General features: G+C 43.5%; 5 protein-coding genes and 1 pseudogene across 6 annotated transcripts; 1 reads left to right on the forward strand and 5 right to left on the reverse strand.

Annotated features, from left to right (window-relative positions):
• Window positions 1-1,543: 1,543 nt before the first annotated feature.
• On the reverse strand, window positions 1,544-30,319 carry ORYCUNV1R1616 (vomeronasal 1 receptor oryCunV1R1616). 2 transcript variants are annotated; one of them, XM_051837335.2, is made up of 2 exons: window positions 30,184-30,319; window positions 1,544-3,011 (listed from the first exon to the last, which is right to left on the reverse strand). In XM_051837335.2, exon 2 carries the CDS (start codon window positions 2,737-2,739, stop codon window positions 1,834-1,836), a length of 906 nt encoding a protein of 301 aa, XP_051693295.1. In that variant the 5' UTR covers window positions 2,740-3,011; window positions 30,184-30,319; the 3' UTR covers window positions 1,544-1,833. The 2 variants fall into 2 exon arrangements, with proteins under 2 accessions (XP_051693295.1, NP_001160775.1); NM_001167303.1 differs by lacking the exon at window positions 30,184-30,319 and having other exon boundaries at window positions 1,834-2,739.
• ORYCUNV1R1513 (vomeronasal 1 receptor oryCunV1R1513) lies at window positions 17,409-18,281 on the reverse strand. The gene has a single exon (NM_001167202.1). The coding sequence runs from the start codon at window positions 18,279-18,281 to the stop codon at window positions 17,409-17,411; it is 873 nt and encodes a 290-aa protein (NP_001160674.1).
• Window positions 24,114-26,363, forward strand: LOC138846418 (acidic leucine-rich nuclear phosphoprotein 32 family member E-like; annotated as a pseudogene).
• Window positions 30,320-39,406: 9,087 nt separating the features above from the next.
• LOC127488374 (vomeronasal type-1 receptor 4-like) lies at window positions 39,407-40,327 on the reverse strand. Its single transcript, XM_070063575.1, has one exon. It carries the CDS (start codon window positions 40,292-40,294, stop codon window positions 39,407-39,409), a length of 888 nt encoding a protein of 295 aa, XP_069919676.1. The 5' UTR covers window positions 40,295-40,327.
• Window positions 40,328-54,372: 14,045 nt separating this feature from the next.
• On the reverse strand, window positions 54,373-55,278 carry ORYCUNV1R1669 (vomeronasal 1 receptor oryCunV1R1669). The gene has a single exon (NM_001167359.1). The coding sequence runs from the start codon at window positions 55,276-55,278 to the stop codon at window positions 54,373-54,375; it is 906 nt and encodes a 301-aa protein (NP_001160831.1).
• Window positions 55,279-65,187: 9,909 nt separating this feature from the next.
• On the reverse strand, window positions 65,188-68,344 carry LOC138846827 (vomeronasal type-1 receptor 4-like). The gene has a single exon (XM_070063708.1). It carries the CDS (start codon window positions 66,189-66,191, stop codon window positions 65,190-65,192), a length of 1,002 nt encoding a protein of 333 aa, XP_069919809.1. The 5' UTR covers window positions 66,192-68,344; the 3' UTR covers window positions 65,188-65,189.
• Between the last annotated feature and the right edge of the window lie 3,406 nt (window positions 68,345-71,750).

Here is a 71,750-nt window from a genome sequence, read left to right on the forward strand (position 1 = left end):
ACAGAGAGGACTTCCCGGCCGCCTCAGCACAGGGCCCAGAAGCCTGTGCACCCGGGCTCCATCTATGACGTCACTTCCACGCGCCCTCAGGGTGGTGCCTCCTGAGCGGCTCCATGGCCTGAGCACCAGCCAGCAGACCCGGAATTGCGATGTCGCCTTTGTGCAGCCAAGCGCCTGAGCAGGAGACCCCGCAACTCTCTTACAGCCTACACAGACCCAGGACAGAGGCGCTCTTACACAGACCACCTCCGAGAGGTCGCAGGACACGCAAGAGCGCCTCATGGATGAACGGGCAACAGCACAAGACCAGACAAGGACGGGGCGCGGTGGAGACGGAGGAGGGGGGTCGTGAGGGATGGAGGAAGCGGCACTGTTCTGCTTCTGGATCTGGGTGCTGGTGCATGGGTGTCCACTACAAAATCCGTGGAACAGGAAATTGCGGAGAATTTGCTGAACTTCAACATTCAAAACTACTTCTGAAGGAGAGGACGGCTGGCCACAAAACAGGAATTGGATTTGGTAATTAGAGGAAAAGTCTATTTCAAACTGCACTGATCAAGGGAATGAAACCATGACGAGGGCAGAGGGGGACGTGGAGAGCCGTCCAGGAGGCAGCCACATCTGCTTAAGACCAGAGAAATCCTGGAGCGGAAAGAGGCAATGGTGGAAGACAGACCACCACTAAGCGATGGACCAGTTCTTAGTTGAAGGTCGCTGAGGGGTATTTCCAAATGTCACCCTGACATAGCAGGATGAAGCACAGATTTTATGAGCTCCTGTAATAAACTGAGTTTCTTCACAGGAAGAGCCTCTTTCTGGCGTTAGATAATGGGTTGGAATCACAGAAAACCGAAGAGAGTGGAACTGTGAGCTCCTGAAAGACAAGGATCCAACCCTCGGAATCTAACGGAAATGTGAGGTGAAATCCATCAGCCTTGGGGACAAAGACATGTGCTAGGATTCAAGCTGCAGAGCACGTGTTGATGTCCCTGAGGAACAGAATGGAACAACAAGTTAAGTGGGTTAGAGACTTTAAGATAGAGAAGATGAAATTGGGAAAAAAATATATTGATTAAAAAGATTTTATGATGTAAATACACTGAAAGTCTCTACACCCCAACCACTGGGAAAGCTTCAGGCCATTGCTGGTGGGTATTTAACTGTAGCACACAACTCCTGGACAGCACAAGGGACTGGATCCTAATAACAAAGATATAAGCATGAGAAGGGGAGGGGATCTTATGGAAGGATTTATGCACATGCTGGGAGACATGCCTGCATTTCAGTGTCTGTTAAACAATGAACCTCCTCGATTTCCCATCTTCATCACCTCTGTTTTCTGAGCTCTTTACACAGGGACATTTATTTTTCCTGCAGCCCATTCTTTAGGAATTCCTGTGTTTTATCTCGCAAGATCACTTGATACACATCTAACCCCTATCAAAGTCCCTGAAAAATGAGACCTGGGTGTTAAAAATGAGACCCTTGTCAAAATTTCATAAATGAATATGGAAATTCTTACACAGCTGAACAGATATGAGGCAAGCACCAAATACAATTTTGCATTTTCTATTAGGTGCATTAAAAGCAGAAGCAACTAGTTTTAATAATAGACAATACATTAATTACACCCACAGCATAACTTAAACATGTACACAGTTTGAAAATTTATATATTCAATTTAACATTTTGAAATGTGTTTTTTAAATGAGCTGAATACTTCAAGTGAGATTAGTTCGATGGTCACCTGCCTTTGTTTCCTCATAAAATCTCTGTGGTAAATGATGTCACATCAACCAAGGAAAGCTCTTGGAGAAAAAGGCATTCTCATCATTAAAGGCAAGAAGTCAATTTGGGAATATTTTTGGTATTTTTCATCAGCAAAAATGGGCAGAATGTTGGGTAGCATGATGATAAAATTCCAGTAATGCCCACCAATCTTGAGTCTTTCTCAGGTCTGTAATATGCATAAATGTCCATAAAGTTGTTGCAACAGTAAAAGAACACAAAACAAAATGCCAGCAAAAGGATAATGTGGGTGGCTCTGTTTTCTGGAGACATCTGCCTGGAAAGGACACAGCTGTGGATGTGCCGGGCTCTCCTGTGGTGTCTGTAGAGGAGCCCCACCATGTAGAGGCTGGACACGATCATCGGTGCCAGGAACAGGACATCACGGGTCAAGATGACACTTATAAATGACCCTGAATGGCGATCTCCAGATTGCCTAGTTTGACAATACGCATGAACAAACCCATGACCAATGAAAGTGAAATTCCATTTGGCTCTTACAGTTTCAATGATGTGGATGTAGATCAGCAGATTGATGATCCAGAAGATTAGGAAAGAGGGGAAAATCCAGGTAGACAACTTAGATTTCAGCCTTGCCCATTTAGAATGACTGGGACTGATAGTGATGGCTTGAAAAGCACTCAGGAGAGACGTGGTACAGATGGAAAGACCCCGGGCAACTCTGTAGATGTAAAAAACAGTTTGACAGCCAGCATTATCTAAGAAACGTTTGACTCCAAAGGATGACATGATCTCTGGTATTGACTGGAACACGATGGTTATAATATTGGCCATTGTCAGGTGCATGAAAATGGAATCTATGGGCTTCTTCAGCTGAGGCTGGATTAGGAAGGCATAAATATAGTTCATAAAGAGAAATGAATTGGCCATGACACCAATAGAAATCTGAGCTATGAGAAAGAAGCTCAAAATTTTGTCACCTGGAAACATGTCAATAACGTTTCAGTTAGGTAAGGTTGGCATCCACTGAAAAATAAATAGATTGTACTGTGACGTGATGTTTTTAACAAGGAATTTTTGAAGAATGTGAAGACTGACAGTTCAGTGTTGGGGGGGAGGGGCAAGTGGTCAAGCTTTCTGCTTCAGTCTTTGCTGTGCCTCTTCCAGAAATAGAATAGCGGGCAGTGTTTGAACCTCAGACTACGGAAGTAGGTGATTCGAAGATGCTCACATCCTACATTTCCATTAGTGCATGCTGGCATCTGTGAATGACAAATTACATTAAAAGTGCTTTTTTTCTTCAGAGTATTAGATTGCTTCTTACCTCTGATGATATGTGTATATCCAATCCTTTCTAAAGAACACTACATTTCTGATACATGTACTGTACTATGAATATCTGAACTTCATTTTTACAATTTAGATTGCAGACACAATTCTTTCAAGACAGGAAACATTTAACCACTCACATATTATGATACTCTAAATATATAATTCATTTTCAAAATACAGAAGGAAGTAGAATGGAGTTTTCAAGTGGGGTTTTTTTCCTCCCCTCATCCAACCAGCTGTGTTTGGAGACATATTTGGTCTCACACGTGGTGCAGAGCTCCTGTCACAGTGGGTAGAGACCAAGATTGCTGTTAAATTTCCCACCATGCACAAAATTTCCCACAATGCACAGGATAGCCAATACCACAGAACTTTGGGGCCCCAAGAAGAAGTCACATGACAGCTGATGAGCCCAGAATAGCAAATCATCACTGAGTTGTGCTCCCTGCAACACATGTAAAATAAATATTTTGGCCCACACATATTTTGAACACTTTTAGGGGAAACAGAGTAGAGTGAGTTGGTTCACAATTACAGTGAGAACAGGAATGGTATGACAGTCACTGAGGCTGACTTCTAAATTAATAACTTTAATATCTGTGTTTGTTGATTTTTGAAGTTGTTGCCTATATCATTCTCTCAGAGACTTACTTTTCTCAATTGTCTTTGTCGTGCACACATTCCCATTCTTTACTATATAGATTTCTAGTAATGATGTCACTTCTATATGGACTATAAAAGATCAAAGTTTGAGAAACAGAGGAAAGATGATTCTCAGGAGTGATAAGGTAGGGGAGGGAGATGTTAGTGAAAGGGTACAACCTTGCAGTTAGAAGATGAATACTTTCTGGATAGCTGCTGCATTATAAGGTGAATATAGTTGATAATAATGTACTATATCATTGATATTTGCTCACAACATAGCTCTTACAATGCTCTCCCCAATGTATAAGGTTTCTATTGAAGGTGAATGGTATGATAATGAACTTAATTGTAGTACTCATATCAAATGTATGTCAAATCACCCCAGTGTTTTAGCTATCAAATAAGCTATCATCTACCAATTATACCACCACAAAACTGAAAACAGTCTAAATTACAATGTAAAAGCAGAGAATGCAAGAGTCAAAAAACCACATCCCAAGTATGTGCCATCGAATGCATCCATATAAATACAAATGCACAGTCCAAAAGTAATTGGATGGGACATGATACATAGGGCCAATGTTGACCTCTAGACATAAGGTGTGTCCATTAAATATTAGATACATGAAGCTTCAAGATCACTACAATGTTTGTAAAAGAAACAAGTCCAATAAAGAAGAAAGACAAAATCCAAAATAAAGGTAGATAACAAAATACAAACCTAGCAACAGAAAGCAGGTTCATGCCAAATAACAATGGAAAACAAACATTTATGGAACAAAAGAGCTGGATATAATGAAGTGCACATCGCAATAATGAAGGTTGTAAATCTGTGAGAATCAACACTAAACGTGCAGACACATGAAAGGATCAGAACATGGAGGGGAATCCACCATTGTAGTAAGACACGTAAGCAAAGGCAATGCAATTTCAGAACCACCAAGCAAAGAGGGAGTCAGACAATGAAGAAGTTGAGCAGCTCAGTTCATCCTCTGCACCTAATGCCTTCACCAACACATGCGTCTCTATCAAATGCCCAACCTCCCTTTTCACTAGAACATGCACCATGTAATCAGTGCAGCCATACGGCAAACACTGAACCAAATGAGAACAAAGTACAGGGTTTAACTGAACAGAATAATTTATCATAGCAGAATTATAATGAATTCTAAAAAGGAAAGGATATTTTATATTATCATTGATTTTTCACTAAGTTCCAAAAAACTTTCCTTAGTAAGAACAAAGTGAAAAAAAACCTTTCAGTATTGTGAAACACATTATAGAAACATAAAGTCAAAATGCAGTTATTCTGAAGAATAACAACATTACCAACCCTTAGAGAATGGTAGCACTTCCTAAAGAGAAGATACTAATAATATCTGACTTAAAATGTTAAAATCAAAACTGAGAAGTTAAAAATAGTTGTAAAAGATGATATTGTGACTATTGCAATAAATTTGAAAGGTTGAAACATATGGGCAAATCCCCAGAAAACATGACTCACCAAAAATACATTAGAATTACAGAAAGTCACCAATGTGCAAAGTTTCACATGATGAAACTGAGTTGCAGGAAAAAATATCATTCCACCAAGAATCCCAATGATTGCCTCAATGCTGAGGAATAAACAATGTCTAAAAACCCTTCCTATGGACAGAAAAAGAGCATTCCTTTAATCACATAATGTAGTGAGCACAACACTGACAGCAACAGCTAATAAATCAAGTCTTAATGTACAGAGATGGGACTACCTACTCCATCAGTCAAATGGAGAATAACCTACACAAATTCATTATAAAGTGAATCAGTGCTCTCCAAAATGAGTAAAAATGAGTACCAAAAACCAAGAGAATTACCCAATTGGAAGGGTAAGGTGGGAATCATTTTACTAACAAACTATGGCTCAGAAACCACGAAGATTTCTGAATCTTCCCAGTAGTTTGCACATCCTCTTTTTGAAAACCTTCAACTCCAGATCTTTTGCTATTATCAACATTACACAGAAGTTGAAACTCGAATTTTCTCAGTATGTGACAATTCCCTTAAGCATTTGGTGAAGTGATCATCATCTAATTTTAGCAGATTAGACGTGTGTTTATACTACCTCAATAGGATTTTTTTTTATTTGAAAGACAGAGTTACAAAGAGAGGAAGAGACAGAGAGAGAGGTCTTCCATCCACTGGTTCACTCCCCAAATGGCCGCAATGGCCAGAGTGGTGCCGATCCGAAGCCAGGAGCCAGAAGCTTCTTCCAGGTCTCCCACATGGGTGCGGGGGCCCAAGGGCATGGGTCATCTTCCACTGCTTTCCCAGGCCAAAGCAGAGAGCTGGATCAGAAAAGGAGCAGCCTGGACTAGAACCTGCACCCTTATGGGATGCTGGTGCTTCAGGCCAGGGCTTTAACCCACTGTGCAGGCCCAGGATATTTTAATTTCTGTAAATAACATGTGATTTCTGAATGCTCTCTCCTACATTATACCATGGAGTAGAATAAAGAAAAAAGGGAAAGGTAAGGTTAACATTTTGAAAGATACGTGTAAGATCAACCACAGCTGTAATAGAGGAGAAAAATGGCTAAAGTTCATATAACAGAACAAAAAGAAAGGCTTAGCATACATGAAAGACCTACAACGTCAATGCTAACATATAAGGATTATGTATTGAAAATCCTTGATTTGAATTGGATATGAGCAAAAATATCTTTTGCCACTTTTATTCATCACACATTTGCAACGGTCTATTTTAAAAAGAATAATATTAATATCATTACAAAGAAATTAAAAGTCTTTTACCATTTAGTAATTGTTTTAAGAAAGATATTCAGGGCCAGCGCTGTGGCACAGCAGGTTAACGCTCTGGCCTGAAGTGCCGGCATCCCACATGTACTCCAGATCTAGTCTCTGCTGCTCCTCTTCTGATTCAGCTCTCTGCTGTGGCCTGGGGTAGAGGTAGAGGATGGCCCGAGTCCTTGGGCACCTACCCCCACATGGGAGACCTGTAAGAAGCTCCTGGCTCCTGGCTTCGGATCAGCACAGCTCCAGTCCTTGCGACAATCTAGGGAGTGAACCAGCAGATGGAAGACCTCTTTCTCTGTCTCTGCCTCTCTCTGTAACTCTGTCTTTCAAATAAATAAAACAAATCTTCAAAAAAATAAAGATATCCATAGACACATTGACTAAATTATTTAAATGATTTGAGGAAGTTTCAAGGTTACTGTGAGAGCAAAGTCTGTATAAGAACATTTCTATTTCTAAAAAATTAAAGGCTGATACTACTTACATAACAGATATATGAAAACATAATAGCTAATATATTATAAGATAAAAAACCTCTACCAGAAATGATATCAATTGATCTAAGTGTGACTGAAGCCCTTTTAAATAAAAAGGTGTATACATTAATTTGAAATAAGAAGTAACAACTTAAAATGGAAAGATGCCATAAAAAGGAATATAACATTAAAATAAAAAATTATAAAATCAAATTAGAGGCATATTCATTGCAGTGTCATAAACATCCAAGTAGGTACTGAAGCAAAGAGCAGAGCATAGGGCAGAAGCAAAGAACTCAGTGGACGGGGGCAATGAGGGATCTGGAGAGGTTCAGAGACTGAGAAAGAAGAGAATGAAGGAGTGAAAACAAATGGAGGGGTGACAAGAAACAGTGGCAACAAAAATAAGAACATACAGGTAAACTTCTCAGAAAAACGCTGGAAGGATGAATATGAAAACATTAAAACGGACCTGGTGTGAGCAGGTGGGAGACCTCGCTGCCCTCCCGCCCCAGGCGGGGGATGCAGGGTCCTTACTGGGGGCATCCTGCACAGGCTGGGGCTGCCCAGCACTGACTATGGATCAGGCTTGGGCCAGCGGGATGTCTCCTCCCAGTGGGCACTGGCCATCTTATCACCTGCTGCCTCCACCACCTTGTTTATCACTGTCACTTCGAAGGCCCTGGGAGAGTCCCAAATCACCCTCCCAGACGCAAAATGAATCATGCGTAGTGGAATGTCAGTGTCTGGGGCGGCATTTTCCCAAGCTGAATGTCAGAAAGTAAACTTCAGGATGACACATGTCATCAGAAGTTCATCTCCACGCAGCTGGTGGCAATCATGTCTCACCAGAGGTTTCTTAATTTTTTTAGTTAAGACCTGATGTCTGACTTTATTTTCCCTTTCCAAGCAGTGATTATTTCTATGAAGTTCTGTTTTTGTCTTTATCAACCCTATTAACGTCTTATGGAGAGTTATTGTTATTCGTTTTTAAACATTTATTTATTTATTTCAAAGGCAGACTAAAAAAGAGAGAGATCTTTCATCTGCTGTTCATTCCCCAAGCTGCCAAAATGATTTGAGGATGGCCCAGACTGAAGCCAGGAGCCAGGAATTCCATCTTTGTGGAACTGCTGGGGCCCAGGTGCTTGGGTCATCCTCTGCTCTTTCTCAGGCACCCACAAGGAAGCTGCTTTGAGTGTGGGGCAGCTGACACTCTGTGGGGATGCTGGCTTACAAGAGGGAGGATAAACTGCTGCACAGAATACTGGCCCTTCCTGAACTTGTTCTAGTATCATTCTTTTCTTACAGGGTTCTATTTCAAGGGTTGACAAGATGTCACCCTCCCTCCCTCCAGAGACCCCAGCACAGAAACCACGCTCAACCTCCCCCAGACTCCTTCCAAAACAGCTGGCAGATAACCTGCATGGAGCAGCCTGTGAAACAGCTAAGAGGAAAGTTCCCAGTGGCTTCTGAAAAGCCTCCCTTCCCACCCGCAGCAAGTTCCCACCTCAGCCAGATAAAATCCAGCCCCACATGTGCCCTCACACAGTCTCTTTGTGAGAACAGACTCTCCTCCCTCTTTGCTACACTAAAAGCAACCTGTCTGTTGAGTTAGGTCTCTGTCTCCTTTTCCATCTCTTTTCTGGGGGTGATGAAAGGCGAGAACCCTGACATATTCAAACCTAACACCATTTATTTACATAATGGATTGTATAGAAGAGAATTTATTTACTTTTCTCTGAATGGTTACCTAGAAATACTATTCTTTTTTTTTTTTTTTTGACAGGCAGAGTGGACAGTGAAAGGTCTTCCTTTTGCCATTGGTTCACCCTCCAATGGCCACTGCGGCCGGCGCACTGCGGCCGGCGCACCGCGCTGATCCGATGGCAGGAGCCAGGTACTTATCCAGGTCTCCCATGGGGTGCAGGGCCCAAGGACTTGGGCCATCCTCCACTGAACTCCCTGGCCACAGCTAAGAGCTGGACTGGAAGAGGGGCAACCGGGACAGAATCCAGCACCCCAACCGGGACTAGAACCCAGTGTGCTGGCACCGCAAGGCAGAGGATTAGCCTAGTGAATGTTTTGGTATGTGAGCTATGAATAACTTTTCTTATTTATTTAGTGTGGTGCTGGTGCCGTGGCATGGAAGGTAACTTTGCTACATGTTGTGCCAGCATCCCACATGGGCACTGGTTCCAGTTCCCACTGTCCCACTTGCCTTCCAGCTCCCTGCTGATGTGCCTGGGAAAGCAAGGGATGATGGCCCAAGGGTATGGGCTCCTGCACCCATGTGGGGGACCTGGAAGCAGCTCTGGCACAGCCCTGACTGTTGTGGCCATTTAGGGAGTGAACCAGAAGATGGAAGACCTCTCTTTGTCCCTCACTCCCTCTGTATCTCTGCCTTTCAAAAAACTTTTTTAAAAGTTATTTATTTCTGGTCCATAACTCATTATTATTCTACTCAGACAGAAGAGCTGGCTGCAGTGGGCATTTGGGGGAGAGAACCAGCATGTAGCGGTATTTGTTTGTCTTCCTATCAGGGTGTCTTTCTATCCTCAGAAAAAGGAAGAAAAATTAAAACTTATAAAATATACAATTAAGAGAAAAACAGAAGCAATCAACACAATTGTTTAAAATACCTCCAAAAGTAATGATTTCTTCTTGTACGAGTTCTAAAACAAACAGAGACAGAATCACCTGAATACTGCAAAAACCCCTCCAGAACCAGACACAGGAAACATTCAGGGAACCACGATGAAGGACCACAAGAGCTTTGATGAAGCCCATCAATGACATTGGTAGAAAGGAGACTTGTGTAAGGCAAGGACTCATGATCCTAGCTGTCAAAGTCCAAACAAGGTGTGTGGAAGAAACATCCTGTAGGAGGCATTTTACTAGGATTCTCCCATCTGTTTTGGAAGCACAATGCATTCTGAACCTGCTTGAGCTGAATTCAGATTCTGCCACTTTGGGGATGATCAGATGAATGGCATCAGACACAATCAGGGAACCAATGTTAAGGGTTTCAGGGGGGCGGGGAAGAAGTCCGCAGATTTGCACAGCATGCGACCTGGTTCACTCATCATCTGTCACCTGAGGAAGATGAGGCAGAAACCACTCAAAAAGCAAACCACCTTTGCCTCCCAAAAATCCCTAAAGCAGTGCCATAAAGTTATAAATTCAAGAGATATGGCAGTTTCTAGATGTCAATATGACACGTGTGTGTGTGTGTGACAGACAGAGTACTGCCCTGAAGTGCAAGTGCTGAAGGCCTAGTGCCATGTGTGACTGTATTTGGAGGTGAGGTTTTGACGGAAGGAAAGTGACGGCCACTGTGAGGGGGGGCTCTGACCCCATCAGAGTTCTTTTCCTCACGAGGAGAAGACCAGAGCTTGGTTGAAAAGTTTTAAAAAAAAAAAAAAGAACGAAATTCATCAGAGAAATCTAGACAGCTTGAAACAATTTTTTAAAAAATCAAAGAGTTCATGGAGCTAAAAATTATCAAAAGTGGACACAGAGGAGTAAATGAGAATTCAGAAGGAGCAGAAGAAGACAAATGAGTACAAGGCTCATTCGAAGAAGCAATCGCAGAACACTGCCACAGCTGGAAAGAGATATGAAAATCCAGGAGTTGAAGGTCAAGCCCAAAAATGTCTACCCCAGAATGTACTGGAAACAACTCTCCCACAGCATTGCCAAGGAGGATCCTTAAAGCAGCAGGAGAAAAGCTACAAGCAACTACAAGAGCTTCCAGAATAATCCACAGTGCACTGCTCAGCAGAGCCTGGCAGGCTGGAAAGCAATGGGACAGGGGAACAAAAATCCACCCCCAAGAATAAGGCACCCACAAAACCGGCTTTCAGAAGGCAAGATACATAAAGATCTTTCCAGACAAATGCCAGCAGGACCTACCCATCAAGTGACATCCTCTGTCTATTTTGCTTCTGTCGCTTCCACATGAAAGAAATGGCCAGAACGTGCTCAGATATGGCAGATGCAGCCTGGCAAAGCCTCCCCTCCAAATGGGGAGACAAAAACACAATGGTTGGCTGGCGCTGTGGCTCAATAGGCTAATCCTCCGCCTTGCGGCGCTGGCACACCGGGTTCTAGTCCCAGTCAGGGCACCGGATTCTGTCCCTGTTGTCCCTCTTCCAGGCCAGCTCTCTGCTGTGGCCCGGGAGTGCAGTGGAGGATGGCCCAAGTGCTTGGGCCCTGCACCCCATGGGAGACCAGGAGAAGTACCTGGTTCCTGCCATCAGATCAGCGCGGTGCACCGGCTGCAACGCACCGGCCACAACGCGCCGGCCACGGCGGCCATTGGAGGGTGAACCAATGGCAAAGGAAGACCTTTCTCTCTGTCTCTCTCTCTCACTGTCCACTCTGCCTGGCAAAAATTAAAAAATAAATAAATAAATAAATAACAACACAATGGTTGCACTTGTTGTTGTTATGCCTGCTGTTCAGAAGCTGCTGGTAACTCTTAAGACAAATTCTGTTTTATAGTGCTCAACACTAGCAACAAAGCATGCGAAACCATTTCATATTTGTAAAATAGAATACATAATGATATTAAAGTTGTGCACATATGGAGAGAGAGTTGAGATAAAGAAAATTGACTCATGCCGAAGAAAATCCAGGGACGATTACAGGAGGGGAGAAGAGAGAATGGGAAGCAAATTGTCTAATCCTAAATCCATGCCATCCACCATGACAGGAAATGAAAATGGAACAGACCGAAACAACAGAGAATGAAAAGCGAGAAAATGTCACGTCCCCTCTCTGTCCTGTCCAATGCTTTTGCATGTCCAGCACACAGACACACGTAGGACACATGTGCTGAGAAGGGGAGGGATGCACAGGCCAGGTTAACCAAGAGAGCCGGGGTTTACGTGCTCACAGCAGAGATGAGGCCACAAGAGCAATTGCCTGGGTTTTCTAAGAGTCGGCTCCCAAAACAAGGGAAGACACAAAGGCTCAAGGAAAGGCAGGAAGGGGACGGCCTGGTGCCACCTCCCCAGCAGGAAGCCGCTGCTCCTGCAGGACCCTCAGACAGAACCAGCTTTGGGAGACCAGAATCCTGGGCACCGAGAGGCCCATTCTGATAATATTAAAAGGTCTGAAGCTGCTGTGAGCAAAGAAACCAGACTCAGTGTGCGAGGGAAACCTCCACAGTCCATGAAGGTGCAACAGAGACCAGGTTTCTTTGGTGCAGAAGCCTCCAAAACCCATGCATACCTTTTCCCCCAATTAAAAAGTTCATGGGGAAAAAAAAAAAAAACAAAGCCAGGGCCAAGTGAATTTTGGTGCCAAAAAACACTGTGAAATCCATGTACATGAGAGGCCTGTGAGAGGTTGGTGAAGAACACATGGTGTGAACAAAATCATATGTGGGTTTCCCATGTTTGCACCAATGTGAACTTGGCCTTTCATTCTATTTTCTATCAGACTTTCAAAGACTGCTCCTTTATTATGTCAAGGAACAGAAACTTACAGGGATATAGGAGAATCCAAACAGTAGTGGAAGATTTAACCGTCTCTGTAACCAAGAAAACCAACCTCGAGGTCAGAGCAGTCAGCTCCCACAAGGGACCACACCCACGGCAGCCACCCAGTGCCTCTCTCCAAATCACACCAGAGCCCTCAGGAAATGTGCGGTCCCATGGACCTGAGGTCAGGAGATTCTCTCGCAGAAAATTCTCACTCAGGGCGATGCTAAGGAATTGTGAGGCAATCCACAACTCTAAAGAAAGGGGGTATCTCAAACACTTCCAGCAGAGGCACTTTGGAATCATTGGAGAGAGGGGAAAGACCCTGCAGCCAAAAAGTCCATCGTGGAACACCCACTGTGGACATCAGTGTGATTGACAGCTAAAAGTCACAGCATGACATGGTGACCTCGACAGGAACAGTGAGGCGGTGGCTGCAGCCCAGTAGGTTCCTCTGCACTCCTATCGCCCCATCCCACAGGGGCCGAGTGCCAGCCACCGAGTTGCCCATCAGACCCCCAGTCTGATGCAGCTTTCTAACACAGAAACCACCACAGATCATGGTTCCACCAATAAATCTGGAAATATAGGAGACATGCACAAATTCACAATATTTACACACCCAAGAGTTCAGGAGAATATTAAATTAGAAACTGTGATAAAATGTGGTCATCAGAGCACTCCCTGGAAAATCTGGGCTTAAGAAATCTTCAGAGGTGAAACTGCCAGTCGCAAACAACACCCACAGGCTCCTGAGGGTGGAGGAAACCTTGCAACCCCGGGAGCAAACACAGCAGAGGCAGGAGAGAAGGACAAACCCAGACCATCTGCCACAGGAGCCAAATGGAAACCAACCGACCCCAAAAGAGCTGTGTAGTAGATTACACAATAATTAAAGATAGAAAGTGAGTTTAACAAATTTTTAAAAGTATAAAGAAATCCTATATCCAGTAATGTTGTTCCAGCAAAACTTGTGTTCTGACATTAAAAGAGCAGTTTGGTATGGATTCGATTTTTCCCTAGATTGCAATGTTTCATTGTTTAGTCATGAGACTCATGGAACTTCATGGATGCATCTTCTGTGAAACACAGTCAATGCTCATGAGGTTTAATGACTCCCATATTCACAGTCACCCAGAGTTCTTTCAGTTCACACGTGTGTGGTGTATGACAGCCAGCTGCCATGGTAGGGTTGAGGCGATGCTCCCACTTGGTAAATACAAAATACCAAAAAAATGACAGGGGTGGGTGTGTGGCCTGGCAGTGAAGATGTCACTTGGCATGCAGACATCCTGCATCCAAGGTCTAAGTCCAAATCCCAACTCTGGGGCTTCCAATTATGGATTCAACCTCATGCACATGCTTTGAGGGAGCAGCTAATGACTCAAGTAAATGGGTTTCCGCCACCCATGTAGGAGGCCTGGCCTGATTCCTGGATCCACCTTCTGCCAGGCCCAGTAACTGGGTGTTGTGTGCATTTTGGGGGGAAGAACCAGCAGGTAGGACTATTTGTATTTCTGTGTGTCTTTCTGATCCTCTAAAACTAATTAACACTTATAGAAGAGTGAAAAAGAGAAAACACAAGAGTTGAATAACCATCGAAGAAGCAATCAGCACTATTGTTTAAAATATCTCGAAAACTAATGATTTCTTCCTTTATGAGTTCTAAAGCACTTACAGACAGAATCACCTGAATACTGCAAAAACCCTTCCAGACCCAGAAACACAAGAAAGCTTCAGTGAACCACAATGAAGGACCTGAAGAGTTTGTTTGAAGACCATCAATGACATCAGTAGAAAGGAGACTTGTGTAAGGAAAGAACTCATGATCCTAGTTGTAAAAATCCAAACAAGGTCTGTGAAAGAAAGATCCTGTAGGTGGCATTTTACTAAGATTTTACTATTTGTTTTGGAAGCACAATGCATTTTGAACCTGCTTGAGCTGAATTCAGATTCTGCTGCTTTGGGAGTGATCAGACCAATGGCACCAGACACAATCAAAGGGAACCAATGTTCGTGGGTTTCAGGGGGCGGGGGAAGAAGTCCGCAGATTTGCACTGCATGCGACCTGGTTCACTCATCATCTGTCACCTGAGGAACATGAGGCAGAAACCACTCAAAAAGCAAACCACTTTTGCCTCCCAAAAATCCCTAAAGCAGTGGCTTAAAGAGTTATATACTCAAGAGGTATGGAGGTTTCTAGGTGTCAATACAACACGTGTGTGTGTGTGTGTGTGTGTGTGTGTGTCATAGACTGAGTTCTGCCCTGAAATGTAACATGGAAGGCCCAGGGCCACGTGTGACTGTATTTGGAGATGAGGTCTTGACAGAAGGAAAGTGACGGCCGCTGTGAGGGGGGGCTCTGGCCCTGTCAGAGTTCTTTTCCTCACGAGGAGGAGACCAGAGCTCCCCCTCTCCCCAGGAGGGCACAGTGACAAGATGGCCACCACAGCCAGGGAGAGAGTGCTCCCATGGCCCAGCCACCCTGGCGTCCTCATCCCAAATACCAGCCCTACAAGCCTGAGAAAATCAATGCCCACTCTCTCAGCCTCCCAATCCACCAGATTCTGTCAGACTGGCAGCCTGGGGAGAACCCGTGGATGTGCAGGGCACGCATGCAGGAGATTTCAGTGATGGTTACCCTCACCCAGGGATTTCCTATGAAGATTAGCTCTGTGTTGGAAATACCTGTGGATTGTTCATGGATTTTAACAAGGGCAAAGGTGGTCTCAGCAAACCCGCAGGCAAACAGGCCTTCGGCAAGGCCTTAGCTGGGTCCCAGCAGTGGCAACATCCGGGTCTGTCAATGATGTCACCGCTCTGCATCCTGGGGCAGATCCTCCTGAGAGGCACAGGGGCAGGAGCATGAGCTGACCCGGATATGGCAGCCTGAGCAGGAGAGTCCTCACAACTCTCTCAGCAGCCACTGCTGAAAGAGGACAGAGCCTCAGCAACTGCATGATTTCCTCTACGAATTTAGGGGCCACGCAGTAGTGACACCTGGGACCAACTGTTGTGAGTGGGAGACCTGACAGGCACGGTGGTGGGGTCACTGGTCCAGAGTAGACACCACGGGGTGCAGCCAGAGTGGGGTGAGGGGTGAGGGCAGCTGTGCTGGTCTGGATCTGGGTGCTGGTGCCTGGGTGTGGCCACAGTGAGCATTCATGGAGCAAGATAAATTGCCAAGTATTGTGCTACTTTAAAAAATAACTTCTCCTAAATAAGCAGGGGGTGGGGGGGCCCTATGGCAGAGCAGGTAAGGCTGCTGCCTGCAACACTGGCATCCCATATGAGCACTGGTTCAAGTCCCAGGTAGTCTACTTCTGATCCACCTCCCTGTAGATGTGCCGGGGAAAGCACCAGATGATGGCCCCCGTCCTTCAGCCCCTGCACCCATGTGGGAGACCAGGAGGAGCTCCCCACAACTGACTCCTGGCTTCAGCCTTGCCCAGCCCTGACTACTGAGGCCATGTGGGGAGGGAACAAACAGAGGGAAGATTTCTCTGCCTCTACCTCTCCTTTTCTGTAGCTGAATTTCAAATAAATAAACAAATCTTTTAAAAAATAAAAAGAAAATAATTTTGAAGGAGAGGATAGCCAATCATAAGAATTGATGTTGGAAATTCAAGGAAAAGAAAATTTCAAACTGTACTGATCACGAAGATGAAACCATGATGGGGTGGAGGGCCGAGGAGGGGTGGAGAGCTGTCCACGGGGCATCTGTGCCTGCTCATGAGGAGCAACACTTCCTGAAAGGAAACACACTGGGGAGGAAAGACAGCCACACAGTAATGAAGCAGTGTCTAAGCTGAAGGTCTCTGAGGTGTATTTCCCGACATCACCCTGACTGTCACATTAGGATAAAGGGCAAATTTTAAAACCGCATGGAGAAAACTGAGTTTCTAGTTTTTGATTATGTGTCTGAACCATGGAAAGCTGAAGAGAGGGGAAATGGGAACTCTACAAATTTTGGGTTCCAAACCTTGGAACCCTTGGACAGGTGAGGTGGAATTCTTTAGCCCTGGGAAAAAAGATATGTGCAAAGACTCAAGCTACAGTCACCAGTGTGCTGTCCCTGGGCAGGGAACTGAACAATGAGGTAAGTAGGACAGAGAATTTAAGATGGGGAAGATGAAACAGAAAAAAAAAAGAAAGATGTTGGTTGAAAAGTTTTGCAAAGTCAATATGCTGTAAACCAGTACACCACGGAGCTATGGGAAAGAATCAGGCCCCTGCTGATGAGTATTTAAATGAAGAGACACTTCTCACTGACATCCCAGTAAGTCAGATCCAAATAATCAGCATGTCAGCATATCAATATGAAGGGGAGGGGATCATTATGGATGGATTTACACAGATGCTGGAGATGGAATCTCCCACAATTTCTCATCCTCTTAATCAGCCCTATTTTCCTAGATCTTTTCACAAATACAACTATTTTTCCAGCATCACAGACATTCTTTAGAGCTCTCTTTACTTCCTTTGTTTTAACTTTACGTCACTGGGGAACATCCAACCTCCAGCTGAGTCCCCAAAATATGCAAGGTGTTAACATATTGAATGCATAAAGGAAGTCTTTATGAACAGCACAGTGTAACAGAAATATAAGGCAATCCCAAATGCGATTTTGTATTTTCCAGTAGCTCCACTCGAAAAGAGAAAACCAAGCAGATAAAATTAGCTTAATGATATTCAACACAGTCATTTAACCCAAAAGATTACTTAACTGTGTCATCTATGTGAAGATTAACACATTTGATTCACATTAACATATCAAAACATGAATGTTTTTAAATGGACTGCATAGTTCCACTCAAACTAGCCCCATTTCCAGTGCCCCAGGGCCCTGTGGCTGCTTCTCCTCATATAATCTTGATGCAGACTCCTCTGTTGAAGATTATGTCAGATCAGCCACTGAAAGTTCATGGACAAAAGGTCATTCTCATATTTGAAAGGAAGGAAGTCAGTTTGAGAATAATTTTGTTATTTTTCATCAGAAAAAAGGGGCAAAATGTCGGGTAGCATGATGCTAAAATTCCACCAATACCCTCCAACCTTGTGTTTTTCTCAGATGCATAAAATCCATAAAGCGTCAAACAGTTGCTTGACAAGTAAAAGAACACAAAACAAAATACCATCAAAAGGATTGTGTGGGTGGCTTTGTTTTCTGGAGATGTCTTGGAAGAGAGACTGAAGTTGTGAATGTGCTGGGCCCTCCTGCGGTGTCTGTAGAGGATCCACACCATGTAGAGGCTGGACCAGATCATCAGTGCCAGGAACACTACATCGTGAATCACTATGATACTTATAAATGACCTTGATTCATGGTCTCCGAGCTTCCGGGTTTGACAGTGTGCATTAACATATCCCTGACCAACCATAGTGAAATTCAGTCTGGCTTTTACAGATCCAATGATGTGGGTGTAGATCAGCATGTTGATGACCCAAAAAAAGAGTAAAGAGGGGAAAATCCACTTGGAGAGTTTAGATTTCAGCCACACCCACTTAGAATGACTGGGACTGACAGTGATGGCCTGAAATACACTTAGGAGAAAGGTAGTACATATGGAAAGACCTCGAATCACTCTGGTTACATACAGAAATGTTTGACAACCAATATCGTTAAAGAAATCTTTGACTCCAAAGGATGACATAAGTTCTGGTATTGACCGGATGATAATGGTTGAAATATTGACCACTGTCAGGTGCATGAAAATTGAATCTATGGGCTTCTTCAGATGAGGCTCAATGAGGAAGGTATATGTGTATATAATGAAGAGCAATGAGTTTGCCATAACACCAATACAAATCTGACATATTAGAATAAAGCTATAAATTGTATCACTTGTTAACATTATCTCAAAGATGTGTTAGAATTTTTAATTAGGCTAATTTGGCATCCTCTGAAAAATAAACAGTTTGTATTTTGAAATTATAAACAAAATGGAGTCTGTTGAAGAATATGATGACTGACAGCTCTGTTTGAGAAACAGGTGATGAAATGTTCAAATCTTTTATATTTCAGACCCAACTGTGATACTTCCAGGGACTGGAATTCAGGCATTCTTTGAATTTCAGAGTAAAGTTATACATCATGATATGAAGAAGGTGGACATCAAATGCTCACATCCTACATTCTCATCTTTTGCCAGGTGGACATTTTGAACCTATGAATGAAAAATTTGCATGTGACATTTACTTCAGAATACAGGAGTGCTTGTAATCTCTAAGTCAATGTGTATATCTCACCTCTCTGAAGAATATTCTACTTCCAATGCATGAAGTGTACTATGTGTCTTTGAACTAATTTTTTAGAATTTACACTGCAGAAAATTCTTTCAAACAAGGAACATTTTTAACATTTCATGTCAGAGTAGTTTTAAACACTCATGTATTATACCAAACACAGAAGTAATACATTTTAAAATAAAAAAAGGAATAACAGGTTTCCAAGTGAGCATTTTGCCTCCGCTCCTCATCTAACCACAGTGTTTGGAGCCATTTTAATCCTCAAACATGCTGCAGAGCTCCTGAAACACAGTGGGTAGAGGCTGGGAATACAGCTAAATTTCCAACAATGCACGGGACAGCCCTCTAACTTTCTGGCCCCAAGAGGCAGACACACACATGGTGATGAGCACAGTCTAACAAAGCATCCCTTTGTCTTTCTCGCTTAGCACATCTAAAATTTCGTTCCAATATAATTTATATTCATTTGTTACGGAGACAGAAATAATTGGTTCACAAACATAGAACCGGAAGGGTATGACAGTCATTGAGGTTGACTTAATGCTTTGTCTATATTCTTTGGACTATGGAATTTTGCTAATGTCATTCTCAAAAAGACCATGTGTTTCTCATATAAGTCATCACCTTCCTTCCTACAGATTGCTAGTGAATTTCATATGTGTCTCTTCCAGACTGACCACATTTAATGGATGTCTGAACTTCCTAAGCTCCATTCTCACATTCACAATAACTCTCTCTTCTGTGATCATCTCTATTACTGTGCTGGCTTCTAATCATCTAACAAGGAAAGAAATCCTATGTGTAACAAACACTATCAATACAAGAGTATTCTTCCATTCTCCCATTCGTGCCTTTAGGAGTATATTTGTTGGAATTACTTAAAATTGTGATGCATGATATGGTCAACAATGTTAACTACTCCAACTAATGTATCCTGAAGTGTACATAAGAAGGAATGGTAAAGACTCTGGGATTCCAAAAATCTATATCAGAGTGCCAGGGTTAGAATCCTGACTCTGCTTCTGAATCATTATTCATGCTAATGCATTTTTCTAGGAGGCAACAGATGATGGTTCAAAAGAATTAGCCCAGATAGGTCATATGGAAGATGTATGTGAAGTCCTGGCCATGGCCAGCTCTTACTTTTTCAGGTACATATGGAGGGAACCACTGGATTAGTTTGCACTCACTTCCTCTCCTTCTCTCTCCCTTCTCTCTCTCTCTTTCTCTCTCTCTCTCTCTCTCTCTCTCTCTCTCTCTCTCTCATTCACCTTGAAACTCTCTGACCACTCATTCCTTGTCCAGTATCACAAGGATGGCAATGTCACCAGAGCTCCTTCTTCAGTCAAATTATCTGCTCATTCCATATACCTGCTTTTCACAATTTACAGTCTCTCAGAATGGTATCATCAAGCTCAACTCCCAAAATTCCCTTCACTATTTATGTATTTCAGGTGTCTTTTTGCCAAGCATGAGAGGTCCTTATTACTTAGATGGCTCACAAAGGAACACACCCAACATCAGCTCTGCACACCCTATGAAGAGTGGGTGCCATGAAACCCTTACTGTGACTCAAAAAGGGAAAAGGAAACAAACTAGGAAGTAGCACGCACTCTCTGTAACCTTCCTAACTCAATGTGTTGTTGCTGTTGACCTTCAATAAAACAAAACCACAAAGAGAAATTCTGACACATGAGTACTTGAAAAACATGACAGAGACACACCTCCCACATGCCAAAAGAAGGCACCAGGTTGTCCAGGTAGAATCAGCATGGAGGGAATGTAAAATAGGCATGTTAACATTACAACAGTTACACTAATTCAAAAACGTGAGAAATGGAATCTTTATGGAAGAGGGAGTCAGATGGACAGCAGAGCTTATGAAAATGTGGGAGGAGCTTCAAAGTCTAGAAAGGGCACCCAGGAGGACAGAGCAGGTCACCAAACACAGCTCTGTGGGGCACTCACTGAGAGGGCAGGGGGAGCTGCTGGGAACAGCCACAGGCCCTGGGTGGTTGATCAAGGTTGGTCTGTACAGGGGAACCTGCAGAAGTGTCAGAGTAGGACCAACACTGAGGGAACTGCAGCCCTGGGCACATGCATGGCCCTGGGGGCTCTGGTGGGAAGACGAGTGGGAAGCTGTAGCCCATGGGGAGATTCCGGTCCCTCACTGAGTCCAATGACTTAATATTAAAATATGGAAGGCCTACGTTCCACTGCTATCATTCCAAACTCTGTTAGGAACTCTTTAGACGAAGTCTGCTGAATGGCTTTACAAAGAAGGGAAGGAAGAGGTTTCTGGAAAAATGTGGCTCTCAGTCTTAGGCAAAAGGAAGTGTCCAACTGAGGGACTGAAATCAAAGTCACTCTGCTCACCTTTCAATTCACACCTTTTATGCTCTCTTCCTTGGAATTCTGGCAAGAGCAAAGCATACTTACAAATGTTGTATACAGTCATCCCTCTGAGAACTGAAAATCAGCAAAACACTCCACAACAGAGGATAATAAAAAAATCACACATGATTGTATTCCTGTGCTATCCATTCTTTTTACCATTTCAGATATCTTGTAAACTAAATTATGTTATATAGAGTTTTTAACTTAACAGATATCATATTAGATATTGGAGAAATGAACAAAGTAAAATTCTTATCGTTTATCTATTGTTAGCAAGAAGAAAGTTACACTGGCAGATCTATGCATAGAGCTGCTTCTAATTCTATTTGTCTATATAAACAAATTACTATATATTCATTCTGTATATATATATATCAAATGGGTTTGCACAGACACACAAGCAAATGAGGATGAAAGAGATTAAAGTTGTACTAGAATGTCAAAAGGCAAAATATATGGGAACAATGAAGCAGAGGATAACATTTAGCTAAATTATTCAAAAAAGTGAACTGAATAAATGAGAACAGAGATAAAAGAGGAAACATTTCAACTGATATCACAGAAATACAAAGGATTGTAACATCCTACTACAAATGATATATAAGCAAACAGAAATAGAAGAAATGAATAAATTCTAGAGACACACAACCTACCAAGATAATTCATGAAGAAATCTGAACAGAAGACAATGAATAAGAAAATTAAATCATCTCCCATAAAGAAATCCAGAACCAGCTTGCTTCAATATTGAATTTTAATGAACAGTTGAAGACCACATAATATCCTTCTCAAAGTTCTCCAAAACATCAAGACAGGGGATACTTCCACATTCATTATAGGACTAAATTACCCTGATTTTTAACAGGATGAAGACACTGTGAGATAAGGAAATTACAGGCCATTATCTCTGATGGACACTGCTGAGAAATGTCCCATAAGGTACTTGGAAGGTGAAGTCAATGCACAATAAAAGGATCATTCACTATAAATTGTCATGACCTCCCAGAGATGCATGATGGTTCCACATCACAAATAAACAAACATGATGTAGCACGTTAACAAAATGAAAAATTAAAACAATATGGTCATCTCAACAGGTGCAGAAAACAGCACCTGACAACAGTGAATACCCTCTCATGTTAAAAAAAAATAGTCTCAACAAACTATGTATCATAAATTCCTTATGTGATGAGTTCACAGCTAATCAGCCTCAAATATAAGAAGATGCGGCATTCCCCTCTAAGAGCAGGGTCAAGGATGCCCACTCCTGCCACATACACACAATGTAGTCCTTGAAGTCAGAACCATAGAAACAAAGCAGGAAAATGAATAATTCATATTGTTAAATATCCATATATTGAGAGTGATCTATGGATTCAAGGCAATCCCTATCTAAATTCCAATGACATTCTTCACAGACACTGAAAAATCTGTCATAAATCGCATATGGAGCACAAGACACTGTAATAGACAAACCCAAGCTGGATCATCAGATGTCCTGACATCAAACTGTATCAGAGGCTTATACTCACCTAAACAGCAAGGAACTGACCTAAGAAGAGACGCACTGGGGCCAACTGTGATGCAGGGGGTTAAATCCCCAGCCTGCAGCACTGGCATCCCATATAGGTGCTGTGGGTAGCTATTAAAGCCACCACCAGCAATGCTGGCATCCCTTGTGGGTGCTGGTTCAAGTCCCAGCTGCTCCACTTCTGATCCAGCTCTCTGCTGTAGCCTGGGAAAGTAGTAGAAAATGGTCCAAGTCCTTGGGCCCTTGCACTCACATGGGAGACCTGGAAGAAATTCCTGTCTCCTGGCTTTGCATTGGCTCAGCTCTGGCTATTGCAGCCATTTGGGGAGTGAACCAGCAGATGGAAGACCTCTGCCTCCCTCTCTTTCTCCCTTTCTCTCTCACTCTGCCTCTGTAACTCTGCCTTTCAAATAAATAAATAAATCTTAACAAAAAGATTCTCTATCTCACATTCTCTTTCAATAAATAATAATAAATCTTTCTAATAAAAAAATTATTTTATATATCTGGGCAATAATTATTCGGTTATGACTCTGAAATCACTGAAAACAATCCAGACTACACCAAAATAAAAAAAAACTTTTGCACAGAGAAAGGAAAAAATCAACAGCATTGAAAGTCTTCCCACAGACTAGGAGAAAATACGTGCAAACTATATAATGAACAGGACAAAGAGTCTGAATGGACGTTGTTCTAAAGAAGACAAACAACTGGCCAGCACTCCATGAAAAGCTGGCCAAAAGTATTTGAAACAACACTCAATATCTCTAATCATCAAGATATAACAAATAAAATCACAAAGGGACACCACCCCACAGCGATGGATGGTCACTATCAATGACACAAGAGATGGTGAGCACTGGTTAGGGTATGAATAAAAAGGAACTCTTGTACACTGTTGGGAATAAAATGCAACATTCCTCTTGGGAAATTGTGTGGAGTCCAACAACTAGATAAATACCAAATAGAAGTGAAATTAATATATCAAGGATACATATGCACTCCCATGTTCAGTGCAGCACAATTCATAGGAGCCAGGATATGAGCACAACCTTAGGATCCATCAACAGGTGAAGGGTGAAAAAAATGTGCATAAAAGGAATTTTATTCATTCATAAAAAGGAAAAACTCCAGCAATTCATGACAAATGGATGAACCTACAGGATGTTGTGTTGGGTAAAAGAATCAAAGCACAGAAAGACAAAGACTGTACAATGTTGGATATAAAATACCAAAGTTAGCAAAATAAAGGAGACAGTGATTACCAGGAGCTGGGAGACAGAGGGTGAGAGATGGAGAGCTGTGACAGTATAGAGTTATCAGATGAATAAATTCTGGATAGCTCTCTGAGCACCCATTGAAGGGGAAGAAACTGCGACTCTGTGTGTGTGTGCCTGTGTGTGTGTGCGTGTGAGTATGTGTGCATGCTTATATGTGCACATGTGGGTGTGTGGACAGGGAGATGGGGGCAGCTGAGTTAGAGGCCCAACCCCTTGGACTCCATTTGCCATTCTTTTCTTTCTCTTTCACACCTATCTGGTGGTAGTAGGTGTTTATATTTGCATTTCTTTTCATTCATTTCCAATTTTTTTAAAAAAAAACTTAGGGTTGGGGTTATTGGGAAAGGCAGGAAAGGACAAAGGAGGAGAGCAGTCACAGAAGAGCAGGAGGAGGACATGAAGATGAAGAAGAGGAGTAACCTGGAGTTAAGGAACAGAGCCCCGGAGGAGGTGACAGAGTTAGTCCTTGATAACTGCCTTTGTGTCAATGGGGAAATTGAAGGCCTGAAAGATACTCTTAAACAACTCGAGTTTCTGAGTATGGCTAATGTAGAACTCAGGTCTTTGGCCCAGCTTCCCAGCTTAAATAAACTTCAAAAGTTGGAACTTAATGACAATATAATTTCTGGAGGCTTGGAAGTCCTGGCAGAGAAATGCCGAAATCTTACCTACCTCAATCTTAGTGGAAACAAAATCAAAGATCTTAGTACAGTTGAAGCTCTACAAAATCTTAAAAATTTCAAAAGTCTTGACTTGTTTAACTGTGAGATCACAAACCTGGAATGCAGGGTCTTGGTCCACCCAAACGAGGATGGACTGGGTCCGAGGAAAGCTAGGTGCGCTGCTCCCCCATTCCCCAGCCTCCCTTGATCCCGGAGACAAGCTGACGCAGCAGCGAGTCGAGTCAAGCAGGAACTCATTTATTATTGCGCAGTAAGCCTCTTTTAAAGCAAAAAACCACAAAGCTGTAGCGGAGGGGAAGAGAAACCAGCCAATCGTTTCAAAGGTTACCCTATCATGCGCTCGGTTTCCATTGAGTCCACGCACTGACGTCATCTCTCCTGATGCCTGTGCCCAATCAAGTTTCCTTGTAAACAACTCGGACTCCACCCGTCTAACATCCTCTCCGTGCCACCTTCTTGTCCAGCGCTGCGTAGATGGCGTCCGCCTCCTCATCGTCCTTCCCGGAGGGCCGCTGAAGCAGAGGCTGCCGCTGGACTCGGGTGGCGTCTCCGGGGACTGGGGTGCTGTCTCTGCCTTCATGGCTGAAGGGACCAGGTTTCCCCAGATGACAGCTTTGCTTCGATGTCGGGGATGGGGGAGGTGAACTGTGTCCTGGTCGCTAGGCGATCCGAGGACAGCGGGCAGGGGTCCGGGCCCTCCAAGTCCTCCACTCCCTGCAAAGCGACCTCTGCAGCTCGCCTTCTCCCCTTCCCTACTGCCGAAGGAGCCCTCAGGCCGGCCCCCCTCGGCGGAGATGCTGCTTTGGCCAGTGCTGCGGGCTTCATAATGGCCCAGGCGGAGTGCCTCTAAGCAGCCTCGGGGTCCCCAGAACCACTTACGCCCGGGGTCACACGCCGCCGGGGGGCCGCGCACCCAGACTGAGTGCCAGTCGACAGTGGACTCATTGGGGGGGGTCCTCTCCGCTGGCCTCGCCTGGTAGCCACCTCCCGCAGCACCTGCAGCTCCACGCGGCCAGGAGGATGGCGCTCCGCAGCCTTTCTTCTGTCAGGGCTGCCAGCCCCGGGGGGCTGCCCAGCTCCGCGGTGCAGCAGGTGCAGCAGGGGCCCAGGCACTAGGCGCCAGGCCCCGGCCCCCTCCAGCTGCCACTCAAAGGGTGCCAGCTCCAGGCCCGGTTCCAGCGCGGGGTCCATCGGGAGCCTTGAGCGTGTGCAGGCCCATGAGGGCAACAGCGAGACGCAGGCACGGCGCCATCGCCAGGCCATGGCCACGCCGCCCTCCCCAGGGCCGGTACCGCTACCTCCCCATGAGCCGTGCCATGGCCACCCTCATGCCCCGCACTGGAAGATTACAGAGGAAGCATTTTTGCACTGCTGCAGCAAATCATGTACTTGGATTGGTTTGATCAGGAGGATAATGAAGCCCCAGACCCTGAAGAAGAGGACGATGAGGACGGTGATGAAGATGATGATGAGAAAGAAGATGAAGCTGGTCCACCTGAAGGATTTGAGGAAGAAGAGTAGGATGAGGATGAAGCAGGCACAGAATTGGGAGAGGGAGAAGAAGTGGGCCTCTCATACTTAATGAAAGATGAAATTCAGGATGAAGATGATGATGACTATGTCGAAGAAGAAGAGGAGGAAGATGAAGAGTATCTTCTAGGGGAGAAGAGGAAACGAGATGCTGAAGATGATGAAGAAGAAGAAGATGACTAGATCATTCTGAGACAGAGTCCCTAATGTTCCTGGGTGTGCAATGGAATGATCGCTTCTTCTGTTTCTCTGTCCCTTCAGAAGAGAAAGTGTAACTTTTTACAGGAGAAGTGTTGTTTTACTATTTTTGCCTTATCACTCCAAATAAGAGTACTAGTATATTAATGATCATATTGTATGTGGAGAATAATTTTCTGTGGCCCCCATTGTGAAATTCCCTAGCAATTTATTTAGAATCTTAATTTCTCTAATTCATGCTCACTCTATCAGTCATTTTTTAGCTTATAATTAAAACATGATCGCTTTTACACAGGTGTAGTTTGGTGCATTTCATTCATAAGGTTTTAAAGTTATTTATAAATTAACTAAGATTACACTCAGTTGTAATATGACATAACAATAGTCACTAAAATAAGTTGGTTTTTTTAGAAGTGATCCAGAGATCTTTAGTTGAAGGAAATGACTTGCTTTTGGGCTAAGACATTTGGGTGCTTTTTTGTCACAAGAGTAACTTGGAAAGGAGGAGCAGAATAGTAAAGGTTCTATTCAGCAATCTAGTTCATGGGTTGTGTGGAGGTTCTGTTCAACAATATAGTCCATGAGTTTTGTTGTGAGTGGTAAGATTTTTTTTTTATTTAAGGTCTTCCTTCCATTGGTTCACTCCCCAAATGGCTGCTGTGGCCGGCGCTGCGCTGGTCCGAAGCCAGGAGCCAGGTACTTCCTCCCAGTCTGCCATGCGGGTGCAGAGGCCCAAGGACTTGGGCCATCTTTCACTGCCTTCCTGGGCTACAGCAGAGAGCTGGACTGGAAGAGGAGCAACCAGGACAGAATCCGGCACCTGTATGTGATGCCGGCACCGTAAGTGGAGGATTAACCAAGTGAGCCATGGCGCCGGCCCCAAGATTTTATCTTTGAAGGATGAGTCGCTCACATGTGTGGTGAGCCCTTTACTGGGCTGCAGATCACAACATGCCAATGCTTGGCCAGTTTTTGTTTCTAGCTGTGAGCATTCTTTTGTCTCCCAACAATTCCATTATGATCACCTTTTCTCAATGTTTTGCTCCCTCCCTTTATCCCAAAATAAAGTAGGAAACTTGTGGAGATACCCAGGAAAACTTTTAGTTTTAAACCTCACCTCCCTTTTCAGACCTGAGTTTTAAACAAGGAAATGAAAAGAAATTGACTATTTTCTGAGACACAGGTATTATTATTGATGTAATTTTATGCAACAAGCTCTGCTTACATTAATCTTTCTTGATTGACAACACCTCAGACTGCATTTCTTGGTTGATAACATGTGAAACTGTAATAGTAGGATGAAGAAAGAAAAGCAGAGGAGGCTTTTGGGAGCAATGTTAGTGTTCTTTAGAAGTCAGAAAATTGCCTGTTGATCATTATGAGATGTTCAAATGAAATTTTTAAGTTGCCTTCTCAAGTGATTTGAATATCACTCTGCAAAGTATTGATAGGACTGAATAGAACCTTTAATTATTTTTCCTGTAGTTTTAAAGCATTGTGGATATAGCATTTAATTGATATACAATAGGCAGCTGGAAAAATATTTTAAATTAAATAGATAGTAAATTGACTTGCTTTCAAGTGGATGTTCATTAAAAATTCAAAATTTTTGGGATAAGTGTGAGTGTTTGTTTCCTTACATGGCGACTAAATAAAGTTTAATGAGTAGACAAGTGCATTTCCCTTTTTGTCACTGAGGCTCCATGTTCAAGACAGTTGTTTTTTTTAACTTCAATTATCTAAAAGTTTGTTTGAATATTTGTAAGTTTTTGAAGTTTCATCATATTAATTGAAATTATGCTTCAATACTGGGACACATTTAAATTACTGAGTATACTTTTTCTGCTACTTTATTAGTTTAAAATGTATGCTTTATGTTTTAAAGTAAAAGTGAAGTTATTTGTGGAGAAACTAAAAAAGTTGCACAACTGACTGAAATAAAACACTTGGGATAAGTTTAGTGGGGGGATTGAACTCTTCCAAAAGACTTTCATATTTTCCTCCTAATTTTCAGAGTTGAAATGCCCTGTTTTAGTGTTTAACAATTCTCATTGAATACTATGCAGATTATAATTTTTTAAATGAAATCTACATATTGACTTTCTTATAAATCATCATATTGTGCAATCAAAATTAAGAGTTCTTTGGTTTGAAAACAACACCTAGAGTCTCCAGATAACTTTTAAGACTTAGTAGTTTTGTGGGTGGTATTTTTAGGCAACCAAGTAAGGGTGAGTTTTGTATTTTGTAGACATTTTTGGTCCTACTTTAATTCTCTTTGCATGACAGTATGTAGGCAGTGTGTTAAGTTCCTCAAGAATCTCTCCTTAAAAATTCTGAAGTTAATACTTTTGTACAACTGTGTTTTGAATAAAGCCATGACAGTGTTAAAAATACAGTAAATACAGTACTCCTGGTCATTCTTCTATTGTTTCTATCCCATTTTTTCTGTGACTGCTGTAACTTAAAAGTTTTGAAATGGAATTGTTTCAAATAACCTGAATATTTGTTATAAAAAAATCCTGGATAGCTAAAGTAACATGGGATGAATACAGTTGATAATACTGTATTCTACCATTGAATTTTGCTGACATCATAGGTCTTACAAGCTCTCAGCATGCACACAAAGTTTTCTAGGTGAGTGTTAACATTAATTAACTTAGAGGAAGAAACCATTACAGATGTGTATCAAAACATCCCAATATATTAGCTAAAAATACAAGATTTTATTCATCAATTATATCACAATAAAGCTGAAAGGTTAATGAAAATGGGCTAAATCCACCAAGCAAATGCAGAGAATGCAAGAGTCAAAAATATCACATCCCAGCTATGCACTGTCCATGGCATTCACACTGTAAATACAAAAGCACATATAGTCCTAAAGTGACTGACCAGGACATGATATTTGGGGCCAATATTAATTTGTAGACATTGGAGTATCCATATAAAAATAAGACAAACTGAACTTCAAGACAAAGACAAATGTCTTCTGAATTAACTGGAATTAGGAAGGAAGAGAAAGTTTCAAAACAAAGAAAAAGAAGCTGTAAAACTACCAACCAAGTAACAGAAAGCAGGTGCACACAGTATAACATTGGACAGATCCAACATTTAGGGAACAGAATAGCTGGATATCATGAAATCCACTTTGGTAAAAATAAATTTGTAAATACTAAAAATGGCATCAATATTTAACATAAGCACAAAGAAATGATTTAAAAAAAAACAACAACAACAAGAAAATCCACCATTGTAGTAGGAGATTTAACCAAAGTCCTTCAGTAACCATGGAACCAGCAGACAGATGGCCAGACTTTAAAAACTCGAGCATGTGAATTCATTTGCTGCACCTAATGCCTTGACCAACACACAAGTCACTGTCAAATGCCTGACTCTCCTTCTCTGCTATCATGTGCACCATGTAATCAATGCAGCCATACAGCAAACACTGACATGAATGAGAGCAAAGCTGAAGAATTGAATAAGTTATCTTAAATTATTATGCATAATTACAAAAATAAAAGAACATTTTATTTTAACACTATGTTCAGAAGGAAAGCATTTCATAGTAAGAACAAAGTGGAAAAATCTATTGTAAAATGCACTGTGGAAAAATAAAGTCAAAATGCCATTTTTCTAAAGACTAACAAAATTAAACACCCTCCAGAGAGATGGTTGCCTTCCTAAGCAGAAAACACCAATAATAGCAGACTTCAAATATTTAAAACATAACAACTAAGAATTTTCATATTTTAAAAATGACATCATGACTATGCTAATAAATGTGGAAGGTTGAGACACACTCGGAAACTCTCAGAAAACTTACCTCACCATAGAAACATGAGAACTGTAGAAAGTCACAAATGTGCAAAGCTTCCCATGAAAAAACTGAGCAGCAGGAAAAAAATCATTCCACGAGGAATTCCAGAGAATGCTTCAATGATGTGGGACAAAAACATCTATAAACACTTCCTAGGGAGAGAAAGGGAGCACTCTGTCAATCACAGTGCGGGAAAACCAAATAAACCTGGTATGAGAAGTATGATGATGAGGCCATCTAGTTCAGGAAGCAAATAAGAAACCACCCCAGAATTTGTTTGTAGAAATAAATCCAGCGCTCTCCAAATGGGGTCTAGCAATGACCAAGAGAATCACCCCGGGAAATGCTTAAGATTGATGTCACATGGCAGAAAGAAAGGCTTAACACTACATGATAAAATATCTACACATCAATATTAAACATGATCACTAAATATTGAAAGTTTTTGTGTTGAGATTGAATATAAATAAAACATCTACTATCTCACTTCTCTTCCTCATGCATTCAGAGGGGTCATCTTAGGAAGAATAAAATTTTAAACACTACAAAGGAATTAGCAGATTTTATTCTGAGCTGTTATAAATTTTAAGACAGGAATTAATAGAATCATTGGTGAAATTACCTAAACAATTTGAGAAATTCTTTTTATTAAAGATTTATTTTCCTTATTTGAAAGGTAGAGTTCCAGAAAGACAGTGACAGAGAGAGGCAGAGAGAGAGGTCTCCCATCAGCTGGCTCCCTCCCCAAATGACTGCAACAGCTGAGGTTGGGCCAGGCTGAAGCCAGGAGCCAGGAGCTCCACCCTGTCTGTCTCCTACCCCAGTATAGGGTCTGGCAGAGGGACCCAAGCACTTAGGCCACCTTCAGCACCAACAGGGAGCTGGACCAGGAGGGGAGCAGCCAGGACTTAAACTAGCACCCATATGAGAAGAATCACACACCTGCTCTAATTCGAGGAATTTTCAAGGTTACTGAGCGCTAAGTCAATATATACACCATTTAAAAAAAAAACATTTGAGTTCCTATAATTGATACTATTCAACACAACCATGATAAACATCAAATTCAAATCACAGATGAGAAAAAATGCAAAATCTCCAATCTTATATCATCAGAAATATCCATTTCTGATGATATAAGATTATCTAAATACAAATCCCTTAAAATTAAAATGTGGATCCATTCACTTGATAGGGAAGTAACAAAATGCAATGATGAAACAACAGGACGGAACAGAATGGGAAGTAACAAGATGGATTTCCAGGTACAGAACTTGCAATGGAATAAGGACCACTGAGGTGTTCAGAGCAAAGAGGAGCGCACAGCGGAAAAGCAAAGAACACTCGGTGCACACAGGACAGCGAGCGATCTGGAGAGCTTCAGAGACCCTCGGTGTAAAGAAGGAAGAGGTGAAAACAAATAGAGCGATGGACAGAGAAACAACACGGTACAGGAAAACAGTGTTAGCAGGACACATCTGAAAAAAAAAAAAAAAAAAACCAGGGAGACCCTGGAACAGACACAGAGCGGGGAGCGGGCAGGGGGAGAGGCCTCGCCGCCCTCCCGCCCCAGGCTGGGGGTGCAGGGTCCTTACTGGGGGCTTCCTGCACAGGCTGGGGCTGCCCGGCACTGACTGTGGATCAGGCCTGGGCTGGCGGGACGTCTCCTCCCGGTGGACACCGGTCACCTTGTCACCGCTGCCTCCACCACCCTGTTTATCGTCGTCACTTTGACGCCCCTGGGAGACCCCAAATCGCCCTCCCAGACCCACAATGAGTCTCCTGGGGGACGCACGGGGTTTCCTCAGGGGCAGCGTGGAGTTGGCGCTTGGGGCTGCGTTTTCCCCAGCTGAGCAGCGTCAGAAAGTAAACTTCAGGATGACACATGTCATCAGAAGTTCGTCTCCACGCAGCTGGTGGCAATCATCCCAGTCTGTGACTTGGTGGAGCCCTGGAGCTGAGTCCGGAAAAATACATTCTCTCCTCCCCCAGCCGCCCTCGCACTGAGTTTCAGCTGAGGCTGGGCACCCACGGATTGCTGTGGACTCCACCTGTCTGTTAAAATGTGTGTGACTCCATGTAAGAATGACCTTCCTCCCAGAACCTTCCGGACCTTCCACCTAACAGGATGCAAACTACAGGAAGTGAGAAAATGAAATGTATACATGCAAAGCAGCTTGGTTAATAGCACTCTTTCGATAATTCTGAACACTTCCACCTGCTCCTAAAATAAACATGCCCCTCTTTCTCCCAAGCTACTCATTCTGACATATTAGCTTTGGCTGATTTCCTATACATTTATTCAATTTCCAGCCCACTGCCCTCCACAGAGGCTGCACCTGTGCTCAGAGGGAACAGCTCCATTTCAGAATTCAATACCCACACCCAGATACAAGTCACATGCTGGGGCCGGCGCTGTGGCGTAGCAAGTAAAGCCACCGCCGGAAGTGCCGGCATCTCAGAGCATCGAGTCCCAGCTGTTCCACTTCTGATCCAGCCCTCTGCTATGGCCTGGTAAAATAGTGGAAGAAGGCCCAAGTCCTTGGACCTCTGTACCCACGTGGGAGAATGAAAGGAAGCTCCTGGCATTGGATCAGCACAGCTCCAGCCATTGCAGCCATCTGGGGAGTGAACCATAGATGGAAGACCTCTCTCTCACTCTCTCTCTCTCTCGCTGCCCCTATCTTTTTCTCTCTCTCTGTAACTTTGCCTTTCAATAAATAAATAAATCTTTTTTAAAAAAAAAGTCATATGCCAAGGGTGGGGATATGACCCAGTGTCTCCGGCTGATTACACTTTACACATGTGTGCACACACACACACAGTTAGAGTTGCTTTTTAGGGATTCACAATTCAGGTTCATTCAGTGATGCATCTTCCCCACTAATTATCTCCAACATTCAAGGACTGTGTAAGGACACCAAATATTTTTCACATATTTTCAATGTGGCAAATGATGATGTTTGCCACTCAAATCACAGTATTGCATTTTCCCAAGCTAAACGTCAGAAAGTAAACTTCAGGATGACGTCATCAGAAGTTAGTCTCCACGCAGCTGGTGGTAATCATGATTTCACTATGAATTTCCTAATTTTATTATTCAAGACTTGATGTTTGACTTTACTTTTTTTGAATATTTTATTTATTTATTTGAAAGTCAGAGCTACACAGAGAGAGGAGAGGCGCAGAGAGAGAGAGAGAAGTCTTCCATCTGATGGTTCACTCCCCAATTGGCCACAATGGCCAGCACTGTGCCACTCTGAATCCAGAAGCCAGAAGCTTTTCCAGGTCTCCCATGCAGGTGCAGGTGCCCAAGGACTTGGGCCACCCTCTAATTCTATCCCAGACCACAGCAGAGAGCCAGATCAGAAGTGGAGTAGCCGGGTCTCAAATCACCGCCCATATAGGATGCCGGCACTTAAGGCCAGGGTGTTAACCCGCTGTGCCACAGCACCAGCCCGACTTTACTTTCTGTTACCAATTTTTGGTTTATTGTTTATGAATTTAGCTATCAATCCTATTTATGGCTTTTTGGGTAGTTACTGTGTTATTTATTTTTAAACATTTATGTATTCATTTGAAATGCAGAATGAAGGAGAGAGATATTTCATCTGCTGGTTTCTTCCCTAAATTGCCAAAATCACTGAGGTTAGTCCAGGCTGCAGCCAGGAGCCAGGAATTTCATATTTGTGGAATTGCTTGGGCCCAAGTTCTTGGGTCATTCTCTGCTGTTTTCTCAGGCACCTTACAAGGAAGCTGCTTTGAAAGTTGGGTAACTGACACTGGTGAGGCACAAGCAGAGACAGTGTGTGGTCTTCCTTCACTGGCTCATACCCCAAATGGAAACAATGGCCACGGCTTGGGCGAAAGCAAGCTTCCTCTGGGTTCCCCACGTGGTTGCCAGGGTCCCAGGACATGGGACATATTCTGCTATTCTTCCCAGGCCCATTAGCAAGGAACTTTATTGGAAGTTGAGCAGCCAGGATCGAATGGATCCTGCAGGCTACCACTTACCTGCTCAGCCACAGGCCAGGCAAATCTTCCTACTTACTACTTATTGACTATTATGATTAATGGTGAAATGAGTCTGTGACTTCAGAGTGGATTAAAACTATGTTTCTGCAAAACCTAATGAAGTAGGGCCAGAGCCATGGCTCACTAGGCTAATCCTCCACCTTGCGGCGCCAGCACACCAGGTTCTAGTCCTGGTCGGGGCATCGTATTCTGTCCCGGTTGCCCCTCTTCCAGGCCAGCTCTCTGCTGTGGCCAGGGAGTGCAGTGGAGGATGGCCCAAGTCCTTGGGCCCTGCACCCCATGAGAGACCAGGATAAGCACCTGGCTCCCGCCATCGGATCAGCGCGGTACGCCGGCCACAGTGCACCAGCCGTGGCGGCCATTGGAGGGTGAACCAACGGCAAAGAAAGACCTTTCTCTCTGTCTCTCTCACTGTCCACTCTGCCTGTCAAAATAAATAAATAAATACATAAACAAACAAAAAACCTAATGAAGTACAGGAAGGAAGGGATGGGTACTGGGTGGGTGGAGCCAGGAAGCGTTGGAAGTGTGGTTGGAAGTATAGAATGCATAACATCTGTTCTCTTCTGTAAGGCAAGTACCCATGATCCTAGTTGTAAAAATCCAAACAAGGTATGTAGAAGAAACATCCTGTTGGTGGCATTTTACTAGGATTTTACCATTTGTTTTGGAAGCACAGTGCATTCCGAACCTGCTTGAGCTGAATTCAAATTCTGCTGCTTTGGGGATGATCAGACGAATGGCACCAGACACAATCAGGGAACCAATGTTCATGGGTTTCAGGGGGGTGGAGGAAGAAGTCCGCAGATTTGCACTGCATGCGACCTGGTTCACTCATCACCTGTCACCTGAGGAAGATAAGGCAGAAACCACTCAAAAAGCAAACCGCCTTTGCCCCCCAAAAAATACCTAAAGCGCTGCCATAAAAAGTTATATATTCAAGAGGTATGGAGGTTTCTAGGTGTCAATACAACACGTGTGTGTGTGTTTGTGTGTGTGTGTGTCAGACTGAGTACTGCCCTGAAATGCAAACGCTGAAGGCCCAGGGCCACGTGGGACTGTATTTGGAGATCAGGTCTTGACAGAAGGAAAGTGACGGCCGCCGTGAGGGGGGCTCTGGCCCCGTCAGAGTTCTGTTCCTCACGAGGAGGAGACCAGAGCTCCCCCTCTCCCCAGGAGGGCACAGCGACAAGATGGCCGCCACAGACAGGGGGAGAGCGCTCCCACGGCCCGGCCACGCTGGCGCCCTCATCCCAGACGCCAGCCCCACGAGCCTGAGAAAATCAATGTCTGCCCTCTCAGCCTCCAAGTCCACCAGATTCTGTCAAAACGGCAGCCTGGGGAGACCCCGTGGATGTGCAGGGCACGCATGCAGGAAATTTCAGTGAGGTTACCCTCACCAGGGATTTCCTATGAAGATTAGCTCTGTGTTGGGAATACCTGTGATTGTTCATGGTTTTTACCAAGCGCAGAGGTGGTCTCGGCAAACCCAGAGACAAACAGGCCTTCCTCGAGGCCTCAGCTGGGGGCCAGTAGCGGCCAAAGCTGGGTCTGATCATGACGTCACTGCTCTGCGTCCCTGGGGCAGAGCCTCTTGAGAGGCTCAGTGGCGAGAGCATCAGCCAACCCGGAAGTGTGATTTCACCTGCGCCGTCAGTGGCCTCAGCACTCTCTCAGCAGCTACTGTTGACAGATCACGCAGTCACAGCAACTGCATGATTTCCTTTGCGAAATTAGGGGCCACTCAGTAGTGACATCTGGGACGAATGGGCATGAGCAGGTGACCTGGCACGGTGGTGGGGTCGTTAGTCTAGAGTAGACACCACGGGGCACAGCCAGGGAGGGGTGAGGGGTGAGGGCAGCTGTGCTGGTCTGGATCTGGGTGCTGAAGCCTGGGTGTGGCCACAGTGAACATTCATGGAGCAAGAGAAACTGACTAGTTCTGTGCTACTTTAAAAAAAAGTCAAGAAACTTTGTTGTGGGCCGGTGCTGTGGCAGAGCAGGTAAGGCTGCTGCCTACAACAGTGCCATCCCATATGGGCACTGGCTCAAGTCCCAGCTGCTCCACTTCTGATCCAGCTCCCTGCTAATAATGCACCTGGAAAAGCAACAGAAGATGGCCCGGGTCCTTGGGCCCCACACCCATATGGTATACCTGGAGACATCTAGGGAGGGAACCAGCAGATGGAAGATTCTCTCTCTCTGCCTCTGCCTCTCATTCTCTGTAACCAACTGTCAAATAAATAAATAAATCTTAAAAAGTGCATTTGAAAGAGAGGACATCCAATCATAAGACTTCAATTGAATTTGGAAATTCTAGGAAAAGAAAATTTCAAACTGTACTGATCAAGAAGATGAAACCATGATGTTCAGGAGGGCAGAGGAGGGGGGGAGAGCTATCCGCAGGGCATCAGTGCCTGCTCTGTGGGAGCAACACTTCCTGAGGGGAAATGGAACTTGGGGAGGACAGACAGCCAAGATGTAATGAAATAGTTTTCTGTGCTGAAGGTCAGTGAGGTGTATTTCCAAATGTCATCCTGATAAAGTGCAAATTTTAAAATCTCATGGACAAAATAGTTTCTGCATTGGAAGAGCCCCCTTCTGGTGTTAGATAATGTATTTGAACCACAGAAAGCCAAAGAGAGGGGAAATGGGATCTCTTTTTTTCTTTTAAGCTGGTGATCTTTAGTTATAGGAAGAAGTTGACAATACATTGCTCATGTTGTCCATTCTCTTACTTTACACATGAAGGAACTAAGGCTAATGCTGGAAAGGCATTCCTCCAAGGTGTTAGAGCTACAATGTAGGATCCATGAAGATCAGCTCATTCAGTCGTTTCTTCTTTCACTCCTGTCCGAAGTTGAGTTGATCTCCATTTCCTCCAAAATGCATTTATTAAATCCATTCTCCAGATCCCATGAGCTACACCACACTATTGCAGTTGTTTTCACTTCTGGCTGCATACCCAAGTCATTTGGAGAAGGTTGATATAGGAAATGGGATCTCTTGAGGATTGCAGAACCTTGGACAGGTGAGGTGGAATTCCTTAGCCTTGGGAACAAAGATCTGTACAAAGGTTCAAGCTACAGTCACTAGTGTGCTGTCCCTGGGGACTGGAACTGAACAATGAGGTAAGACAGAGAAATTAAGATGTAGTGAAAGGAGCGGCTGAAAAACGCCATAAAAATGGCCTTAATAAAATAAAAAAATAAAAAACAGGAATTAAGACAAGCAATTCCAGAAACAGTCCTGGGAAAATGGGGAGTAAACTAAGTTCACAGAGAAAGCAGATAGCTACTACCCAGAGATAAGGGCGACAGAACATCCTGGTATGCACATAAGCCCCCTCCCCTGTGCTTGCTCAAGCTTAACAAAAAAACCGCGAGGCACGTAGGGCACGTAGCTACCCCTTTCTGCTCTTCAATGACCCCCTCCCCTTATCCAAGCTTAGACACGTAGGGCACGTAGCCCCCCTGTTTCTCCTCCTCCTCGACGACCTCCTCCCCTTGTAGTTGCCCAATAAACTTACGCCACCCTATGGTATGTTTATTTTGTGGTTTTGCCCTTTAAAAGCTGTGTGAGATAGCTGCTCGGGGCTCCTCTCTCTTTCTCGCTGCTTGCGGCAGCAGAGGGCCCATTTGCGCAAATGAAATAAAACTGCCTCCTGTTTTTTTGCATCGTCTGGTCTGGAGTCTGTGTTTCTGGGGTCATCACAAAAGGACACCGCTTTTGGGGTCCTTCAGTAGAAGATGAAACAGGAAAAAATGATGTTGCTTGAAGATTTAGCAAAGTAAATATACCGTAAGCCAATGCACCATGCAGAATGGTAAAGAATCAGCCCCTGCTGATGAGTATTTAAATGAAGAGACACTTCTCACTGACATCCCAATGGATTGGATCCAAATAATAAATACATCAGCATAAGGAGGGGAGAGGATCATTATGAATGGATTTACACAGATGCTGGAAAGTCCCCCTGCATATTACTATATATTAAGGATTGACTCTCCCACAGTTTCCCACCCTCTTAATCACCTCTATTTTCATAGCATATTCACAGACACAATTATCTTTCCTGCACCACAGACATTCTTGAGTGCTTTTTGCACTTCATTTTATCTTTAGGTCACTGGGGCACATCCAACCTCTAAGTGAGTCCCTGAAATATGCAAGGTAGGTGTTATTTATTGAATGGATAAGGGAAGACGTTATGATCAGGACAGTTTAACAGAAATATCAGGCAAGTCCAAATGTAATTTTATATTTTCTCTTTATTTTTTTGGACAGGCAGAGTGAGGGAGACAGAGGTAAAGGTCTTCCTTTTGCCATTGGTTCACCCTCCAATGACCACCATGGCCGGCCAGCACGCTGCAGCCAGCCCATCGCACTGATCTGAAGCCAGGAGCCAGGTGCTTCTCCTGGTCTCCCAGGCGGGTGCAGGGCACAAGCACTTGGGCCATCCTCCACTGCACCGGGCCATAGCAGAGAGCTGGCCTGGAAGAGGGGCAACCGGGACAGAATCCAGAGCCCTGACCGGGACTAGAACCCAGTGTGCCAGTGCCGCAAGATGGAGGATTAGCCTATTGAGCCGCGGTGCTGGGTAATTTTATATTCTCTAGTACCTCCATTTAACGGGAAAAAAACAAGCAGATAAAATTACCTTAATGATATACAACACAGTCATTTAACCCAAAAGATTACTAATCTGTGTAATCTATGTGCAGATTAACACATTTGATTCACATTCCAAAAAGTGAGTGATGTTAAATGGACTGCATAGTTCCACTCAAACTAGCCGATTTCCAGTGTCCTGTAGCCCTGTGGCTTCTTTTCCTCATATAAATCTTTTTTTTTTTTTTGACAGGCAGAGTGGACAGTGAGAGAGAGACAAAGGTCTTCCTTTTGCCATTGGTTCACCCTCCAATGGCCGCCGTGGCCAGCGCACTGCGGCCAGCACACCGCACTGATCCAATGGCAGGAGCCAGGTACTTCTCCTGGTCTCCCATGGGGTGCAGTGCCCAAGCACTTGGGTCATCCTCCACTGCACTCCCTGGCCACAGCAGAGAGCTGGCCTGGAAGAGGGGCAACTGGGACAGAATCCAGCGCCCCGGCACCACAGGCGGAGGATTAGCCTATTGAGCCGTGGTGCTGGCATAAGTCTTGATGGAGAGTCCTCTTTTGAAGATGATGTCAATCAGCCACTGAAAGCTCGTGGACAATGGGTCATTCTCATATTTGAAAGGAAGGAAGTCAGTTTGAGAATAATTTTGTTATTTTTCATCAGAAAAAAGGGGCAAAATGTCGGGTAGCATGAATGTAAAATTCCACCAATAACTTCAAATCTTGAGTTTTTCTCAGATGCAAAAAATCCATAAAGCATCAAACAGTTGTTTGACAAATAAAAGAACACAAAGCAAAATACCATCAAAAGGATTGTGTGGGTGGCTTTGTTTTCTGGGGACGTCTTGGAAGAGAGGCTGGAGGTGTGAATGTGCTGGGCCCTCCTGCGGTGTCTGTAGAGGATCCACACCATGTAGAGGCTGGACCAGATCATCAGTTCCAGGAACACTACATCATAAATCAAGATGATACTTATAAATGCCCTTGATTCATGGTCTCCGAGCTTCCAGGTTTGACAATATGCATTAGCATATCCATGACCAACCACAGTGAAATTACCTTTGGCTCTTACAGTTTCAATGACATGGATGTAGATCAGCATGTTGATGACCCAAAAAAAGAGTAAAGAGGGGAAAATCCACTTGGAGAGTTTAGATTTCAGCCACACCCACTTAGAATGACTGGGACTGACAGTGATGGCCTGAAATACACTTAGAAGAAAGGTAGTACCTATGGAAAGACCTTGAATCACTCTAGTTACATACAGAAATGTTTGACAACAAATATCATCAAAGAATGCTTTGATTCCAAATGATGACATGAGTTCTGATATTGACCGGATGATAATGGTTGACATATTGACCACTATCAGGTGCATGAAAATTGAATCTATGGGCTTGTTCAGATGAGGCTCAATTAGGATGGTGTATGTGTGTATAATGAAGAGCAATGAGTTTGCCATGACACAAATAAAAAACTGACATATTAGAATAAAGCTATAGGCCGGTGCCGTGGCCCACTAGGCTAATCCTCCGCCTTGCGGTGCTGGCACACCGGGTTCTAGTCCCAGTCAGGGCGCCGGATTCTGTCCCAGTTGCCCCTCTACCAGGCCAGCTTTCTGCTGTGGCCCCACATAGAAACACAAAGTGAAATATACTGTTTGAGTACTCGTTATAGCATTAAATCTCAATGTACAGCACATTAAGGACAGAGATCCTACATGAGGAGTAAGTGCACAGTGACTCCTGTTGTTGACTTTACAAATTGACACTCCTGTTTATGGCATCAGTAATCTCCCTATGCTCCAGTCATGAGTTTTCAAGGCTATGGAAGCCTTTTGAGTTCTCCGACTCTTATCTTATTTAGACAAGGTCATAGTCAATGTGGAAGTTCTCTCCTCCCTTCAGAGAAAGGTACCTCCTTCTTTGAAGACCTGTTCTTTCCACTGGGATCTCACTCACAGAGATCTTTCACTTAGGTTTTTTTTTTTTTTTTTTTTTTTGCCAGAGTGTCTTGGCTTTCCATGCCTGAAATACTCTCATGGGCTTTTCAGCCAGATCGGAATGCCTTTAGGGCTGATTCTGAGGCCAGAGTGCTATTTAGGACATCTGCCATTCTATGAGTCTGCTGTGTATCTCGCTTCCCATGTTGGATAACTCTCCCCTTTATTCATTCTATCGGTTAGTATTAGCAGATACTAGACTTGTTTATGTGCTCCCTTTGACTCTTAGTCCTTTCATTATGATCAATTGTGAACTGAAATTGATCACTTGGACTAGTGAGATGGCATTGGTACATGCCACCTTGATGGGATTGAATTGGAATCCCCTGGTATGTTTCTAACTACCATTTGGGGCAAGTCAGCTTGAGCATGTCCCAAATAGTACATCTCTTCCCTCTCTTATTCCCACTCTTATGTTTAACAGGGATCACATTTCAGTTAAATTTCAACACTTAAGAATAACTGTGTATTCATTACAGAATTAAACCAGTCATATTAAGTAGAACAGACAAAAAAAACACTAAGAGGGATAATGTATTAAGTTGTTCATTAACAGTCAGGGCTATGCTGATCAAGTCACCATTTCTCATAGTATCCATTTCACTTCAACAGGTTTCCTTTTTGGTGTTCAGTCAGTTGACACCGATCAGGGAGAACATATGATATTTGTCCCTTTGGGACTGGTTTAATTCACTCAGCATGATGTGTTCCAGATTCCTCCATTTTGTTGCAAATGACTGGATTTCATTGTTTTTTGCTGTGGCATAGTATTCTAAAGAGTACATATCCCATAATTTCTTTATCCAGTCTACTGTTGATGGGCATTTAGGTTGGTTCCAGGTCTTGGCTATTGTGAATTGTGCTGCAATAAACATTAGGGTGCAGACCGCTTTTTTCTTTGCCAATTTAAATTCCTTTGGGTAAATTCCAAGGAGTGGGATGGCTGGGTTGAACGGTAGGGTTATATTCAGGTTTCTGAGGAATCTCCAGACTGACTTCCATAGTGGCCTGACCAGTTTGCATTCCCACCAACAGTGGGTTAGTGTCCCTCTTTCCCCACATCCTCGCTAGCATCTGTTGTTGGTAGATTTCTGTATGGGGCCGGCGCCGTGGCTGAATAGGCTAATCCTCCACCTTGCGGCGCCGGCACACCAGGTTCTAGTCCCGGTTGGGGCGCCGGATTCTGTCCCGGTCGCCCCTCTTCCAGGCCAGCTCTCTGCTATGGCCAGGGAGTGCAGTGGAGGATGGCCCAGGTGCTTGGGCCCTGCACCCCATGGGAGACCAGGAAAAGCACCTGGCTCCTGGCTCCTGCCAGGATCAGCGCGGTGCGCCGGCTGCAGCGGCGGCCATTGGAGGGTGAACCAATGGCAAAAGGAAGACCTTTCTCTCTGTCTCTCTCTCTCACTGTCCACTCTGCCTGTCAAAAAAAAAAAAAAAAAAAAAAAAAAAAAAAAAAAAAAAAAGATTTCTGTATGTGAACCATTCTCATCGGGGTGAGATGAAACCTCATTGTGGTTTTGATTTGCATTTCCCTGATTGATAGTGACCTTGAACATTTTTTCATGTGCCTGTTGGCCATTTGGATTTCCTCTTTTGAAAAATGTGTGTTGAGGTCCTTGGCCCATCTCTTAAGTGGGTTGTTTGCTTTGTTTTTGTGGAGTTTCTTGATCTCTTTGTAGATTCTGGTTATTAACCCTTTATCTCTTGCATAGTTTGCAAATATTTTTTCCCATTCTGTCGGTTGTCTCTTCACTCTCCTGACTGTTTCTTTTGCAGTACAGAAACTTCTCAATTTGATGCAATCCCAATAGTTGACTTTGACTTTGACTGCCTGTGCCTCCTGGGTCTTTTCCAGAAACTCTATGCCTGTGGCAATATCTTGAAGGGTTTCTCCAATGTTCTCTAATAACTTGATGCTGTCAGGTCGTAGATTTAGGTCTTTAATCCATGTTGAGTGGATTTTTGTGTAAGGTGTAAGGTAGGGGTCTTGCTTCATGCTTCTGCACGTGGAAATCCAGTTTTCCCAGCATAATTTATTGAATAGACTGTCCTTGCTCCAGAAATTGGTTTTAGATCCTTGATCAAATATAAGTTGGCTGTAGATGTTTGGGTTGATTTCTGGTGTTTCAACTCTGTTCCATTGGTCTATCCATCTGTTTCTGTACCAGTACCATGCTGTTTTGATTACAACTTCCCTGTAGTATGTCCTGAAATCTGGTATTGTGATGCCTCTGGCTTCGTTTTTGTTGTACAAGATTGCTTTCGCTATTCGACGTCTCTTTTGCCTCCATATGAATTTCAGCATCATTTTTTCTAGATCTGAGAAGAATCTCTTTGGTATCTTGATTGGGATTGCATTGAATCTATACATTGCTAATGGGAGAATGGACATTTTGATTATGTTGATTCTTCCAATCCAAGAGCATGGAAGATTTTTCCATTTTTTGATATCCTCTTCTATTTCTTTCCTTAAGATTTTGTAATTCTCATCGTAGAGATCTTTAACATCCTTGGTTAAGTTTATTCCAAGGTATTTGATTGTTTTTGTAGCTATTGTGAATGGGATTGATCTTAGCAGTTCTTTCTCAGCCATGGCATTGCTTGTGTATACAAAGGCTGTTGATTTTTGTGCATTGATTTTATATCCTGCCACTTTGCCAAACTCCTCTAGAAGTTCCAATAGTCTCTTAGTAGAGTTCTTTGGATCCTCTAAGTAAAGAATCATATCATCTGCAAAGAGGGATAGTTTGGCTTCTTCCTTCTCAATTTGTATTCCTTTAATTTCTTTTTCTTGTCTGATGGCTCTGGCTAAAACTTCCAGAACTATGTTAAATAACAGTGGTGAGAGTGGGCATCCCTGCCTGGTGCCAGATCTCAGTGGAAATGCTTCCAACTTTTCCCCATTCAATAGGATGCTGGCCGTGGGTTTTTCATAAATTGTTTTGATTATATTGAGGAATGTTCCTTCTATACCCAATTTGCTTAGAGTTTTCATCATGAAAGAGTGTTGAATTTTATCAAATGCTTTCTCTGCATCTATTGAGATAATCATATGGTTTTTCTTCTGCAGTCTGTTAATGTGGTGAATCACACTGATTGATTTGAGAATTTTGAACCATCCCTGCATACCAGGGATAAATCCCACTTGGTCTGTGTGGACGATTTTTCTGATGTGTTGTTGTATTCTATTGGTGAGAAATTTATTGAGGATTTTTGCATCTATGTTCATCAGGGATATTGGTCTATAATTTTCTTTCAGTGCTGCATCTTTCTCTGGCTTAGGGATTAAGGTGATGCTGGCTTCATAGAAAGAATTTGGGAGGATTCCATCTTTTTTGATTGATCTGAATAGTTTGAGAAGAAATGGAATTACTTCTTCTTTAAATGCAGGTGCAGGAGCCCAAGCACTTGGGCCATTCTACTGCCCTCCCTGGCCACAGCAGAGAGCTGTGCTGGAAGAGGAGCAACAAGGACTAGAACCCAGTGCCACGGGCAGAGGATTAACCAAGTAAGCCATGGCATCAACCCCTAAACATTTATTTGAAAGGCAAAATGAGACAGAGAGACAGAGAGAGAAATATCTTCTATCTGCTAGTTCTTTCCCCAAATTGTCAAAATGCCTGAGGCTGGTCCACACTGAAGCCAGGAGCCAGGAATCCCATTTGTGAAACTGCTTGGGCCCAGGTGCTGCTTTCTTAGGCACCCCATAAGGAAGATGCTTGGACCGTGGGGCAGCTGAAACTCCACTGGTGTGCTGGCTTACAAACGGGAGGTTAACCTGCTGCACATTACTGGCCACTGTTCTACTTGTTCTAGTATCATTGTTTTCTTAAAGGTGCTCATTTGATCCTCACACTTATTTTCATAATGGACTTTATAGGAAGGAATTTTCTGCTATTTAGAAATACTATTCTTAAGGTTGCATGTATATAGATAAGGGCTATGAGTACTCTTTCTTATTCAATTATTTATTTGGGGGCTGGCATGTTGTGTAGCAGATAAAGTTGATGCCTGTGGTGCCAGCATCCTCTATGGGTGCTTGTTTCTCCTGAATGTTCCACTTCCAGTCCAGCTCCCTGCTGATATGACTGGGAAAGCAGCAGAAAATGTCCCAAGTGCTTGAGCTCCTGCACCCACTTGGGAGATGTGGAAAAATCTCCTAGTTTCTGGCTTCAGAAAGGCAAGTCTCTGGCCATTGGGTTCATTTGGTGAGGGAACCAGCAGGTGGAACACCTCTCTGTCTCCCTCTGTCTCTGTAACCCTGCATTTCAAATAAATAAGTCTTTTTTAATTTTTTAAAGTTTTATGTATTTGAGTTACACAGAGAGAGGAGAGGTAGAGAGAGAGAGATCTTCCATCTGCTGGTTCACTCCCCAATTGGCTGCAATGGCCCAAGCTGCACTGATCAGAAGCCAGAAGCCAGGAGCTTCTTCCAGGTCTCCCACATGAGTGCAGGGGCCCAAGGACTCTGCCATCTTTTACTGCTTTCCTACGCCATAGCAGAGAGCTGGATCGGAAGTGGAGCAGCCAGAACTCAAACTGGTGCCCATATGGGATGCCAGCACTTCAGGCCAGGGCATTAACCTGCTGCACCACAGTGCCGGTCCCCTAAATAAGTCTTTTTTAAAAATTATTTACTTCTAGTCTTGTACTTATTATGACTGTACACAGATCCACGTGTCTAAATGAATTAAACACTTTTTTTTTGACAGGCAGAGTGGATAGTGAGAGAGAGAGAGACAGAGAGAAAGGTCTTCCTTTTCCCGTTGGTTCACCCTCCAATGGCCACCACGGCTGGCGTGCTGCGGCCAGTGCACCACGCTGATCCGAAGGCAGGAGCCAGGTGCTTCTCCTGGTCTCCCTTGTGGGTGCAGGGCCCAAGCACTTGGGCCATCCTCCACTGCCTTCCCAGGCCAGAGAAGAGAGCTGGCCTGGAAGAGGGGCAACCGGGACAGAATCCGGCACCCCGACCAGGACTAGAACCCAGTGTGCCAGCGCCACTAGGTGGAGGATTAGCCTATTGAGCCGTGGCCCCGGCCTGAATTAAACTCTTGATTCCTTAAACACTCACTGTGTATTCACTACACAGTTGTTTTTTCCAAGCACCTTGACTGTACTGGGGAAAGAAACATGAGGATTTTACATCTTTGTGGGAATTACTGTTCTATGCGGGTAGGTCAAGGGTGTTAAATGTCTTACTCACATGTTTGACACCCCACTGTTGTTCTGGGTTGTATTTATGTTAATGAGTAAAGTACACTGATAAGATTCCCACTTTGCTTTGCAATCTTTCCATTTTTAATCATTCTATTGATTTTATACCACTTATTAAAATCTTATAAATTTGCATATAGAAATACAAAATTTGTATTGAAGTAGCACCTTGACAGTAGGGACTCCACTTTGAAACACTTGAGACTCCATTCTGAGAAAGAACCCCCCCACCATGAGACTCTGGTCTGAAACTATGATCTAAAACAGACAATAGCAGTGCACTACATCTTATTTGGCAGAGCACAGAAACCCCCTAGCGTGATTGCTCAAGCTCGAATAGAAAGGTTGCACCTGGGTTAATGATAAAAATGTGATTTGTGGCCAGCGCCATGGCTCACTAGGCTAATCCTCCACCTTGCAGTGCTGGCACACGGGGTTCTAGTCCCGGTCAGGGCACCGGATTCTGTCCCGGTTGTCCCTCTTCCAGGCCAGCTCTCTGCTGTGGCCAGGGAGTGCAGTGGAGGATGACCCAAGTACTTGGGCTCTGCACCCATGGGAGACCAGGATAAGTACCTGGCTCCTGCCATCGGATCAGCGTGGTACACCGGCCATGGCGGCCATTGGAGGGTGAACCAACGGCAAAGGAAGACCTTTCTCTCTGTCTCTCACTGTCCACTCTGCCTGTCAAAAAAATGTGATTTGTATATGTCCTACATATAATTAAAACCAATAATTGGATTAATGTCAAGATTATAAGTGATAATTGTTAAGATTAACTGGTACTGTCAAGATTATAATGAATATTAATTTCACGTAGGTTTTAGGTTAGCTTGACCCCAGTAACTATGTACTCCTTCTTGATCTTAGCAACCATGTATTCCCCTCCTGGTCCTGTGTTTTTTGCCTTCATAAGCCCTGTAGTTTTGAGCCTCGGGGTCGAGAGTTCTTTGGGGCATGAGCCCACTCTCAGCCACTGGCAATAAAGGACTCTAGAACTTTTTAGTGTGTGGCACTCCTCTGTCAGCATTCGCTCAGGCACAACAGTATTTAGACAACCTCTGATATGTGGCAGCTAATATAAATGCAAAAAAAAATGTGTAGGAATGAAGTGGTCACTCTGGGATATGATTGTCAGTTTCAGCCCATGTTTACACTCCAGTGGAACTGTGGCCTTCTTACATTTCTTTTAAAAGATTTTAATTGTTTGAAAGTTACAGTTACAGAGAGGAAGAGGCAGAGAGAGTGAAGAGACAAAGTGACTATTTTAAAACAATAAAAAGCAGCCTCCGTTTCCCGTGGCAGGCCCGAGTCCTTGTAAAAGCAGGCAGTCTGGAGATACCAAAGCTTACCAAGGACAGCTCAGTAGGCCAAGGATAGCTCGGTAGAGATTACCAAATGAGGTAACTCCCTGAATTCAAGCCAAACGGAGACCGCCCCCCTCCCATTCAACTAAGAGCAACCCAAAACAGCTCCATCCAATCACCAAAAGCCCCATACTGTAAGCCCCTGCTGATGTAACCCTGTGGTTTTTTCCTTTAAAAATGCTCCCAAACAAAGGCCGGGGCCTTCCTCTGACCTCCACTGCATCGGCTGGTAAGATAAGGTCGCTGCCACCCCTTGTACTTTCAAAATAAACCTTGCTTTTGCATTTTGGTGTGATCAGGTCACTGATAGCTTTTTGGGGATCCAACAATCTGGGCATAACATCTGGGGGCTCATCTGGGATCCCCAGAAGCCCCCAGTGACCTTGACCCCGAAGGTTTGCACCAGTCGACCGGGTAAGTTCATTAGTCTATTTGTCCTTTGTCCAATTGTGTTAACTTTCAATTCTGATCTTGTTGGTGCAGCTGCCATTGTGTCTGAGACGCGTTTTGGGACTGGGTCCCACTTGGACTGCATCTGGGATGCGTTTTGGGACTGGGTCCCACTTGGATCTGGGGGTTTTGCCTGAGTGGACGTGCTCGTGGGGCAACCCTGGAGGAAGTGGGAGATGTCCCGATTCCTTGTCTGGGGGAGAAGCCCAATCTCGAAATCCTCCCATCAGGGGACCTAGGGTCCCTCTTGTAACTCTAGTGGGGATTCCAACCTCAAGGGGCCCCCATTTGGGACCTAGGAAGGTCCACCTTGTGTTTCTGGGGATGAGGAAGAGACTTTGCTGCAGAGTCCCCGTCCTATTCATACAGTCTTTGTTCTCCTGGCTCCCTCTTCAGAGCACTCAAGACCAATCAGATCATTTGTCCATGGAAATTCTGTACAGGCCCCATATTTAATCATCTTTTTGTTGAGTGGTTCTTTTCTTCTGTTATTTATGTTGATGACTGATTTATCTGCACAAAACATGGGGGCAACTTCATCCTCTCCACTGGATCTAACTCTTGCACATTGAAAAGATGTCAAAAAGGTGGCTAATAATAACAATGTAAATGTTCAAAAAGGCCATTGCAATTAAACTAATTTCTATTAATTTCTGTTCCTCAGAATGGCCCACTTTCGGTGCAGGAAAGGAATGTCTAACCTAAGTGTTATTTCCAGAGTTGAGGATTTGGTCTTTCAGCCCTGTACCAGAAACCCAGATCAGGTACCATACACCGTAACCTGAAGGAGGGCCACCTCAGTCTACTTGGAGCTGCAGGGGAGTCACCCCCAGCCAGAAACCACGGTGGCTCTGCCTCTTAGGCTGGGGCCCCATGGCACAAGGTAAGGAGAGACTCCATGTCTATCACCAGGCTCTGTTGGTGGGTCTCAAAGCAGCAGCATGCAAGATTGGCACGAAATTTGAATTTGGCCTAGAGACTGGGTAACTCTCCTCCCACTTGCCTTATCTCAGAATTTGAACTTTATCTTAGAACAAGGCCTGGTCCAAAGTCTACTTTCCCTGTCTTATCAATGAAACAAATTGGGTATCCCACCCTTCTGATGGCTCTTCTGTTTTATCTTGAGCAAGCCAGAAGATATTGCTTTGTAACCTGCTGAACTTATTTTGCAATTTGTTTTAACAAATTTCTGGGGAGTCAGTACTCAATGAAACACTAATAGGTAATTAGCACTTGTTTTAGATAAATACAACTTTAATTTTAATTAAATTCAGATAGAGATATATAATATCAGCATCTTAAGTCATTTAGGTGTAACTGCTAATTTAAATTGGGTAAAGGCAAATAAAATAAATGTGTCTAAATGTAAACTTTGGTACTCTGAACATCTTATGTTCTATAGAAAAACTATTTGAATTTGCTAATGTGTTTTCATAGATTGTCCATATAAAAAATAGTTCAACATCACTTAAAAGTAATTAATACTAAAATTTGATGTGTTACCTTGTTTAAAAATGTTGTCTTTTTAATATGTTATTTCAAAATGTAAAGCAAGGCAGGTGCTGTGGCTCAGTAGGTTAATCCTCTGCCTGCAGCACTGGCACCCCAGGTTCTAGTCCTGGTCGGGGCGCTGGATTTTGTTCCGGTCACTCCTCTTCCTGTACAGCTCTCTGCTGTGGCCCCCAGGAGTGCAGTGGAGGATGGCCCAAGTGCTTGGGCCCTGCACCCACAAGGGAGACCAGGAGAAGCACCTGGCTCCTGGCTTCAGATCAGCACAGTGGGCCAGTCGCAGCAGTCACTGTGGGGTGAACCAACGGGAAAAGGAAGACCTTTCTCTCTGTCTCTCTCACTGTCCACTATGCCTGTCAAAAAAATGTAAAGCGGGCCGGCGCCGCGGCTCACTAGGCTAATCCTACGCCTAGCGGCGCCAGCACACCGGGTTCTAGTCCCGGTCGGGGCACTGGATTCTGTCCCGGTTGCCCCTCTTCCAGGCCAGCTCTCTGATGTGGCCAGGGAATGCAGTGGAGGATGGCCCAGGTGCTTGGCCCTGCACCCCATGGGAGACCAGGAAAAAGCACCTGGCTCCTGGCTCCTGCCATTGGATCAGCGCGGTGCGCCGGCCGCAGCGCGCCAGCCGCGGCGGCCATTGGAGGGTGAACCAATGGCAAAGGAAGACCTTTCTCTCTGTCTCTCTCTCTCACTGTCCACTCTGCCTGTCAAAAAAAATGTAAAGCAAGAAAATTGGCAGATGGAAAACATCACAAGTATAGAGATATGTGCTTGGTAAAAAAAAGGTCAAAATGAAAAGAGTTTCTTTTAAATAAAGGACATAGTTTGTAAAAATTACTTCATCCTGATGGCTAGTTTACTCTAGATTAAAATAAAAATGATAGAATGCTTCAAGTAAGTTAAAGAGGGTGTGTGAAAGTCACAAAAAGTTATAAAAAAAAGAAATTTTTGAATATAAAGGCTATTACTGGTTCTCTGTTAAAGCAATGAGTTAAAGCAATCTATTACGTTCTCTTGATGTCTCTGTTAAATTCTGTTTAAAAACAATTAAGTTTTTATTAAGAGCTATGGGTTATTTAAATATGTGCTTATTTTCAAATCTTTAAATAATCACCTTGTAATAATGATCAAATTTTTACTGTATTATGTCATGATATAAAATAGTATTGATACAAATGTCTAAAAATTGTAAAGTCTGGTAATCTAGTGTTACTAAACATAATGGTCATCTTGGTGAGGGGGTCCCAAAGGCCTAATAGAGTTAAGTGTGCCTTATTTGAAAGGCAAAATGAGATAGAGAGACAGAGAGAGAAATATCTTCTATCTGCTAGTTCTTTCCCCAAATTGTCAAAATGCCTGAGGCTGGTCCACACTGAAGCCAGGAGCCAGGAATCCCATTTGTGAAACTGCTTGGGCCCAGGTGCTGCTTTCTTAGGCACCCCATAAGGAAGCTGCTTGGACCGTGGGGCAGCTGACACTCCACGGGCGGGGTGGCTTACAAGCAGGAGGTTAACCTGCTGCCTATTACCGGTCCCTGCTGTACTTGTTCTAGTATCATTGTTTTCTTAAAGGTGCTCATTTGATCCTCACACTTATTTTCATAATGGACTTTATAGGAAGGAATTTTAGTTCACTTTTCTCTGTTATTTACAAATAATATTCTTAGGTTGAATGTATATGGATAAGGTCTATGAGTACTCTTTCTTATTCAATATTTATTTGGGGGCTGGCATGTTGTGTAGCAGATAAAGTTGATGCCTGTGGTGTCAACATCCTCTATGGGTGCTTATTTGTCCCGAATGCTCCATTTCCAGTCCAGTTCCCTGCTGATGTGACTGGGGAAACAACAGAAAATGGACCAAGTGCTTGTGCCACTGCACCCAATTGGGAGATGTAGAAAAATCTCCTGGTTTCAGAAAGACAAATCCCTAGCCTTTGGGTCCATTTGGGGAGGAAACTATCAGCTGGAAGACCTTTCACTCTCTTCCTCTGTCTCTCTGTAATTCTGCATTTCAAATAAATCTTTTTTAATTTTTTAAAGTTTTATGTATTTGAGTTACAGAGAGGGGAAAAAGGGAGAGAGAGAGAGAGAGAGAGAGAAAGAGAGTCTTCCATCCGCTGGTTCACTCCCAAATTGGCTGCAAAAGCTGGAGCTGCGCCAGTCTGAAGCCGGGAACCAGGATCTTCTTGCAGATCTCACACACAGGTGCAGTGGCCCAAGGACTTGGGCCATCTTTTACTGCTTTCCCAGGCCATAGCAGAGAGCGGGATTGGAAGTGGAGCAGCCAGAACTCGAACCGGTGCCCATATGAGATGCCAGCACTTCAGGTCAGGGCATTAACCCACTGCGCACAGTGCCAGCCCCCTAATGAAGTCTTTTTTAAAAAAATAATTTACTTCTAGTCTTGTACTTATTATGACTATACACAGATCACACGTGTCTAGATGAATTAAACTCTTGACTCCTGTAAACACTCACTGTGTATTCACTACACAGTTGCTTTTTCCAAGTGCCTCGACTGTGCAGGGAAAGAAACATGAGGATTTTGCATAATTGTGGGAATTACTGTTCTATGCGGGTAGGTCAAGGGTGTTAAATGTCTTCCTCACATGTTTGACACCCCACTGTTGTTCTGCATTGTATTTACGTTAACGAATAAAGTACGCTGATAAGATTCCCACTGTGCTTTGCAACTTTTCCATTATTAATCATTCTATGAATCTAAACAATTTATAAAAATCTTCTTAATATGCACATAGAAATACAAAATTTGTATTAAGACAACATCTGATAAGTGACAGCTAATATTAATACAAAAAACTGTGTAGGAATGAAGTGGTCACTCTGGGATATGATTGTGAGTTTCAGCCCGTGTTTACACTCCACTGGAATTGTGGCCTTATTACATTTCTTTTAAAAGATTTTATTTATTTGAAAGTTACAGTTACAGAGAGGAAGAGGCAGAGAGAGAGCAGAGCTTTCATCAGCTGGTTCCCTTCCCAAATGGTCCAGGCAGGGCTCAGGCAGGCCACAGCAAGGAGCCTGGAGGAAATGTTGGGGGCAGTTTCTCTCAAAGGGAATTCTTGTGAATGTTGGCTTTCTAGGGTAAATACCTGTGTAGGATGTTTATTGTTTCCACCAAGCTGTAGAGAAGGACTCATCAAACCTGGTAACAGAGAGGACTTCCCGGCCGCCTCAGCACAGGGCCCAGAAGCCTCTGCACCCGGGCTCTGTCTATGACGTCACTTCCCCGCGACCTCAGGGCGGTGCTTCCTGAGCGGCTCCGCGGCCTGAGCACCAGCCAGCAGACCAGAGTTGCAATGTCGCCTCTGCGTGGCCAAGTGCCTGAGCAGGAGACCCCGCAACTCTCTTACAGCCTACACAGACCCAGGACAGAGGCGCTCTTACACAGACCACCTCCGAGAGGACGCAGGACACGCAAGAGCGCCTCATGGATGAACGGGCAACAGCACAAGACCAGACAAGGACGGGGCACGGTGGAGACGGGGGAGGGGTTCGTGAGGGATGGAGGAAGCGGCACTGTTCCGCTTCTGGATCTGGGTGCTGGTGCATGGGGGTCCACTACAAAATCCGTGGAACAGGAAATTGCGGAGAATTTGCTGAACTTCAACATTCAAAACTACTTCTGAAGGAGAAGACAGCTGGCCACAAAACAGGAATTGGATTTGGTAATTAGAGGAAAAGTCTATTTCAAACTGCACTGATCAAGGGAATGAAACCATGACGAGGGCAGAGGGGGACGTGGAGAGCCGTCCAGGAGGCAGCCACATCTGCTCAGGACCAGAGAAATCCCGGAGCCAAAAGAGGCAATGGTGGAAGACAGACCACCACTAAGCGATGGACCAGTTCTTAGTTGAAGGTCGCTGAGGGGTATTTCCAAATGTCACCCTGACACAGCAGGATAAAGCACAAATTTTATGAGCTCCTGTAATGAACAGAGTTTCTTCACAGGAAGAGCCTCTTTCTGGAGTTAGATAATGGGTTGGAATCACAGAAAACCGAAGAGAGTGGAACTGTGAGCTCCTGAAAGACAGGGATCTAACCCTCGGAATCTAACGGAAATGTGAGGTGAAATCCATCAGCCTTGGGGACAAAGACATGTGCTAGGATTCAAGCTGCAGAGCACGTGTTGATGTCCCTGAGGAACAGAACGGAACAACAAGTTAAGTGGGTTAGAGACTTTAAGATAGGGAAGATGAAATTGGGAAAAAATTACATTGATTAAAAAGGTTTTATGAAGTAAATACACTGAAAGTCTCTACAACCCAACCACTGGGAAAGCCTCAGGCCATTGCTGGTGGGTATTTAACTGCAGCACACAACACCTGGACAGCACAAGGGACTGGATCCTAATAACACAGATATGAGCATGAGAAGGGGAGGGGATCTTGATGGAAGGATTTATGCACATGCTGGGGGACACCCCTGCATTTCATTGTTAAACAATGAACCTCCTAGATTTCCCATCTTCATCACCTCTGTTTTCTGAGCTCTTTACACAGGGCCATCTATTTTTCCTGCAGCCCATTCTTTAGGAATTCCTGTGTTTTATCTCCTGAGGTCACTTGATACACAGCCAGCATCTATCCAAGTCCCTGAAAAATGAGACCTGGGTGTTAAAATTTTGTAAGTGAAGAAGGAAGTTCTTAGGAGCAGCACAGCTGAACAAATCTGATGCAAATGCCAAATACAATTCTGCATTTTACAGTAGGTGCATTAAAAGAAGTAACTAGCTTTAATAATAGACAATACGTTAATTACACCCATAGCATAACTTAAACATGTATACAGTTTGAAAATTTATATATTGATTCAATTTAACATTTTTGAAATGTGTTTTTTAAGTGAGCCGAATACTTCAAGTGAGATTAGGTCCATGGTCACCTGCCTTTGTTTCCTGATAAAATCTTTATAGACTCCTCTGGAGTAAATGATGTCACATCAACCAAGGAAAGCTCTTGCAGAAAAAGGCATTCTCATTAAAGGCAAGAAGTCAATTTGGGAATATTTTTGGTATTTTTCATCAGCAAAAATGGGCAGAATGTTGGGTAGCATGATGATAATATTCCATTAATGTCCTCCAATCTTGAGTCTTTCTCGGGTCTATAAAATGCATAAATGTACACAAAGTTGTTGCAACAGTAAAAGAACACAAAACAAAATGCTAGCAAAAGGATAGTGTGGGTGGCTCTGTTTTCTGGAGACGTCTGCCTGGAAAGGCTGGAGCTGTGGATGTGCCGGGCTCTCCTGTGGTGTCTGTAGAGGAGCCCCACCATGTAGAGGCTGGACACGATCATTGGTGCCATGAACAGGAAATCACGAGTCAACATGACACTTACAAATGACCCTGAATGGCGATCTCCAGACTGCCTGGTTTGACAGTACGCATGAACAAACCCATGACCAATGACAGTGAAATTCCATTTGGCTCTTAGAGTTTCAATGATGTGGATGTAGATCAGCATGTTGATGATCCAGAAGATTAGGAAAGAGGGGAAAATCCAGGTAGACAACTTAGATTTCAGCCTTGCCCATTTAGAATGACTGGGACTGATAGTGATGGCTTGAAATACACTCAGGAGAGAGGTGGTGCAGATGGAGAGACCCCGGGTGACTCTGTAGATGTAAAAAAAACTTTGACAGCCAACATTATCTAAGAAACGTTTGACTCCAAAGGATGACACTATGTCTGGTATTGACTGGAACACGATGGTTATAATATTGACCACTGTCAGGTGCATGAAAATGGAATCTATGGGCTTCTTCAGCTGAGGCTTGATTAGGAAGGCATAAATATAGATAATGAAGAGAAATGAATTGGCCATGACACCAATAGAAATCTGAGCTATGAGAAAGAAGCTCAAAATTGTGTCACCTGGAAACATATCAATGTTTCAGTTAGGTAAGGTTGCATCCACTGAAAAATAAATAGATTGTACTGCGACATGATGTTTTTAACAAGGAATGTTTGAAGAATGTGAAGACTGACAGTTCAGTGTCAGGGAGGGAGGACAAATGGTCAAATTTTCTATTTCAGACATGGCTGTGCCACTTCCAGAAATAGAATAGTGGGCAGTGTTTGAACCTCAGACTACTGAAATAACTGATATGAAGAAGGAGAACCGGGATGCTCACATCCTACATTCCCATTAGGGCATGTTGTTATCTGTGAATGACAAATTACATTAAAAGTATTTTTTTCTTCAGAGTATTAGATTGCTTCTTACCTCTGATGATATGTGTATATCCTATCCTTTCTAAAGAACACTACATTTCTGATACATGTACAGTACTATGAATATCTGAACTTCTTTTTTACAATTTAGATTGCAGACACAATTCTTTCAAGACAGAAAACATTTAACCACCCACATATTATGACACTCTGAATATGTAATTCATTTTTAAAATACAGAAGGAAGTAGCATGGAGTTTTCAAGTGGAGCTTTTTTTCCTCCCCTCATCCAACCAACAGTGTTTGGAGACATATTTGGCCTCACACGTGGTGCAGAGCTCCTGTCACACAGTGGGTAGAGGCCAAGATTGCTGTTAAGGCCAGCGCTGCAACTCACTCAGCTAATCCTCCGCCTTGCGGCGCCGGCACACTGGGTTCTAGTCCCAGTTGGGGCACCGGATTCTGTCCTGGTTGCCCCCCTTCCAGGCCAGCTCTCTGCTGTGGCCAGGGAGTGCAGTGGAGGATGGCCCAAGTGCTTGGGCCCTGCACCCCATGGGAGACCAGGATAAGTACCTGGCTCCTGCCATCGGATCAACACAGTGTGCTGGCCGCAGTGCACTGGCCGCAGCAGCCATTGGAGGGTGAACCAACGGCAAAAGGAAGACCTTTCTCTCTGTCTCTCTCTCTCATTCTCCACTCTGCCTGCCAAAAAAATAAATAAATAAATAAAAGATTGCTGTTAAATTTCCCACCATGCACTAAATTTCCCAAAATGCACAGGATAGCCCATACCACAAAACTTTTGGGCCCCAAAAAGAAGTCACATGACAGTTGATGAGCCCAGTTTCAAATCATCACTGAGTTGCTCTCCCTGCAACACATGTAAGATAAACATTTTGGCCCAAACATATTTTGAACACTTTTAGGGGAAACAGAGTGAGTTGGTTCACAAATAGTGAGAACAGGAATGGTATGACAGTCACTGAGGCTGACTTCTAAATTAATATCTTTAATATCTGTGTTTGTTGATTTTGAAGTTGCCTATATCATTCTCTCAGAGACTTACTATCTCAATTGTCTTTATTGTGCACACATTACCTTTCTTTTCTATATAGATTTCTAGTTATGATGTCACTTCTATATGGACTATAAAAGATCAAAGTTTGAGAAAAGAGGAAAGGTGATTCTCAGGAGTGATGAGATAGGGGAGAGCGATGTTAGTGAAAGGGTACAACCTTGCAGTCAGAAGATGAATACTTTCTGGATAGCTGCTGCAATATGAGTGGAATATACTTGATAATAATGTACTATATCATTGATATTTGCTCACAACATAGCTCTTACAATGCTCTCCCCAACACATAAGGTTTCTATGGAAGGTGACTGGTATGCTAATGAACTTAGTTGTAGCACTCATATCAAATGTATGTCAAATCATCCCAATATGTTAGCTATCAAATAGGCTATCATCTACCAATTATACCACCACAAAGCTGAAAACAGTCTAAATCACAATGTAAAAGCAGAGAATGCAAGAGTCAAAAATACCACATCCCAAGTATGTGCTGTCCAATGCATCCATACAAATACAATGCACAATCCAAAAGTGATTGGATGGGGCATGATACATAGGGCCAATTTTGACTTCCAAACATAAGGTGTGTCCATTAAACATTAGATACATGAAGCTTCAAGATAATTGCAACGTTTGTAAAAGAAACCTGTCCAATAAAGACGAAAGACAAAATCCAAAATAAAGGAAGATAACAAAATACAAACTAAGCAACAGAAAGCAAGTGCATGCCAAATAACACTGGAAAACAAATATTTATGGAACAAAAGAGCTGGATATAATGAAGTGCACATGGCAATAATGAAGGTTGTAAATCTGTGAGAATCAACACTGAACGTCCAAACACATGAAAGGATCAGAACATGGAGGGGAATCCACCACTGTAGTAAGACACATAGCAAAGGCAATGCAATTTCAGAACCACCAAGTAAAGGGGGAGTCAGACAACCAGGAAGTTGAGCAGCTCAGTTCATCCTCTGCACCTAATGCCTTCACCAACACATGCGTCTCTATCAAATCCCAACCTCCATTTTCACTAGAACATGCAGCCTTATGGCAAACACTGAACTGAATGAGAGCAAAGTACAAGAGTTTAACTGAACAGAATAATTTATCATAGCAGAATTATAATGAATTCTAAAAAAGAAATTATCACTGATGTTTCACTAAATTCCAAAAAAATTTCTTAGTAAGAACAAAGTGAAAAAACCTTTAAGTATTGTGTAATGCATTATGGAAACATAAATTCAAAATGCAGTTATTCTGAGGAATAACAAAATTACTAAATCTCTAGAGAGATGGCAGCACTTCCTAAAGAGAAGACACCAATAATATCTGACTTAAAATGTTAAAATCAAAGCTGAGAAGTTAATAATACTTTTAAAAGATGATATTGTGACTATTCCAATAAATTTGGAAGGTTGAGACATATGGGCAAATCCCCAGAAAACATGACTCACCAAAAATACATTAGAATTATAGAAAGTCACCAATGTGCAAAGTTCCCCGGGATGAAAGTGAGTTGCAGGAAAAAATATCATTCCACCAAGAATCCCAATGATTGCCTCAATGCTGAGGAATAAACAATGTCTAAAGACTCTTCCTATGGACAGAAAAAGAGCATTCCCTGCATCACATAATGTAATGAGCACAACACTGACAGCAACAGCTAATAAATCAAGTCTTAATGTACAGAGATGGGACTACCTACTCCATCCGTCAAATGGAGAATAACCTACACAAATTCATTATAAAGTGAATCAGTGCTCTCCAAAATGATTCTACCAAAGATCAAGAGAATTACCCAATTGGAAAGGTAAGGTGGGAATCATTTTACTGAACAAACTGAGGTTCAGAAACCACTAAGACTTCTGAAGCTTCCCATTGGTTTCCACATCTTCTTTTTGAAAACTTTCAACTCCAGATCTTTTGCTATTATCAATATTACACAGAAGTTGAAACTCGAATTTTCTCAGTATGTGACAATTCCCTTAAGCATTTGGTGAGGTGATTGTCATTTAACTTCAGCAGATTAGATGTGTGTTTATACAACTTCAATAAGATATTTTAATTTCTGTAAAGAAGGTGTGAAAATGCTTTCTCCTACATTATACCATGGAGCAGAATAAAGAAAAAAGGGTAGGATAAGGTTAACATTATGAAGATATGTGTAAGATCAACCACAGCTGTAATAGAGGAGAAAAATGGCTAATGTTTATATAACAGAGCAAAAAGAAAGGCTTAGCATTACATGATAAAATATCTGCAATGTCAATGCTAACATATAATGATTATGTATTGAAAATCCTTGATTTGAGGTTGGATATGAATAAAAATATCTTTCATCACATTTATTCATCACACGTTTGCAAGGGTCTATTTTAAAAAGAGAATAACATTAATATCATTACAAAGAAATTAAGTCTTTTACCACTGAGTAATTGCTTTAAGAAAGATATCATAGAGACATTGACTAAATTATTTAAATGATTTGAGGAACTTTCAAGGTTACTGAAAGCAAAGTCTGTATAAGAACATTTACATTTCTAAAAATTTAAAGTCTGACACTTTAAATTACACAACAGATATATGAAAACGTAATATTAATGTAAGATAAAAAACCTCTAACTAGAAATGATATCAATTGATCTAAGTGTGACTGAAGCCTTTTTAAATAAAAAGGTGTATATATTAATTTGAAACAAGTAATAACTTAAAATGGAATGATGCTATAAAAATATAATATTAACATAAAAATTATGACATGAAATTAGAGGCACATTCATTCCAGTGTCATAAACATCCAGGTGGGTACTGAAGCAAAGAGCAGAGCATAGGGCAGAAGCAAAGAACTCAGTGGATGGAGGCAGTGAGGGATCTGGAGAAGTTCAGAGACTGAGAAAGAAGAGAATGAAGGAGTGAAAACAAATGGAGGGGTGACAAGAAACATAGTGGTAACAAAAATAGGAACATACAGCTAAACTCCACAGAAAAATGCTGGGAGGATGAACATGAAGACATTAAAAGGGACCTGGTGTGATCAGGTGGGAGAGACCTCGCCATCCTCCTACCACAGGCTGGGGATGCAGGGTCCTTACTGGGGGTGTCCTGCACAGGCTGGGGCTGCCCAGCACTGACTATGGATCAGGCTTGGGCCAGCGGGGTGTCTCCTCCCAGTGGACACTGGCCACCTTATCACCTGCTGCCTCCACCACCTTGTTTGTCACTGTCACTTTGAAGGCCCTGGGAGAGTCCCAAATCACCCTCCCAGATGCAAAATGAATCATGCACAGTGGAATGTCAATGTCTGGGGTGGCGTTTTCCCAAGCTGAATGTCAGAAAGTAAACTTTAGGACAACACACATCATCAGAAGTTTGTCTCCACGCAGCTGGTGGCAATCATGCCTCACCAGAGGTTTCTTAATTTTATTGGTCAAGACCTGATGTCTGACTTTATTTTCCCTTTCGAAGTTATGATTATTTTCTATGATGTTCTGTTTTTGTCTTTATCAACCCTATTGATATCTTATGGAAAGTTATTGTTATTCTTTTTAAACATTTATTAATTTGAAAGGCAGAATAAAAGAGAGAGAGAGATCTTTCATCTGCTGTTCATTCCCCAAGCTGCCAAAATGATTTGAGGATGGCCCAGACTGAAGCCAGGAGCCAGGACATCCATCTTTGAGGAACTGCTGGGGCCCAGGTGCTTGGGTCATCCTCTGCTGCTTTCTCAGGCACCCGCAAGGAAGCTGCTTTGAGTGTGGGCAGCTGACACTCTGTGGGGATGCTGGCTTACAAGAGGGAGGTTAAACTGCTGCACAGAATACTGGCCCCTCCTGAACTTGTCCTAGTATCGTTGTTTTCTTACAGGGTTCTATTTCAAGTTTCACACTGAAAGGACAATAGGGTTGACAAGATGTCACCCTCCCTCCCACCAGAGACCCCAGCACAGAAACCACGCTCAACCTCCCCCAGACTCCTTCCGAAACAGCTGGCAGATAACCTGCATGGAGCAGCCTGTGAAACAGCTAAGAGGAAAGTTCCCAGTGGCTTCTGAAAAGCCTCCCTTCCCACCCGCAGCAAGTTCCCGCCTCAGCCAGATAAAATCCAGCCCCACACATGCCCTCACGCAGTCTCTGTGAGAACAGACTCTCCTCCTTCTTTGCTACACTAAAAGCAACCTGTCTGTTGAGGTAGGTCTCTGTCTCCTTTTCCATCTCTTTTCTGGGGGCGATGAAAGGCCAGAACCCTGAAATATTCAAACTTAACAATACTTATTTACATCATGGATTGCATAGGAAGGAATTTATTTACTTTTCTCTAAATGGTTACCTAGAAATACTATTCTTAAGATTGAATGTTTTGGGTTGTGAGCTATGAATAAATTTTGGTTTTTGACAGGCCGAGTGGACAATGAGAGAGAGAGAAACAGAGAGAAAGGTCTTCCTTTACTGTTGGTTCACCCTCCAATGGCCGCCGTGGCTGGCGCACTGTGGCCAGCCCACTGTGCTGATCCGAAGCCAGGAGCCAGGTGCTTCTGGTCTCCCATGTGGGTGCAGGGCCCAAGCACTTGGGCCATCCTCCACCGCACTCCCAGGCCACAGCAGAGAGCTGGCCTGGTAGAGGGGCAACCGGGACAGAATCCAGTGCCCCGACCAGGACTAGAACCCGGTGTTCTGGCGCTGCAGGCAGAGGATCAGACTACTGAGCCATGGCGCCAGTCTAAGTAACTTTTCTTATTCAATTATTTATTGTAGGGCTGCTGCTGTGGCCTGGAAGGTAACTTTGCTACATGTCGTGCCAGCATCCCACTGCAGCTGGCTGCAGTGGGCATTGGGGGAGAGAACCAGCAGGTAGTAGTATTTGTATGTCTGCCTATCAGGGTGTCTTTCTATCCTCAAAAAAAAAAGGAAGAAAAAATAAAACTTATAAAATATACAATTAAGAGAAAAACAGAAGCAATCAACACAATTGTTTAAAATACCTCCAAAACTAATCATATCTTCTTGTACGAGTTCTAAAACACATAGAGACAGACCACCTGAATACTGCAAAAACCCCTCCAGAACCAGACACAGGAAACATTCAGTGAACCACGATGAAGTACTTGAAAAGCTTTGTTTGAAGACATCGGTAGAAAGACTTGTATAAGGCAAGTACTCATGATCCTAGTTGCAAAAGTGCAAACAAGGTGTGTAGAAAAAAACATCGTGTAGGTGGCATTTTACTAGGATTTTATCATCAGTTTTGGAAGCACAATGCATCTGAACTTGGTTTGGCTGAATTCAGATTCTGCCACTTTGGGGATGATCAGACGAATGGCACCAGACACAAAGGGAATCAATGTTCATGGGTTTCAGGGGGCGGGGGAAGAAGCCCGCAGATTTGCACTGCATGTGACCTGGTTCACTCATCATCTGTCACCTGAGGAAGATGAGGCAGAAACCACTCAAAAAGCAAACCACCTTTGCCTCCCAAAAATCCCTAAAGTGCCGCCATAAAAAGTTATATATTCAAGAGGTATGGAGGTTTCTAGGTGTCAATACAACACGTGTGTGTGTGTGTGTGTGTGTGTGTGTGTGTCACAGACTGAGTACTGCCCTGAAATGCAAACGCTGAAGGCCCAGGGCCACGTGTGACTGTATTTGGAGATCAGGTCTTGACAGAAGGAAAGTGACGGCCGCCGTGAGGGGGGGCTCTGGCCCCGTCAGAGTTCTGTTCCTCACGAGGAGGAGACCAGAGCTCCCCCTCTCCCCAGGAGGGCACAGCGACAAGATGGCCACCAGCAGACAGGGGGAGAGTGCTCCCACGGCCCGGCCACGCTGGCGCCCTCATCCCAGACGCCAGCCCCACGAGCCTGAGAAAATCAGTGTCTGCCCTCTCAGCCTCCAAGTCCACCAGATTCTGTCAAAACGGCAGCCTGGGGAGAACCCGTGCATGTGCAGGGCACACATGCAGGAAATTTCAGTGAGGTTACCCTCACCAGGGATTTCCTATGAAGATTAGCTCTGTGCTGGAAATACCTGTGATTGTTCATGGTTTTTACCAAGCGCAGAGGTGGTCTCAGCAAACCGGAAAAAAACAGGCCTTCCTCGAGGCCTCATTGGGGCCAGCGTGGCAACATCCGGGTCTGTCCATGACGTCACTGCTCTGCGTCCTGGGACGGAGCACCAGCCGACCCGGAAGTGCGATTTCACCTCTGAGTCTCCAGCAGCCTGAGCAAGAGAGCCCTCACAACTCTCTCCCCTCACAACTCTCTCAGCAGACACTGGTGACGCGGGACGAAGCCTCAGCAACTGCATGATTTCCTCTGTGAATGTAGGGGCCACTCAGTAGCGACACCTGGTACCTATGGGCATGAGTGGGAGACCTGACAGGCATGATGGTGGGGTCACTGGTCCAGAGTAGACACCACGGGGCAGCCAGGGAGGGGTGAGGGGTGAGGGCAGCTGTGCCAGTCTGGATCTGGGTGCTGGAGTCCGGATGTGGCCACAGTGAACATTCATGCAGCAAGAGAAACTGCTGAGTATTAAAAAATAACTTCTAGAAAATTCGTTGGGGTAGCACTGTGGGCAGAGCAGGTACGGCTGCTGCCTGCAACACTGGCATCCCATATGGGCACTGGCTCATGTCCCGGGTAGTCTACTCATCCAGCTCCCTACAGATTCGCCTGGGAAAGCAGCAGAAGATGGCCCATGTCCTTGGGCCCCTGCACCCACGTGGGAGCCCTCAAGCCATGTGGGGATTGAACCAGCAGATGGAAGATCAATCTTTCTTTCTTTGCCTCTGCATCTACTTCTCTGTAACTGACTTTCAAATAAATAAATATTTTTTAAAAATATTTGAAGGTGATGATACCTGATCATAAGACTTCAATTTGAAAATTAAAGGAAAAGAAAATGTCAAACTGTACTGATCACAAGGATGAAATCACGACGGGGAGGAGGGCGGGGCGGGGAGAGCTGTCCACGGTGCATGAGGAGCATGAGGAGCAACACTTCGTGAAGAGAAACACAACTGGGGAGGAAAGACAGCCACGCAGTAATGAAGCAGTGTCCACATTGAAGGTCTCTGAGGTGTGTTTCCCGACGTCACCCTGACTGAAACATTAGGATAAAGAACAAATTTTAAAAGCTCATGGAGAATACTGAGTTTCTGCATGGGAAGAGCCTCCCTCTGGCATTAGATAATGTGTTTGATCCATAGAAAGCTGAAGAGAGGGGAAATGGGAGCTCTTGAAATTTTGGGTTCCAAACCTTGGAACCTTTGGACAGGCGCGGTGGAATTTCTTAGCCTTGGGAACAAAGATATGTGCAAAGGTTCAAGCTACAGTCACCAGAGTGCTGTCCCTGGGGACTGGAACTGAACAATGAGGGAAGTAGGACATAGAAATTAAGATGTGGAAGATGAAACTGAGAAAAAAAAGTTGATGGTTAGAAAAGTTTAGCAAAACAAATATACTGTGAGCCAATACACCATGGAGCAATGAAAAGAATCAGGCCCTTGCTGATGAGTATGTAAATGTAGAGACAATTCTCACTGACATCCCAGTGACTTGGATCCAAAAAATAAATGTCATCATAAAAAGGGGAGGGGAGGGGCCAGTGCTGTGTCCCATTGGGTTACACCCTGGCCTGAGGCGCCAACATCCCATATGGGTGCCAGTTCAAGACCCGGCTGCTCCACTTCCAATCCAGCTCTCTGCTGCAGCCTGGGAAATTGTAGAAGATGGCCCAAGTGCTTGGACCCTTACACCTGCATGGGAGACCCAGAAGAAGCTCCTGGCTCCTGGCTTCATATCACCCAGCTCCAGCTGTTGCGGTCAATTGGGGAGTGAACCATCAGATGGAAGACTTCTCTCTCTCTCTTTCTCTCTCTCTCTCTCTGCCTCTCCTCTGTGAAACTTTCAAATAAATAAATCTTTAAAAAAAAAAAAGAGTGGGGATCAATATGGATGGATTTATGCAAATGCTGCATTTTACTAAACATTAATGATTGAATCTTCCACAATTTCCCATCCTCTTAATCAGCTCTTTTTTTCCTAGATTTTTTCACAAATACAACTATTTTTTCCAGCATCACAGATAATTTTAGGGCTCTCTTTACTTCCTTTGTTTTATCTTTAGGTCACTGGGGCACATCTAATCTAGGTAAGTCTCCAAAATATGTGACATAGGTGGTTTTTATTTAATGGATAAGAGAAGTCTTTTAACAGCACAGTTTAACAAATACAAAGCAAGCCAAATGTGACTCAGTATTTTCTAGTTGCTCCATTCAAAAGGACAAAAGCAAGCAGATAAAATTAGCTTAATGATATACACCACATTCATTTAACCCAAAATGTTACTTCACTGTGTATTCTATGTGAGGATTAATACATTTTGATTCATGTTAACATTACAAAACCTGAATGTTTTTAAATGTAGTACATAGTTCCACTCAAACTAGCCCCATTTCCAGTGCCCCATTGCCCTATGGCTTCTTTTCCTCATATAAATCTTGATGGAGACTCCTCTGTTGAAGATGATGTCAGATCAGCCACTGAAAGCTCATGGACAAAAGGTCATTCTCATATTTGAAAAGAAGGAAGTCAATCTGAGAATAAATTTGTTATGTTTCATCAGAAAAAAAGGGCAAAATGTCGGGTAGCATGATGCTAAAATTCCACCAATACCCTCCAACCTTGAGTTTTTCTCAGATGCATAAAATCCATAAAGTGTCAAACAGTTGTTTGACAAATAAAAGAACACAAAGCAAAATACCAGCAAAAGAATCATGTAGGTGGCTTTGTTTTCTGAAGATGTCTTGGAAGAGAGACTGGAGGTGTGAATGTGCTGGGCCCTCCTGCGGTGTCTGTAGAGGATCCACACCATGTAGAGGCTGGACCAGATCATCAGTGCCAGGAACACTATATCATGAATCAAGATGATACTTATAAATGATCTTGCTTTATGGGCTACAGGCTTCCTGGATTGACAATATACATTAACATATCCCTCACCAACCAAGGTGAAATTCAGTCTGGCTTTTACAGATCCAATGATGTGGGTGTAGATCAGCATGTTGATGACCCAAAAAAAGAGTAAAGAGCGGAAAATCCACTTGGATAGTTTAGGTTTCAGCCATGCCCATTTAGAATGACTGGGACTGAGAGTGATGGCCTGAAATACACTTAGGAGAAAGGTAGTACATATGGAAAGACCTCGAATCACTCTGGATATGTACAGAAATGTTTGACAACCAATATCATCAAAGAAATCTTTGATTCCAAAAGATGACATGAGTTCTGGTATTGACCGGATCAAAATGGTTGAAATATTGACCACTGTCAAGTGCATGAAAATCCAATCTATGGGTTTCCTCAGATGAGGCTTGATTAGGAAGGTATATGTGTATATAATGAAGAGCAGTGAGTTTGCCATGACACCCATACAAATCTGACATATTAGGATAAAGGTATAAATCACATCACTTGTTAACATTATCTCAAGGATTTTATATATTTTAGATGTTTTAATTAGTCTAATTTGGCATCCTCTTAAACAGATCATATTCTGTAATTATAAAAATTGGAGTCTGTTGAAAACTAGGATGACTAACAGCTCTCTTTGAGAGAAGGGGTGAAATGTTCATATCTTCTATATTTCAGACCCAACTGTGATACTTCCAGGGACTGGACTTTGGGCATCCTTTGAATTTCAGACTATAGTTATACATGATATGAAGCAGTGGACATCAAATGTCATATTCTACATTCCTATCTATTACCACGAGGACATGTTGGCCCCTATGAATGAAAAATATGCAGGTGATATTTTCTTCAGAGTATAGAGTGCTTGTAATCTCTAAACCAATGTGTAAGTCTTCACCTCTCTGAAGAACATTCTACTTCTAATGCATGAAGTGGAGTATGTGCACTTGAACTGCTTTATTAGAATTTACACTGCAGACAATTCTTTCAAACAAGGAACATTTTTAACACTTCAGAGCAGTTTAAAACACTCAGATATTATACCAATCAAAAATATAATTAATTAAATTTTAAAATGTGAAAAGGAATAACTGGTTTTCCAAGTGAGGATTTTGCTTCTTCTCATCTAACCGCAGTGTTTGGAGACATTTTTGTTCTCAGACGCTGCAGAGCTCCTGAAACACAGTGGGTAGAGGCTGGGAATGCAGCTCAACATCCCACAATGCACGGGACAGCCCTCAAACATTCTGGCCCCAAGAGGCAGACAAACACAGGGTGATGAATGCAGTCTAACAAAGTATCCCTGTCTTTCTCTCTACACCACATCTAAAACTTTGGCTCAACATTTTTTGTTCATTGTTATGCAGACAGAAACGGTTGGTTCACAAACAGAACAGGAAGAGTATGACAGTCACTGAGGCTGACTTAGTGCTTCATCTCCGTTTATTGGACTAAGGAGTTCTGCTTATGTCATTCTCTCAGAGAATATGTCTTTGTCATGTAAGGCTACGCCTTCCTTCCTACACAGATTGTTACTGAATTACATATGTGTCTTCTCCAATCTGAACACATTCATAGAGTATCTGAACTTCCTATATTCCATTCTCAGATTCACAACAACTCTGTCTTCTGGCATCAACTCTACTACAGTGCTGGCTTCTAATCATCTAACAAAGAAAGAAATCCTACATGTAACAAACACCATCAATACAGAGTACTTGTCTTCAGTTCTCATATTTGTGCCTTCAAATGTCTCTGTAATTTAGGACCATGTTAGTTGGAATTACTTGAAACTGTGTCACCTAATATGGTCAACAATGTTAACTACTTTTAATTTTTAAAAAGCATCCTAGGGGGGCCAGCACTCTAGGGTAGCAGGTAAAAGCCTCCATCTGCAGTGCCACATCCCACATAGGTACTGGTTCAAGACCCGGCTGCTCCAATTCCAATCCAGCTCTCTGCTATGGCCTGGGATAGCAGTCAAGGATAGCCCAAATCCTTGGACCCCTGCATGTGCATGGGAAGACCTGGAGGAGCTTTCCCCTGCAGCCTCTGCTGAGGATGGCTTGTCCCGCGGAGCTCCGGATATGTGTGGAGTGACTGGCTGTGGACTTAAGGTCCAGGAAGCTGCAGGATGATTTGAAGGTAGTGCATGCTTCATCCTGCAGAGAGGAAATAATTACCAGGGTACAGTCTGCATGTGAAGTTCACAGATGCCATCTCCTGTGTGAGAACCCTGCCAATGTTGGCATCTCAGCTGCCTGACAGTCCTTGCTGAGACCCAGGGATGTAACCTCATCGTGAGTCAAGGAGCATCTGTAGTTAAGTTTTGTGTGATGAAAATAGTTAACTGATTTATTGTGGCTGTTGCTGTGGAGTAGTAGGCGAATCCTCCATCTGTGGTACATGGGCACTGGTTCATATCCCAGCTGCTGCTCTACTGATCCAACTCTGCTTGCAGCCTGGGAAAGCGGTAGGAGATGGCCCAAGTCCTTGGCCCCTGCACCCACATGGGAGATAGAAGAAACTCTTGGCTTCAGCTTACCTCAGCTCAAACTGTACTGGCCATTTGGTAGGGGTGAACCAGAAGATGGAAGACTTTCTGTCTCCTTCTCTCTGTAACTCTGCCTCTCAAATAAATAAATCTTTAAAAAGCAAAAAAGCCAAAAAAAAAAAGACCTGGAGGAAGCTCCTGGCTCCTGGCTTTGTATTTGCAAAGCTCCAGCAATTGTGGCCAACAGGATAGTGAACCAGTGGATGGAAGACCTCTGGCTCTACCTCTTCTCTCTCTATGTAACTCTGACTTTAAATCAATCAATCAATAAATAAATCTTTTAAAAAATCCTAGGTTGTTCATTAAGAGAAATGGAAAGACTCTGGGATTCCCAAAATCTATATCGGAGTGTCCAGGTTAGAATCCTGACTCTGCTTCTGAATCAACGTTCCTGGTAATGCATATTCTAGGAGGCAGCAGATGATGGCTTGAGGGAATTGGCCCAGGGCAGTCATATGGAAGAGATATATGAAGTCCTGATCCCTGAACATGGCCAGCTCTGACTGTTTCAGGTTCATAGGGAAGGAACCACTGGGTTAGTCTGTACTTGCTTGCTCACTCACTCTTTCTCTCTCCTTCTCTCCCTCCCAATCTCTGTCTCCTTTCATAAAACAAATATATGAATTTAGTTTTTTAGTGCAACCTGTCTTTAATATACAGGATGACAGTTTCTGGTTCACTTTCAGGCTCTCTGACCATCAATCCTTGTCCACTATCACAAGCATCGCCTGTCACAAGAGCTCCTTCTTCAGTCAAATTCTCTGCTCACTCCATTTACCTGCTGTTCACAATTTAAAGTCTCTCATAATTCTATCATTGAGCTGAACTCCCAAAATTCCCTTCAGTACTTATGTACTTCAGGTCTCTTTCTGCCAAGCATGAGAGGTCCTGGCTAAATATCTGCCTCTCAACTGAACCCACCCAGCACAACTCTGCACAGCTTATGATGGGTGGGTGCCATCAGGCCCTTACTGGGACTCAAAAAAGGAAAAGGAAACAAACTAGGATGTGGCAGGCACTCTCTGTAACCCTCATAGCTCAATGTGTGGTTACTGTTGACCTTCAATAAAACAAAATCACAAAGAGAAATCCTGACACATGAGTACTGGCAAAACATGACAGAGACACACCTCCCACATGCCAAAAGAAGGCACCAGGTTGTCCAGGTAGAATCAGCATGGAGGGAATGTAAAATAGCCATGTTAACATTACAACAGTTACACCAATTCAAAAACCTAGAGAAATGGAATCTTTAAGGAAGAGGGAGTCAGAATGGACAGCAGAGTTTATGAAAAGGTGGGAGGAGCTTCAAAGTCTAGAAAGGGCACCCAGGAGGACAGAGCAGGTCACCAAACACAGCTCTGTGGAGCACTCACTGGGAGGGCAGTGGGGAGCTGCTGGGAACAGCCACAGGCCCTGGGTGGTTGATCAAGGTTGGTCTGTACAGGGGAACCTGCAGAAGTGTCAGAGTAGCACCAACACTGAGGGAACTGCAGCCCTGGGCACATGCATGGCCCTGGGAGCCCTGGGGGAAGAGGAGTGGAAAGCTGTAGGCCATGGGGAGCGTCTGGTCCATCACTGAGTCCAATGACTTAATATTAAATGACAGAAGGCCTACGTTCCACTGCTACCATTCCAAACTCTATTAGGAACTCTTTTGGCTAAGTCTGCTGAAGGGCTTTACAAGGAAGCGAAGCAAGGAGTTTCTGGGAAAATGTGGCTCTCAGTCTTAGGAACAAGGAAGTGTCCAACTGAGGGACTGAAGCCAAGGTCAGTCTGCTCACCTGTCAGCTCACACCTTTTTATGCTCTCTTACTTGGCATTGCTGGCAAGAGCAAAATCATACTCACAAATATTATACACAGTCATCCCTCAGAGCACGGGAAATCTGCAAAAACAACTCCAGGAAAATTGGGGGAAGATGGCAGAATAGGGAGGGAGCACACCGAAGGTCCAGTAAGGGAGGGTTCAAAGACAGGTGAGAATTTGTAGTTTTTAAGGAACGAGAAGCCCTTCCTGAAACTCGGGAGATAGGGTGAACACGGGAGTAGGACGCGGACACCTGAGGCGCAGGACACCAGCAGGAGTGTGTACGCACCAGCGCTGGAAGCCAAGGGGAGACGGGGCGCTCGCCCAGCACCACGGAACAGCCACCACCACCCCTCCCCCAACCCACCCTGGGACAGACACTGAGACACACACGACTGAGTGGGGGAGGAAATAGAAAACAGAACAGAGTGAGTGGTGCCTACGGAAAGAATGCACGATTCAGGGGTACTAATTGAGAGACTGAGTAAACCAGTATCTCTTGGCGTCTCCTCAGAGCTGCAGCAGGCGGGAAGCAGCCATTTTGTCTGTTTACATTCTGGCTTAAAGGAGAACTGTCTTTGCCTCCACACTAACCTTCGGAGGCAGAGCCCAAAGGAGGAGCAGAGCAACAGGACACTTCTTGCTTGAGGGAGGGCAGTTCAAAGCCCTGACGCCCATCTACTCAAGTTACAAGAAAAAAAAAAGAAAGAAAACAAAACTGAATAGTGGCTGGGGGGGGGGAAGGGCAGGATCCAGAGCTGCAGCGGGCAGAGAGCAGCCATCCTGTCTGTTTACCTTCAGGCTGTGTAGAGCAGCCTGCTTACACTGGATATTGCTACAGACTCACAGCAGCCTATAGCAGAGGGAAACCACCCAGACAGAATGCCAAAAAAAAAAAAAAACCCACAATAAGAATATAGAAGAACATATAAACTTTCCAATGGAGCAGGCTAAACCAACCATAACAGAGGCAGAAGAAGAAGTTGAAAACATGCCAGAAAAAGAATTCAGAAAATTAATAATCAGAATACTTAGAAATAATGAGAAACAGTGTCAAGAGCTGAATGAAAATGAAGCCCAAGGATTAGAGATCCTAAAGAGAAGCCAGAATGAGATACTAGAACTGAAAAACTAAATTGACCATACAAAAAACACCATGGAATCCCTCGGAAATTGAACAGATGAAATAGAAGACCAAATATCAGAATTTGAAGACAAACTTCCAGAAATAATACAGTCAGTTCAAACACAGGAAGAAGAAATTAAAAAATACGGTCGGAGACCTACAAGATTCAATCAAATGGTGTAATGTTCAGATAATAGGAGTCCCTGAGGGGGTGGAAAGAGAGAATGGATTGGAAGGTGTCTTCAACAAAATAATATCAGAAAACTTCAAACAAAGGCAGCTGGATAACAACACACAAATACAACAGATAGCCAGGACTCCGAACAGAGTAGACCAGAAGAGAAATTCACCATGACACATTGTGGCAACACTCAGTTCAGTGACACACAAAGAACAAATCCTAAAATGTGCCAGAGAAAAGCGACAAATCACATTCAGGGGTAAGTCAATCAGACTCACCCCAGACTTCTCATCGCAAACACTACAGGCAAGGAGACAATGGCATGATATATTTCAAGTTTTAAAAGACAAACAATGCCAACCTAGAATACTATATCCTGCAAAGTTATCATTTATGAATGAAGGGGAAATAAAGATCTTCCACGACAAACAGAAACTGAAAGAATTTGTATCCACGCGTCCAACCCTAC

Source organism: Oryctolagus cuniculus, chromosome 18 (genome assembly GCF_964237555.1).
Source record: "Oryctolagus cuniculus chromosome 18, mOryCun1.1, whole genome shotgun sequence".
Taxonomy (NCBI): Eukaryota; Metazoa; Chordata; class Mammalia; order Lagomorpha; family Leporidae; genus Oryctolagus; species Oryctolagus cuniculus.

Bases quoted from the DNA above. Each gene is read 5' to 3' on its own strand.
- ORYCUNV1R1616 (XM_051837335.2), bottom strand. From the start codon at position 2,739: ATGTTTCCAGGTGACAAAATTTTGAGCTTCTTTCTCATAGCTCAGATT.
- ORYCUNV1R1513 (NM_001167202.1), bottom strand. From the start codon at position 18,281: ATGGCAAACTCATTGCTCTTCATTATATACACATATACCTTCCTCATT.
- LOC127488374 (XM_070063575.1), bottom strand. From the start codon at position 40,294: ATGGCAAACTCATTGCTCTTCATTATACACACATACACCATCCTAATT.
- ORYCUNV1R1669 (NM_001167359.1), bottom strand. From the start codon at position 55,278: ATGTTTCCAGGTGACACAATTTTGAGCTTCTTTCTCATAGCTCAGATT.
- LOC138846827 (XM_070063708.1), bottom strand. From the start codon at position 66,191: ATGATCTGTTTAAGAGGATGCCAAATTAGACTAATTAAAACATCTAAA.